The 72089-nt window shown below is 42.6% G+C and overlaps 1 protein-coding gene across 1 annotated transcript; it reads left to right on the top strand.

Moving 5' to 3' along the window:
• The first annotated feature begins 46387 nt into the window (after window positions 1–46387).
• LOC133131383 (V-set and transmembrane domain-containing protein 2B-like) lies at window positions 46388–62897 on the top strand. The gene is made up of 5 exons (XM_061246712.1): window positions 46388–47102; window positions 47949–48136; window positions 48875–48904; window positions 49832–50225; window positions 61989–62897. The coding sequence occupies exons 1-5, from the start codon at window positions 47030–47032 to the stop codon at window positions 62075–62077; spliced, it is 774 nt and encodes a 257-aa protein (XP_061102696.1). The 5' UTR covers window positions 46388–47029; the 3' UTR covers window positions 62078–62897.
• The last annotated feature ends 9192 nt before the right edge of the window (window positions 62898–72089 follow it).

Below are 72089 nucleotides of genomic sequence, written 5' to 3'. Positions count from 1 at the left end.
ATGTGTAATACACTACATTGGGTTGAGTGCATCTGTAATACACTGCATTGGGTTGAGTGCATCTGTAATACACTGCATTGGGTTGAGTGCATGTGTAAAACACTGCATTGGGTTGAGTGCATCTGTAATATACTGCATTGAGTTGAGTGCATGTGTAATACACTGCATTGGGTTGAGTGCATCTGTAATACACTGCATTGGGTTGAGTGCGTCTGTAATACACTGCATTGGGTTGAGTGCGTCTGTAATACACTACATTGGGTTGAGCGCGTCTGTAATACAATTACATGAAAAATTACATGAAATTAAATATGGTGGCTATGCAAACTCTACGGTAGGGCTCAACAACCCGTGGGCCAAGAACTGCTGGTTTTCCACCCTGCCTTTGCCTGGGACTCAGGTGTGAAGGCTGGCCAATCAGTAGCACTATTTACCCAGGAGAAAAGAAAAGCAGGGCCTCGGATTCAAGGGCCATGCCTTATGCCACGTTACAGACAGTGCTCTGCCGAGGAACTTTAAAACCATTAAAATATCTCCATTAGTTAAGTCATGAGCAGAGATAAATCACCTGCATCTTCCTGGTCAATAAGAGCACCGATGCTTTATTTGTGTTGCCCTCAATAACCGTATTCAGTAGCAGTCAACTCGGTTGGTGAATTATTAATTTTGTCATCAATTTAGCATCCACAATGTGCTGAAGGCAAGTGATAGAGGTGGGTGTTGGGTTTCCCCACACGAGCACTTTTGCATCTTTACTCACCGTTACTGTCAAAGTCAGAAAGGGTGGGGGCGGACAGGGGGAGGACGGAGGGGGTGATGGAGTGATGGCCGTCTTCAGCCTTCCTGAGAGGGAGCTCTGAGTGCGGCCGCACCTCGCCCCTCACCTGGTACTGCGGGATCGTGCGGACGAATCCGTCATGTGCTCCCGGTCTCGGCCGCTGCTACCCGGCTTACACACGGACTCATAAATCATTGTTTGCATTAAACGATGAAGCAGCACTGGCGCGTGTTTGGTCCAATTAATCACGTTGCACTGAAAAGACAGGACAGGTGAGTTTTAATAGACACAACGATGCACTTACTTTAATTACTCCAGCTCTATGTGTTCACATAAATGCGGCCCCCCTCTCCCTGCGTAGTTCTGAACAACAGTGCAAGCACATACTGTGGTTTTAAAACAATGACATGCACCATGAAGGTTTTCACCAAGGGTTCAACGACACTGCTAGTCTGTGAACAATTCAGAGCACTGTTGAAAATGGTGACAATGACATTATTATTATTACTATTATTATTATTATATTCCTGTGTTGTTGTTTTTGTCTTGACTGTCATCATTGTCTTCATCAATGTTGTGTTGTTATTGTTGCAGTTGTATATAATTACAAGCAGAACCAGCATAGTTATACTTGAATTACTTATACGGCATACATGTATCCCCCATAAACCTGCAGTGATTTAGTTGTCCTTCAGCAGAAAGGAAGAAGGTCAATCAATTTTCCCAGTCGATCGGGCCCACAGATCATCAAATTAAATTTTCCTACAATTAGAAAAACAGGCAAGTGAAGCAGAAGGCTTGTGCATAAATAGACAAGTAACATATGGTTGTACTCACTAATGAAACAGGACATGGCAAGAATCATGGGATGACTGTTTCCCAGTATCGATCAATGCAGCATGAAATGTCAGTTTTCAGACTATAGATTAGAGGACATCCATGCCAAGACGCATCAGTGAATCGGCAATATCCACAACGTCACTCCACGCACAACTGTGAATGCTAATTCTTCTGTGCCTGTCTTTCATCAAGGCAAATAGCCAGGAAGCAGGAACATAAGCTCTGTTTTTCTCAAGCAGGAGAGTGTTTTCTAATATAATCATTTTAATGTATTTGAATGATTCACAGAGGGAGAACCCAAGCGGGACATGCTGATCCCGCCTATGGTTAAAAGAACAAAAATGTGTTTAAAGAGGGAGCCATCTGCAAGGTCTTCTGGGAGCCTGTCTCTGCGCGCATTTGAATTTCACTCACTGAAGCAGCGGAGAATGTGGAAGTGGGGGGTGTAGAGACAATAAAAATGCCACAGACTTTTATATCAGAAAACATCAATTATTCAGTCGTCGCATAGACTTATGTCCAACCTCCTTCAAAGAAAAATGCACTTTTTGAACCTCTTAGTCTCTTGTAGACAGAGGTACAGATGTGTACCGATATCTACTCTGGTCAGAGGGAGCCTAAATCTCATTATTCAGCGTAAGCAATGCATTTTAATACTGTCTAACACCCTCATGCCCAGACTGATAATCTCACCTCTTTGATGGCTGATCCGTTCTCTTTAATAATACATGATTGTATTGAAAGTACATCTAAAGGTATATAAGCCCTCCACCCCCCCCAATATAATGGGTCCTCTTCCCTCACCCCACCCCCTGATTAAATGCTTTGGCCCCACCCAAAATGTGAAATCCCACATCCCACACTTTTGTCAACACTGTGATCTATGAAGAAGGTCAACATAGTCTCTGTCTAAGCATTCGACTCTGTACTGTAACTCCATCTGAGCAAACATGACACCGTACACTGTTTTATGGAGGGGGTTTGTGCACAATATCATGTGAAAGACAAACTGTAATTCTAGGGCATATCACTGACTGTACCTCACAACAAAGTCATGCTTCAGATGGTTCTGAAAAGTCAGAACCGTACCACAAAGTCAAACCCAGGGCGGTACACTGGACACTGTGCGAAATTGGAGAGACTGACTCACTTTCCAAGGCTATATGTTCGAAACCTAATCAGGGACAGAGGGAAAATGACCTGACATGGTGAAAAACAAACCCCAATCACTCCTGATAAATAGGTGACTTTCGTAATAACCCAAGTTGTTTATTCTCGACCCCAAACTGCGGAGGAGCATACTGTTGACCGAGAAGGTTGCTCTGGGGACCAATGAGGTAGTTAGACAAGTCATCAGTTCCCTGCTTTCTTCCTTTTGAAGCTCCGCTTTACTGGAAGTGTGACTTATCCCTGGGACACGTTACACATCATAATACTCTTTTACTGTTCATTTAAAGATGCGTTTATCAGATAAGTGCACAGTATCATATACAGCAATGTACACACAACATTTGTATCAGGATTAGTGAGAAAAGAACTTAAACTTTTTTATCATTACATTTACCTAAGCCTCATGCATTACTTTGGCTATGAAATATTCTGCTGCTTCTTTGCTCCGAATCGTATTTCAGATCCAATTAAAAGTTGCATCCAAACACTCTGGCAGAGAATCTGCATTAAGGATGCAAAGTACCGGTTGCTGTAATCATACTTTGCACTGCATATTGTTGTTTTCAATTGGCTTCATATATCAATGAACACTGAAGTCTTTTACATGTGAATTATTACAGCCGATTTATTATCTAAGCAATATTATTTCAGTTTGGAGGCTTCAAATAATTGTTCTAATAAATGTAGGGGAGGCCACTTTTACAATGACATAATTTTCCAGCAATATATTTGTTTTTATTGGTCTCTTTATTAGACTTGAAATGGACAATATTGACTATCCCTGATTCTTCCCCTAGTCACTTTTATTGGATCATCACTGTTTTGTGAAATGGCACAGAAGACAGCACAGCCAGAGAATGAGCACTGAGGAGCATGAAGAGTGACCTAGACACACTACACACACCCAGTTTACATGTGCAGGCATGTGTGTGTGTGTGTGTGTGCACTGGAGTGTGTGAGTGCGGGGGTGTTTATTATCTTTAGCATACAGTATAACCTGGACAGTAAACACCTGGTTTACATGTGCAGGCATGTGTGTGTGTGTGTGTGTGTGTGTGCGCACTGGAGTGTGTGAGTGCGGGGGTGTTTATTATCTTTAGCATACAGTATAACCTGGACAGCCCACACTACACATACCCGGTTTACATGCGCAGGCATGAGTGTGTGTGCCCTGGAGCATGCAAATGCGGGTGTGTTTATGTCTTTAGCATACAGTATCTATGGGTATGAATTAATCTATGCAGGTGCATGTGTGTGTGTGTGTGTGTGTGTGTGTGTGAGAGAGTATGCACTGGAGTGTGCAAATGTGGGTGTGTTTATATCTTTAGCATACAGTATCTATGGGTATGAATGAATCTATACAGGTGCATTTGTGTGTGTGTGTATGTGCACACACGTGCGTGTGTGTGTGTTTGTGTGTCTGGATGTTAATGTTTGCACGCATGTACTTCCATTGCTGCCCCTCACAGTGTGCTTGTGTGGACGTGTGTGTGTGTGCTTGTGTGCGTTTCTGCAGACCGAGCGAAATGTTGTGAGTCCAAAGGGGTGAGTGCTCTTCCTCTGGCTCTGATCCCAGGCTCCAGGCGATGAGCCCGTGGGTCAGGCAGGGAACCAAATCAATGGGATAAGACCAGAGGAAGCGAGCCCTGCTTCTGATCGGACGGACGGCCGTGATGCCGGCGCTGAAAGAAAGAGGGGGTGGGGCGGCGGATTAGTTGTCATGGTTTCAATTAGTATCCGCACTCCCCTAAGGGGCGTCCTTGTCTCTCAGACTCGAGGTTTCCTGTCAAGCGTGGCCCCGGAATCGGCCCCATGGGGGCCGGCGGGGCTTAATTTACCAGCGCTGCATGGGAATCACGGAACCTGATGGAAACATCCAATTTCGCCTAACATTTACATGGAGATAACATTCACAGTGACTGCTTTCCCCCGCTGTAGAGGGACAGGACACGGCAGCCTGCGCCGATGACCCACGGAGATGTCTGGCCAAAGGAAGTGATGTCACTACAGAGTGAGTGTCTCCTCAAAGGCGTACAGTTGACCTTCATACCTTCCCCACCTGCTTAATATACAGCAAATGGCCATGCACACCTAATGCACGGCCATGCATCAGATTTAAAATCCTGTCGGTCTACATCCCAGTGCCCTTCTCAGTAAAGGACAGGAAATTCACATGAGATAAACAGTGTTTCAGCCGTACATCACTAATGGCCCTGTATGGGGGGGGGCGGGGGGGGGGGGGGGGGCGTACATATTGTCTTGTAGGGGAAGGTGAAGTAGGCAGTTTGTTGCTCTAAAGAATTCCTCCATATTCTCCTCCTTTAATTTTTGTTAAAAAAAAGGTTTTAAATTAGCTCGATGGATTCACAGTGCTGATGCAAATCCAGCAGCCTTAACCCTGACTCTGAAAGAGCAATGGCATCCAGTGGAATTTCTTGCAGGACAATTTGAGTACTTCGTGAACTCACGCTGAACCCACCCCAGATTAGTGATAACGGGATACCTGATCCTTCTCACACTGTACTTCTATTCATGTTGGGAGGATGGGCACATTCCTGGATGAACTGTTGACCCAACAACCAAAGTGGGACAGGGACTTCTACTGAGCTTGCCTAGTATATCTCCATGACCTGTTTCAGCTGCTGTTGAGCACAGACATCTTTGTAATTTCCAAAATACCAAAATATGAGAGGCATTATTTATTTTGTGCCCATTGTATAGTCTGTGTGATGTATATTAATTGATTCAAACATATTTTTAAAATATAAATAATGACAAGAATATCTATTCCTGCTGAAGGAGGGTGTTACAACTGTTGCTAAATCGTATCAAATTGGGAGACAACACGGCAAGGTATGTTTCACAAACAAGTTCATTAGACAACAACCGCAACAGTAGTGTGAAACATAGTCATAAGCAATGTGTGTGGATGCGTGAATAAAAAGTGGGGTGTGAATCGTCGGCGCAAACCAGCGAAAAAGGTGAACAAACAGCTTAACAGCCTCGTGCTGGAGGTGTGGCTTTCTGAGGCTCCCCAGGATAACCTTTTATGACCAGCCAGCCAGATGCTCGCAATTAAAAAGGCGCTACCGCACCCTGGCCGACTCCTGCTAAAAACTAAAGTAATCACAAAGAATGGAAAATGGGGCATGGGACGTGTTACTGAACTATAAAGAACGTAAACTACATTTTTTCATCAGACACGTCGTCGTCGTCACCTTCTCCTATTGTTGTGTTCCTAATTTGTATTGTTATTGTGCCTATGGGGTGAAAAAACAAAGAAGCACGTAAGTGCTCGATCCTCTGGGGAAAGAGAATAAAATGAACTCTACATTACTACTACATTAACATATTGTGTTCTTAAACATGGAAAGAGGAGCTGCCGGGCCAGGGCAGCATTGTGTATGAAAACTCCCGCACTGTAACACACTGAATGTATGCAATATGCTTTAATGAACCAATCATGTGAAGAAAGGTAATCCTGAGGGAGCTTATTAATACTCTCATATTCATGAATATACCCCCAGATTTAAGGTCATTATTTTTGTTTCACTGTACCATGCATTAAGTCAATGTGATAATATTGTTGTGAGAAATGTAATGTCTGCTATACATATCAGTGCCCTAGTTATAAATTTATTCACAGCACCTCAAAAGAATAACATTAAATTGAACTGTGCGTATTCTGTAACTAGGACATTGTATTTAGTTTCTAATAATACTGTCAAACACCAATCAATTGAAATTGCCATCTCAAGCTCCATGTCATGTTATGTCCTTGAAGTGTAATAGCTCCTGAACTAGTGGATGACATAGCCCTACCAGGAACTGCAGTTATGTCAGCAGCCTCGATAACCATTCTTCTCATTTACCCACAGTATGTTTAATTACACTGCCCCTTGCACATCACGTCGCATCACGTCCACTTAACGAAGGCCAGAGGCCTGGTCATCCACATCAAATGACTGATCATGGCTAATAACAGCCCTTCTGATGTAGAAGGAGCTTTGCATTTAACAGTATGGGTCCTTCCCTTTCTTGAATTTCAAATATTCAGACTGTATTTGGTAAATGGTAAATGGTTGGCAGTTATATAGCGTCTTTATCCAAAGCGCTGTACAATTAATGCTTCTCATTCACCCATTCATACACACACTCACACACCAACGGTGATTGGCTGCCATGCAAGGCACCGACCAGCTCAGGAGCATCAGGAGCATTTGGGGGTTAGGTGTCTTGCTCAGGGACACTTCGACACAGCCCGGGCGGAATCAAACAGGCAACCCCCCAACTGCCAGACGACTTACAGCCTGAGCCATGTCGCCCCTATTTGATTACAATATGCAATATGCAGTACATCCTGTAATTCTGTACCTCTGAAGGTTCATGTGGGTCTGCTTGAGTCATGACATATTTAACAGTCACCGTTAAAGATTGATTGACAGATTGAAGGTCCATTGATTATCTTCGGCCTATCTTGGCATGCGATGGGCAAGGGGCACGAATGTACCCTGGACTGGTCGCTAATTCAGCACTGGGCCCACACACCTTTCACTCACACTTTCATACCTACGGCCTGTCTCCAACAGGCCTACTGCATGTCTTTGTGGGTAGCCCGGGAGTCTGGTGGAGGCCCACACAGACATGGGTGAAACACAAAAATCCCACAAAGGTTGATTCAAACCCAGCACCGTCTTTCTGTGAGGTGACAGCGCTAGCCACCGCAACGCTGTGCCATCCCCAGATTGAAGGTCCATGACCCTGATGGTGAAAAGAACCATCATCCATTCCACCATATCCCCTCAATTCAAAACCGAGCTATTAGCTTAAAGCAACGTCATATACAACAGTTTATTGGCGGGGAAAACACGAATGAGCCCACGGCCCGTAATCTTCACCGTTTGATTTTTACCTGAAAATATGCATTCGAAATGGAGCGAGCGCAGTGAACTCCGACTGACTTACATGCAGCGTGTACAGCCCCCAGACCTCCCCACAACTGCTCGACTGTGTCAGCTCCCATTATGCTGAAAGCGGTGGAATGTGACAGTGTGTCGGTGAGGCGCACCCTCCACCTCTTCCCCCCGAAACATAACACGTGCGGCAGACCTGTGCTGTTGAAATAAGGCTCTCCTGCCTCAGCTGTGTCTGCGGGCGATGGATTTAGATAACCTGCTCGGTGTGTGTGGCTGAGGGAAAAAAAAAGAAAATGCGGATATGCGGGCCAAGTCTAAGGCTTACCCAAATCAATTGTTTGGAACATCATTAAGAAGAAAGAGAGCTCTGGTGAGTTCGGTAATTGCAAAGGGCCTTGGATGTGCAGGAAGACCTCTAAAGTTTATACCCAAGGAATTCTCACTATAATGCAGAAAAAAGCCCTAACACCCGTCCAACAGATCAGAAATATTCCTCAGGGGGCAGGTGTGGATATTTCAGTGACTACTGTCCACAGAAATACAGAGGAACACCGCAAGATGAAACCCACTAGTTGGCCACCGAACAAAATGGCAAGGATAGAGTTGGCTAAGAAATATCTAATAGAAGTCAAAAAATTATTGTGTTCAGATGAGACCAAAAGTCAGTTGTATCAGAGTGATGGCATGAGCAAAGTGCTGAGGGCAAAAGAATCCAAAGCACCTCCCTCATCTGTGAAACATTGTCATGTTATGGTTTGGACATGTATGGTTGCTACAGGTACTGGCTCACTTGCCCTCATTAATAATGTAACTACTGATAGACAAATTACAGAGACAAATCACTAAAAATACAGTATATTCATGTCCCAAACATTAGGGAGCTCACCATAAAAAATAAATAAAGGCACAATACAATACACAATACAACTGCCTCCCCCCTTCTTTCTCTGTATCTCTCTCCATCTCTGCTTTTCTTTTGTATCTATTGCTTTTTAGGCCCTTTCAGTGAATTTTAGGTGGTGTCAAAGCAAGCCCTTTAAAATCACGTATCCATGGTTTCAGTTCAACTGACAGCCAGTTGTACCAGGTAAAAGACCACACCCAAGTCTAACAGCTGTGGACATTTTTCCCACCTTCTGAAAAGTTCTAAATAAAATACATGCAAGGCAACAATGCAAGTTCTTTATTTTTATTATTTGATAAAGCTAAGATGAAATGTTTTGAAAACTTCCGTGGAAACAATCATCGTGGGATTCAAGCCCATATCTTGCTAGATCTCTTGGGGGACTCACACAACAAAAGACAAGTGCATCTCTGTCATTCTAGCTCGGTCTGATTTTAAATAATCTGGATGAAACCCCCAGCCCTCGGTCCTCGTGGAAGTTCTGATCTGACAGGTTATTGTCACCTACCCGGTACTTCTGCTCTGTTCCACACAGCTCCCCAGTGTGTTTCCCTGCCTTGTATGTTCACTTGTGTTCAGAGAAAGTTTGTTGTTTGATGAATCACACAGTGCACGTGCTGAATCTTGCTTCCGAGGCATTGTCTTCATGCCAGCTGCTTGGATTGAAATCCTGGAGCACAATTCCACGTTGAAAAACAGGAGCATAGGTCTTCAGAAGGTCACCGGTTGTTGCTGAATCCGCAACAGGAGTAAACACAATTACAGAGAGCACAAAGACCACTGAAATTTGGATCGAGGTCAATATGTAATTCATCATAATGAAGATGTGTGTGTAAAATATATGCGTGCTCATGACAAATAGGAGGCATGAAAAACATATAAAGAAATGTATATCTGTAATGTACGTGAGGGCTTTTAGAACCAGAAAGTGGGGTTTTTTTTGTTCATTTGGGGGGGGGGGTTGGCATGTGCTGTTCCTCAGTGTTTTTATTTGAAGGCAGGAAAATGCACCGCCAGAACTCGCGAAGCAGCACTCCCGTTAAACTTCATATAAATCTGCGAAAACAAACAGCCCTGCCCTCGCATTACGGCCATTTGGCAGATGCTCTTATCGTGGGCGACTGACACAATTTTACAGAGTATCCGTTTAAACAGCTGGATGTTCTTTATTGAAGCAATTCAGGTTAAGTACCTCGCTTAAGTGTATAACCACTGCGGCAAAGCCGGGAATCAAACCTACAACCTTAGAATTACAAGTCCAGCTCCCTAACCACAACGCCGCCCTGCGATCCATACCAATGAGCGCGTCCTACACAAACGGGACAAGCGATCTGCGTGAGCAAAGCAGACCTACGCTGTATACGGCTATCTTAAAAACGAATACAGATTGCGGCGATTACACAAGACACGCGGCCATGACGGATTGTATTGCCCGTGCATATACAGTAATGACGCTGATGCCGAGCCTTCAAAGCATCAGCCATTTCAGCAACACATGTACGCAATGTCGAGCCGCATGCACGCCCTGCATTTATGCAAACGGAGAGGGCTCACCACGCCTGGAGCTCTTATTGGTTTGGAGAGGCTGGGGAGCAGGGAGTGGGGGAGGAGCAGGTGACGGGCCAACAAACAAAATGAAAGGTGTTTATCTTCACCCCTCTGAAACCTATTATTTTTCATCCCGGCACACGGGGGTGGTAATAAGACACATTCAGCTTCTGTCAGCTGATGGAGCCCCCCACCCCCACCCCCTGCCTTCATATAAACCCGCTTTTATGGCTGACTGCGATGCTGCCCCCACCGTCACTGGAAACTGTGTTTGAACCGTTAAGCATCATTGAAAATCCATATGCGTGCCCCGTGGTAATTTTTTTTTTTAAGAAAATTCCGCTCTGTATTCCAGGCTTTCATCTTTTTTTCATCTTTTTTTATTGTTGTTTTGATCCTGGGTCGACATCCAACGGGCCGGCTTTCCCTCAGCGGCCCCTCTGATGGGCCATCTTAAGCCTGGGAGTCAGGGGTGGGGGCCCGGCGGTTGGGAGGGGGGCGAGCGTGGCACAGGACTCGGAGATAAGCCCGGAGAGAGTGAGAGAGAGGAAGCGAGCGCTCTGGTTGTGTGGGACGGAGACCCCGCAGTCAGCGGGCGAAGGGCCCGCGCCCGGCCGCGGTGTGAAGGATTACCCCTGCCAAAGCCGCAGCCCTTCCCACATCGATTTCTGCCTGAGCCTGTGGCGTGAGCGGCGGACAAGGGCCCCAGATAACCTCAGCCTCTGGTCTCAATGTTATCCCCCTTTCAGACCGCACTACAGAGGAGGGTAATCTCACTCACGACACAAAGCCATGCCACGGCCCACAACCCCCCCTCCCTGCCTCACCACTTCCCATGTCCTGTGCAATTACACTGTCCGGCTGTTCTTTCTGCTCCTGACAGGATGGCTGCTCTTGCTGCTCCTCACAGGATGGCTGTTCTTTCTGCTCCTGACAGGATGGCTGCTCTTTCTGCTCCTCACAGTCCGGCTGCTCTTTCTGCTCCTCACTGTCCAGCTGTTCTTTCTGCTCCTCACAGGATGGCTGCTCTTTCTGCTCCTCACAGGATGGCTGCTCTTTCTGCTCCTGACAGAATGGCTGATCTTTCTTATCCTGTCAGGATGGCTGCTCTTTCTGCTCCTCACAGGATGGCTGCTCTTTGTGCTCCTCACAGGATGGCTGCTCTTTCTGCTCCTCACTGTCTGGCTGCTCTTTCTGCTCCTGACAGAATGGCTGATCTTTCTTCTCCTGTCAGGATGGCTGCTCTTTTTGCTCCTCACAGGATTGCTGCTCTTTCTGCTCCTCACGGGATGGCTCTTCCTGATGACTTCCTGACATCTCATTACTGTGGCCAGGATTCAGTCAACATTGGCCATTATCAACGTTGGAAGCCAGCCTGTAGCTTAGTGGCTAAGGTTCATGACTGGGACCCGGAAGATTGGTTCTGACCCTTAATCACATTGGTCCAGTGGTGATTGTCCCCTGCTTAGTTGAATCAACTATAAATCACTTTGCATAAAAGCATCAGCTAAATAACAAATTGTTATTATTATCTTTACTTACAAACCCCATGCAAGGGTTAAATAGACTTAAATATCTTCAAATTTAACTGGCCAAATTGTTAGTGGAAAAAAACGTTAATGAGAAATATTGATTGAATCCATGTGCGTTATGTGCATGGACAAAAGCACTTCATTGCTCAGGGAAATAAATATGATGCAATAGCCAAAGTGGTTTTGTGTCCAAATCATTTATAGGGCCTTCAGGGGATCTCAGAGACACAGTGCTGACCTTTATTGCTGTCCTGAAGTGCTCCCATTAAAACACTACAGCACTTCAGGATCTACCGGTGACCTTTGACCCCAACCCCAGGCTAATAAAATGTGGGTGACAAGCCTGGTATATGCTATAGGCTTTGCAATGATATAAGAAATGTCTGGGAACATCTGTCCCAGCTGGTCAGCTGGAGCCATACAAACAAACAGTTCTCTGTGTTTCTTTTGGGGGTGTCCGTGTTGCCGAAAGAGCCTCCTAATTTAAAGTTATTGGAAAATCATTGTGAGCTCGAGCAGAAAATAAGGAATTTTCTACACCCCTGAACTGCCAACTGAATGTTTTAAGAGCAATATTAATTGCCTCTCCTTTCTTGCAAATGTAATTAAAAGTATTATATTACATGGGCCCAGGAGCACGATTGCTCGACCCTAAAGAGTTCACTGCTTCTAGCCCACAACACATAAACACTGCAGTTCTCCTCTGGACTTGTTAAAATATCCGAGGGGAGAGTTGCTGCTGCTGCGCAGGTGCCGGTGCGGGGCACAGACGGGCCCCACAGAATCCAGACTGTGACACACACTAGCAACCCTCTCCGCGCAACTAGATATCTGTGATTTCACCAGTTACGCTGCAAATGAAGGGTTTTCCTCCAACATATGTCCATGCAAGTCTATCTTGTGAATTGCACTGTGGTGAAAAGCAGTGGTTCAAGTGTGTTGGAGGAGAGCATATGCTTGTGAATCGACAACAAATGTTGCGATTAGTGGTGACATCCCAAATTGTGGAGAACATAGGGGAAGATTAAGTATTTTACCATGACAAGTATTCTCAACAACGTCAGTCCAATTACATACCTTATTTTTTGTTTTTCTAAGGTTCAAATCTTAGTGTGATATCCTGTACAATAAAGGCTAAAGGATGAATTAATAAATTATGACTTCCATGCCTGCCATTTTATTTATTTATGCTTGATTCCCCTATAATCAACAGCCCAAACTGGGTTTCAACGTGAAAGGAAACATTTGAAACAGAGTGAGCAAAGCTATTCTGCTACGGAGATCCTTCTACATTGCTTAGCACTGAAATCATGTTTTAAGAGCCAATTTTTATTAATTAAATTATTTTGCACAGTCACTTAAGCTTGCAATTAAAATAATAAAATTGCCAATTTCTGGTCATTTGTGAACTCACGCACGAGAATGGAAGGATTGTGAAAATCTGGAACAGCAGGCGGGTGGAGAAGCAGCAGATGATGGATATCCTGAGAGAAATTTCTAATTAATTTGTTTTACATTTTGTTTTTCTATAATCTTTTTTTATTTATCTAAGTTACTTATTTTAACAGCACAGCAAGCACACTGTCAGCTTGAACCATTTTTCAGACCTATGGAAAACTTTTCCACTCACAGTGTGATTCAAGAGAAAGCGATTCACAGTCTCTTGTAATTCAGTTTTTCACGGGCAGAACATGGAGATTCTAGATGTCTTGTACCCCTAAGAGGTGGAGATGACAGTGAGGAGATTTAGAAATTCAGCTGGGTGTCATTGTCTAAGGGACAATGTCTGTGTCATTTAATGCAATTTGTTGTCTGTGTAACAAACTTTTTTTTGTCCACTATTTCGAAGCATTTTTGTCACTTTCAAACTGGTGAGCAGTTTATATCAAAAAAGAAAAAAAAAAGTGAAATTCTGTGCTGCCCAATCACCTCCAGATTCCTTCATGAATATATAAATATTTAATCTGCTGATGAGAACTGAACCATAGATCAGACTTTAGAAAAAGTTTGCTGAAGCTCCTAGTTCTACATTACATGACACCACCTGCAGGTGTTTGACACTTTTTTGGACTGTCAGAGTTGTTTCCCTTTTTAGTCAGTAAAAGAAAAAGCAGGCAAAAATGAAGATGAAATCACACAAGATTAAGGATGGCCTAACATCGATTAAACTGCAACTCAGCGTATTTTGACGGATACAAATGTCAGGGAGAAAACTGGAGCATTGTCTCACTTGCAGACCCACAAATCACGTTTGACTTGTACTCCTGTCACCTTGATTTAGAGAAGCTGGCTGTTTTTGTAAGAGGTGCTGTCTGCAGTGGGGGGGGGGGGGGGGGGGTTGGGATGTCATGTGACACGTGTCCCAGGGGGTGGTGGTGATGGTGAGTCATCCATGTTACAGAAGCACAGTAAGCCACTGACAGAGAAAGAGAGACAGAGAGAAAAATGAAAGAAAGAATGAAAGAAAGAAAAAGGAAGGAGGAAATACAAAATGCAGATGGCACTTTAAATTTATTTCAGGCTATTCTGATCCAGGGACAGAGGCTGTGCTTCAGGACCATGGACAGTGTGTGGGGCATAAGGACCATGGACAGTGTCTGGGGTTTGTATAAGGACCATGGACAGTGTTTGGGGTTTGTATAAGGACCATGGACAGTGTTTGGGGTTTGTATAAGGACCATGGACAGTGTCTGGGGCATAAGGACCATGGACAGTGTTTGGGGTTTGTATAAGGACCATGGACAGTGTCTGGGGCATAAGGACCATGGACAGTGTTTGGGTTATAAGGACCATGGACAGTGTTTGGGGTTTGTATAAGGACCATGGACAGTGTTTGGGGTTTGTATAAGGACCATGGACAGTGTCTGGGGCATAAGGACCATGGACAGTGTCTGGGGCATAAGGACCATGGACAGTGTCTGGGGCATAAGGACCATGGACAGTGTGTGGGGTATGAGGACCATGGACAGTGTGTGGGGTATGAGGACCATTGACAGTGTTTGGGGTATGAGGACCATGGACAGTGTGTGGGGTATGAGGACCATGGACAGTGTTTGGGGTTTGTATAAGGACCATGGACAGTGTGTGGGGTATGAGGACCATGGACAGTGTGTGGGGTATGAGGACCATGGACAGTGTGTGGGGTATGAGGACCATGGACAGTGTTTGGGGTATAAGGGCCATTGACAGTGTATGGGGTGTACACTGAAAGAAATTTATCAATGTTCTATCAAGGTCAATGAGCTGGGCTCAGAAGAAAAGGTCCAGGATATTTTAAAATTAATCATTGTATTTCTGGTTACTTAAAGGCCTTCTTGAAGAGCCAGTTGAGGAGTACACTCATACAATTTTAATTCGTCTCTCAATGTTTAATATTCTTTATCTATAATTTTGTACATAAAGGATCTACAAAATGAACTCTAAAGGGGCTACAAAATGAATGTAACGTAAACGACTGTAATGTACAGTAAGGCTGAAGTAAACCTCGCCCAGAGGAGCCGAAAGATAGGATGTGTAAATCATAAACACAGTGAGCATAACGCATTTGACCACTGGCTGAGTCCAAAAATAGGTCAGCATATCTGCCTGCCAGAATGGACAGCAGAGGAAATCAGCAGACAGCTATGCATACTGGTGCCTAGCAACGCAGGAAGTTCCTTGCCTGAACTTGCTTTGTTCACTGTGAAATGTAACCTATGTGCGTCACCCACTTAATGCCAAGCGAACTAAACTAAACTAAAGTGTAGACTGTCTGGGAAAGTGGGGCAAAGAGCCGGGACTGGGAGAAGTACCATGGTAACTATGCAAGCAGCTGCAACATGAGGCTGCACTGCACTGAAATTTCCCATAAACTAGCATCATTTGCCTTTTAATAATAATGATCATAATTCCTAGCATTTATATAGCACTTTTCCCACACTCAAAGCACTTGAGTGCTGTGATGAGGGAGACACTTGCCTCAGCCACTACCAATGCATAGCCATATGCCACCTGAGTGATGCACGGCAGCCATTTTGCACCATCACTGCACTGGGGCAATGGGGTTTATTTGACAAGAAGAAGGTAGCCCACCAGTCCCACTCCCAACTTATTTCCCCAGGAACATTTCCCCTAACAAGCGCACACTTGTTTAGTTACAGCCAGGGAATGTGGTGGTATGGCTTATTTTGCAGATTGATGGGTGGGGGTCTGATAACTGCCAAATCCTGCACTGATTCCTCATTCAGTGGTGATTTCTGTAAACTTTTAAAATGGTGGCTAAGCAGGTAATCCGATTTTGATTCCATTGCAAAAGAGGATAAACGCACACAAGCGCACACACACACACACACGCACACGCACACGCATGCGCACACACACACAGATGCACACACACACACACGAAAGGCATGCAGCACCTTCATTACATTCTTGGGTCTATATTTAATCTATTTTGTACATCCTGAAACTTTCAAAAAATTGTGTCAAAGGTACTGGGCTCCCCTGATTTGCTGTTACTATGAAGCTGTGAGTTTGAATCCCAAGTGAATCCATCATCTATCAAGATCTATCAATCAATCAATGGACAGATCATATATCTATTAATGTGAGGCATTTATCTGTGTTAATAATTTAATCTTTGTGTCATTACTGCTCTTCGGGGTATGTGCTCGACCATTTTAACCCCTTAAGTCTCACCAGCTCAGGGTTTTTTTAACAGTGCTATTTTCAATCACTATGGTATTCAGCTTATACTGAATCACTATTCAGTTTATACTGTTTGAAAGCAATAAAAATCATGTATATAATCTGTATAATCTATTTTTAGATGCCATTGCTTATCCTGTAACATGTTGGCGGCACGACAAGCATTGGGGGACCTCGTCTTCTCTGTATTCTGGAAATCCACATTCTAAAATAAACAAGGTAATCATCAGAATAAAAAGTGATGCGTACTTTAGTAAGCAAAATGCAGTATTTTACACGAATGATACTTGAGGGTTTAATGCTACCTGATACCTAATGATTTCCCTTTAATTGCACTTAGGTCTAACTGTCTGTTTGATTTTATTGCCCTTGTTTAGCTTCATACATTATGATTGCTATGTTATTGCTATTCCTGTGAAATGGAGAATTTGTTTCCAGGCATGATGGTCCGGTACATCATGATTTTTTTTATTATTGCTTTGATGAAAATGCATTCAATGAACACAGTTTTCAAAAATCTTGAATGCTTTTCTCACTCTCACTCAACCACCCAATTTTAAAAAAAATATTTCTACAGCCCAATTTGCACACACTATTTCAATACTGATACAGTCAAGTTCAAAACCTAATTTATAGTCAGGTGGATAGTAATTTGCTAAGCCAAAAATAATATATTGAAATGCATTCAAAACAATAAAAAACTTTTCACAATAGTTATAGAAACAAAGTGCTGAATGACGCCGTAGTTCTGATTGTGAATTTGTTATTGAATAGAACAATCACACCTGATTCAATTGGATCCTGCCTAAGGGGTTGAGGGAATTTCAATTTCAGCTCTGGGGTGATTTTGCTCAAGATGGACCCAGGAAGAAATACAAAAGTGGGTGAAAGTGTGGTTGGATGATGGAGTGGCCAACACAGAGAATGGATGCCTGGATAAATCAGCTGATGATTGCCAGGGATGGATCAGGCATGCCCTGAGGTTCTTTCCCTAGTGTACAGCATGAGATGACATATAGTATGGTAAGATGTTGACGAGAACATGCAGCCAAATGAAGTAGACCGGGCAGACGAAAACCAGCATTGCCCTCTTTTACCAGACGTTCAGCTCCTGAATTTCTTCCATTATGTTGCGGAGCTGTAAACAAAAAGTCAATTCAGCTGACATGCATTCAAAGCATTCTATAACGTACGTACAGTTATTTTGTGACATAATTATTGTGCATTCATCTGGTGCATGTATGCATAATATTGTATTAAATAATAAATAATTAAGTGTAGGTTGTTTTAGAGAAAGCGAGACATGGCCTTATACATTATATACATTAAATATACATTAATATGACTAATAAAATGAACAGGCCAAGATAGACCTCATAGTTTCATTGAACATTTGCTTTTACATACAATACCTGAATGTATAAAAGCAAGCTTCTAGATTACTCTGGCACTAATCCTTGACATAGTCACATGCCCCAGGTCCAAAATTGTATCATCACCAAGGAAGGGGAGGTTTAGATCAGTAGGGTATTTCAGGAGTTGAGCTAACCTCCCCTGCTACCACCCCACTGCAGACACCAGAATCCACCCACCGTGAACAGCCAGGACACAGGGATAAGGTGAGCAGCGTCTTTACTATAAGCTGGGCCCGTTTTCCCCCTAGCTGCCTGAACACCCACTGCCACAAACTCCACTCTTTTATCCCTTTCCTATGACAAAGGAGGCCAGTGGCAGCTGTGTGAGTTAATCAACCGGGCGGCGCTGAGAAGACTAACGGTCTTCCCACTCGTGCTCCCAAATGCCAATCAAGGAACGTGCTCACACCAAGCCAGTGGTTTGTCAGGCTCACCTCCTGAAAATATAACTGGGCCTTCCACAATAGGGGAGAAGAGTGATTAGTGGTGTTTTGTATGTGTAACGCCAACCCTGAAGTTTTATTTTTAAAAATTCAAATTTCTCCTTTGAGAACTCAATACAAAAGAGAATTTTTGTACACATCAGATTATAAAAGTGAACTACATTGATTCAGCCATTACCGTGTACCACTGACACTGGCAAAGATTCTGCTGAGATTTACGAAGATAAATGATTTCCCCTACACAGCAGAGCAAGGGGAACCATTGCATATTTATGTACATAAGGTGCCTTCAACTCACTAAATTTATGCTTGAGCTACATTGAGATGCAAATGGATCTTGTTAATTTCTTCCCACTTTGTGTTCTTAATAGACTTTGGGGAATGTAGCACTTGCAGGAACTGGAAGTTATTCTTGAAAGGAAACTCTATAGAACTTAATACACAGGATGTTTATGTCAAATAAAACAACCACAGTGAACTAAATGGGAAGAACAGAGCATAGAATGAATCTACAAGCACAATACAAACTAATTTGATGAGAAAATAACTAATGTCTCGTGACATGACACTTTGTGGAGCAGAAGAAGCTCTGACCTAAAATGATTGCACCTGCAAAATAAAAGTCAACAAAAGTGTGATCCTGACAGCTTGGACAAGTAATATGTATTCATATGCATTCATATTACTATATATATAGTTTGTGTAATCATTCACATTACATCTGAACAATATGTAATGTTCTTCTTCTCATCCCCTTATTCTCCTTGTTTTTCAATTTCTCACTCAACTTTAGTAAAATGTTGTTCTGAACATAGGCCAGTCTAGAACACTTAAGTAAACTAGCAGTAGTACCCATCAGGTAATTTTGATCATTTTGGATTTGAATTCTAATTGATTCAGACAAAGGGGGAAAACACAAAGACAGCTATAAAAAAACTTGGTCAAAGTCAAACATATACACATACCATGAAATAAAAGCTGTCTGTACTTTTGTCTCACATTTATCTTTTGCCCTCAAATCTAAATGATTTAAGTATACAGCAAAAATAACACATTTCACTCTGCCATCTCAATACTTTTGAAGGGCACAATTTTGCCACTGCGTGACACAAAGTGTTCAATATACAGTGTGAATTCCTACCTCAGAGTCATTAGTCAACTTTTAACTGAGTGTCCCAACAAGAAAATGAACAGAAAACAAAACAACGGCTGTCATGCTAATTTAAAGTATGTCCCTAATAGGCCTTTAATGTCGTTTTCTATTTGTTTTGAGGACGTGACGGACGTGGCGTGTGAAAACGAGGCCCCTGGGGGTGCAGTGTTTTTCAGCCTGTAGGCGCTGCTTTTAATTAGTATGGAGAGCACTATAAATCAATCTCCCACTCACATGTTAAAGGGCCCAGTTTATGAGCTGGGATTTATTATCATCCATTTTACAACAGACACCTCTGCTGAGACCGTGCCTCCCTTCAAAATGAAGGAGGGAGAGAAGTGAGCATTTTTTGCCGTTTTTTAAAATAATTTCCTTTAATTTGGGTTGTTTCTATGGTAATTGTACCACTATACCAGTAATTGTCTATAAAGCTATGCTACTCAGTTATTTGTGGGGCTTATATTATATATTTGTTTTTATTATTTTTTTATATTTTATTTTTTGTAGAAGAAAATAATATCAAGTGACTCACCTCAAGTGACGCAATTCAAGTTGTTACTTTGCTTTGCCTGCTGTTGGGATGCATGCAAACTGGTAATTAGCCCACGTGTTTGCACATTTATGTGCATAGGAGGGACCTACTGAATGGCAATAGTAAAAAAATGGGTCCACCCAGCCATCACTCGCAGTGGATCCCACATCCCACTGAACACAGGAAATAAGATGTGGAGTTACATAACCTCACAGGCTGTGTGTTTCCTGCGTGGGGCAGCCCATGAGGTGCTCAGTGCAACGCTGCTCAATCTGTCCTTACAGCAAGGCTGGCAGGCATCCAACTCACTCTATTGCAGCACCTCCTTCCTGCTCCTAACAGGTTGGGCCAGCCAGACTCCTACATGGAGTTAGGAGGTGGGCTTCTGCTCCCTAGCCAATTCCCCGTATGATTTATCATTCACATCAGCACCAATGCCACCTAAGATGTTTCGTCTGTCCAAGCTTGCAGATGTGATCAAGAGGTTCAGCTGTTTTTCAGACCGAATTTCAGAAGAGGGAAGAAATGTGATCTAAGTGACTTTGACCGTGGGATGATTGTTGGTGCGAGACAGGGTGGTTTGAGTATCTCAGAAACTGCTGATCTCCTGGGATTTCCACATACAGCAGTCTCTTGAGTTTACAAAGAATGGTACGAAAAACAACAAACATCCAGTGAGCAACAGTTCTGCCAACAGAAACGCCTTGTTAACGAGAGACGTCAGAGGATAGGAAGGTGACAGTAACGTAAATAACAATGTATTACAATGGTGGTATGCAGAAGAGTATCTCTGAACACCCAATGTGCCAAACCTCTACGTGGATCGGATACAGCAGCAGAAGACTTAATAAGTCTAAAAAATACGTTTAATGAATAATAAAGTGCTCACTGAGTGTATTGTGCATCATATTAATATATTTGTGTTTTGGTGGGTTTGAGGAACATGGAAGAGCATCAGAGAAGTCACAGCACAAAGTAAACAATGATGAATATTCAAGCCAAACCCTGGCCTTAAATTTGCCTGCTTCATGGTTCCAGGAGACCAAAATGATTTTTCTGGGTGCGCATTCCCTTCTGAGCAACTTTTTAAAGCAATTATCACTCAATTGGACCAATTTATATACTGCTGAGTTGACTCTCGGTATAGGTCTGTTGAAAATGCTGACGTCTCAGTTAATAAGAGCCCGGACAACTGAATCAAAGGGTGATGAATGGAACATTTGGGTTTAAAATGACCCACTAGTGTTGCAATTGCCGGCATTTACCGCCATTAAATGAGTCATAAAAATGTACAAATGAAATGTGATCAATAGCAATATTGATTGTGCCTTTTTGCCCATCTCTTTTTAAAATGTTACACTGCTGCAGAACCCTAAGGTGAAAATAGCTTGCTGTAATTTTGTGAAACACTAATTAAGTAGTTCAACATGTATTTTGCAGTCAGAAATAAATCATATTTTATTTATGTTTTATTATATGTTGTTAAATGGGCACAGATGGATATTGTCGCTTAATGACCAGTATTGTGTTCCTTTCGAAATGAGTGTTTTTCAGCTTCGCTTTACCTGATTTTCATTCATACTGAAATGTATATTTTAGCATATATTAAATTGTGAGAACTTTTAAGAATGCATATACATATTTCAGGACTGTGTGTCAAAAGTGGTTATGAAACCGTAACCTGCTTTTCCACTCCACTTTATTCAAGTTATATTCTTAAATGTATCCATATATACATACAGCAAGCTCTCTCTCTCTCTCTCTGCAAATATTAGGACTATTAAAACCAACACAATGCAATCAATTAAAATGTATAATAAGTAAGACACTGAAAATGATAAACAGAAAAAAGTTATTGTGGTAGCTTATAACGGCATCAATACCAGCATCAGTACCCGGGATGTTGCTGGGTAAGCATTCAGCACTCAAAGCCTGACACAACCATTAATTACCACAGGCTCAATAGCAGCATCACCGCAACACGCGTGTGCATGTGCCATTTGTTTCACTGTCACATCGCCCCCTTAAGACGTGTGAACAGAGGACAGTTTTAAACACTGTTCAGTTCCATGTGGAAGAGAAGATTTGCGTAGGGAATAGATAACAAAAAGAAAGACCATTTGTATGGCAAGAGAAGTCAAAAGTGCCAATATGTTACTATCAAGTACAATAACGTTTAATCTCCTTGCTTAATGAGCACCAGCTCACATGGAAAGCTGAGCTAATCCCTCTTTATGTACAGTATTTCATGGCTTTTGTTGCTTTGAACATTGGCGGTTGGTTATTCATTGCCTGGCATGTATTTATAAACACTGTTGCACATCACTATTTTATCAGGAGAAATATATTTGGCACTAGTGTAGTCAGTGTCAGTTTGTGAATCTCAGTGTACAATTGGTCAAATTTTCCTTAGAGAGCAGAAATACAATACATCTTCCTTTGTAGAGAGTTCAGAAAAAATGAATCATGAAGCATGGATACTTTACGTTTAATCATAGTACTTTATCCATTAATTGGTCTGTAAAGCTAACTTAGACATATCAGCAACTAGTGAAAAATGTCAAAGTAACTGATAGATAATTGCTTTACTGAAATATTTCCCGCAAGTCAACCTGCGTTAATGATATTACAAATTATTTATTTATTTATTTATTTCATGTTTGGGTGCTCAGAAAGGTTATTGAAACTGAATTTTAAAAAATGATTGAATTGTGTGTGAAACAAAGGGGTTACTATTGAAGGTCACTTGGTCTACCTCTCAGTGAGTGCCCAGTGCAACATTAGCATTGGCAACGACTGTGATTTTATGATTTGTCCATTTGCATTCCACACTCAGCCCCCTGAGCCCTTATTATTTCAGTGCTGTGAGGAGCGGCGGAGAGCGCTGGACACAGAGACCGCAGCAGACTGATGATGTGGCCAGGGGCTCACGGTTAGCAGCCATCCCTCCCAGCAGCTTGAAGCTTATGCTAGCTGTGTTAGCATAGTTTATGTTCAGGTTACCACCTTGGAACGGGGTATGAATACTGTCCCAAAGTTTGCGGAGGTCGTCTGCAGTCTGGGGTTCCGGAGCCTGTTCCACACGCAGACTCTTCCTAAATCTCCTCTTGCTTTTTGTGGCCTGTCTGGGGTCCCTTAGAAGGGTGAGCAGGGCTATAGCTTAGAGGTGACCAAGCCCGCTCTCCGGGCCTGTGTTTGGGAGAGGAGAGCCGGCTCATTACTCTTCAGACCTGTCTGGGACCCATTTCATTTGGTAAATGGGTCCATTCCCATGACAGGACGGGGCGCGGATTGATGGATCGGACAGACGAAAGCCGGGGAACCGAGAAAGCGCCGGAAAGTCGAAAGGGAGGGAGAGAGAGAGGAGGGAGGGAGGAGGACAGAGAGACAGAGGAAAATAAGAGGGAGATGTGTAAGATGTATAGACAGACGAAGGGGAAGGATATATAGATATAGTAAGAGAGGCCAATATGAGGACAGAAAGAGGGATGGAAAGAAGCAAGGGATAAGAAACAGATAAAGAAGAGAGGGCCAGCCAGAGGGGCAGGATATTAAGAGACATAGAGAGAAAGAGCTGGAGAGATAACATGCCAGGATAGGAAATAATAACAGGCTGAGAGAAAGAGGGAGTGTGTGTGAGAGAGAGAGAAAGACAGAGAGAGGGGGTGCCAAAACCCCTCCACAGACAGCAAAAATCCATTAAAATAATGCAGTACAATAATCAAAGATTAGTTGAAGGAAAGGATGTTTCATGACAAACTTCATTTGGCTGTCATTCGTCAGGATACATTTTTTCAGCGTTTTAGATTAAAAAAGTTATTTTCCTTGATAAAATCTGACCCCCCCAGGACCAGACAGCAGACATGAACACTAGGAGGGCTGAGCTCCCCGCACTCTGAAGGCACAAATGAGCAGCAGCGTAGAGCAGAGGAGAACAAGCCTCTTTACGACCTCTGTTTTATCATCCTCACGGCAAACTGGGGAACGCAAGCAGTGAGGATCCCGTCTCTCTTTTCTCCCACTGTGTTTGTTAAGGGCTTGATTAAGTGGGGTAGTTAATTAAAACTTATTTAATGAGCCATCTTATCCCTCTTTGTGTTTGCCCATAAGAGAAAACATAAAACGATTATGATCAATTCCATGTCCATTCAAAAGGAAAACAAAAATGGATGTTTAGCAAAGATACTCCAATCACCAATATCTGTGATGGAAATTATCTCATTAAATTGTCTGTAATAATGGCTTTTCTCCCCATTATGCATATGACATAATACTCTCTTCCAAGTATGCAAATATTGGCACCAAGTAGGAGGTGAATCTATTGGCTGCACATAAAGGAATAAGTTGACCAGACCTGAAAGAGACCTACCTGGTTGAAACATTTTTTGTTGTGCAGCCAGTGAAGTTGACTTTGAAGCATTAAGGATCCACGCTAACTGTCAGAGACGCAGGCAGCAGACCTGCTGGGCCTGGGAGACCCCAAAGAGCAGTCCGCGCTTTATTCTTCAAACACAAACGGCCGCTCTCTCTGTCCTTTTCCGTCACTTCTGCCACGGTACGCATCAGAAAAGCAGTCACGCAGATCCGGGAAGATGATAAAAGTAACGGCCCGTACCTCCACATCTATTATTTTGCCCTAAAGCAACGAGAACAAGAAGAAAAATTTGAGGAAAAAAAAAAAGAACCCAAACAACCTGCACCTGAGGAGAGGCCAAAGAAGAAAAATAATTGGATACCTGTGTATACCAAGGACAAAGATGAACACGGCTCTGAGAACGGGCAGGACGCTAATAAGAGTCAGGAGCTCGGGGGCACGAGAGAGAGATGAGCACTGATGAACTGAGAGAAGGACAGGTGCAGGGAGTCTCATTGCGGTTCCCAGCCCTTGGAGGATGTACGTAATTGTAAAGAGAGCCGGTGCCAGCTGGAAAGATGCCCAGCAGTTGGCCTGCGTTAGGGTTACATGTCTGTACACGGACATTATGCCAACTGTACAGCCACACTTTAGCTCCTCTTCCCACACTGATGTTTTCAACACTGCTACTAAATACCGTTTAGCAGCACAGTGACTGTGTTTCAGCCTGTCCTCTGGGCAGTTGTAATAGACATGATTAAAACAACATTTTTTTTTCATTAAGAAAGGATTCCAGATGGATTATGGTTAAAAAGAAAAAAAAGGAAAAAAAATCTGTTAAGCCTGTACTTAATATTTCTCTTCTATCCTCACCTAGGGCATGGTTTGTGATTAGCAAGGGGGTTAGAGTTTCTATAACTCTTGTGTTGAATGAACAATGTTAGCGAAGGTTTACTCTGTTCTGCTACTCAATGCTGAAATATCTCAGCTCCTCACCACCTCCATTGAATTTCAGAAGGAAGAGCTTAGCGGAAACGGCAGTTTATCACGGAACAAAGCAATGTGCACCGGTTAGACATTATTATCCTTTCATTATTATCCCACTCACTGATTAAAGAGGATTAAAATATAGCCCTGTAGAAACTGAAATGAGGGGGAAATATCATTACATTGAGTTTGGTTATTTTGATTTCAGTAGACCACATACATTTATTTATTATTTATTGTAGACTATCCTGTCACTCATTTGATTTGGAGAAACAAAACCTTTCCCATTCATGTGTAACCTATTTAAACAGATGGATTTATTTTCATTTCCTTTATTTATTTTTTTCCGACAGACAGCAAAGTCTATGCCCAGGGATGAAACACATTGGCCTACTTGTGTTTACTAATGTTAAATCTTCAGCTGCTGAGCCCTTAAGTTTTCCGATTCTCAAAATTGCCCAAATATGAACACTGACAATATTTGTGCTCCCAGAAATGGTGTATTTACTTCCTCGTGGAACACCAGTGTAAACACATTAATGGAGTGGGGAAATGTTTTGAGCACCTCTCTACCCTGACATAAAGTACGAAAACACAAGGCTTTGCCAGCACACACCATGGAGAAACCAATCAGATTTTCTTTTTGTATTTTTTTTATTTTATTCCCCCACTGTCATCAGCAGTTGATAGATGGGAGATTCCTGGAAACCATTATAAAATGACAAAAATAAGCTCATTGTTTTTCCATGTTCAGTTTTCCATTCCCTCTGTAGCCAGTAATTTAATCTGTCAAAACTGGCCGTCGTGGAATGCTGCCGTTGTCTCTTGGCCATGTGGAGAATCTCCTGTGTGATCTTAATTAAATACATGCTATAGACTTTATTGTTTCCCTGGGAGCAGGTGCACACAGAGTTACCTAGGAGGCATGGTGTTTCAGTGATTCACGGACTTTCCTTTGTTTGAAACGACTTCGCCTCTTTTCCGCTGTGATCTCAGAAAGACTCGCGCCCGTTCCTTTCCCCTCCGGGAGTCTTCAGAGTCGCAACATCAACCTTAAAATTGTATTTATTACTCTGTTGAGTAGGAAGACAGGAAGTTGTTAAATCAGGACAGTAATTATTTCCCTAGTGGAGGTGTAGACATCAGAGCCCAGAGAACAATAAACTGTGCTTGTGCTAGCATCTGTACTAGCCTTCCAAAGGGTACCTTATTAAGGGAGTACAAGGTCTAAGACAGCCAATAACTAACATTTACAGTTCAGCAACTAAGAGTCACACATTAGCATCTGGTGTATGTTAAAGCTTTGATTAAGGTTACCAAACACAGACTCTATGACTTTGCTGTATACAAGTTATTATGGAAAATTAAGAGGAAATTAATGTGCACTCTTAAATGTTTAACATGATACATATTTTATACTGAATAACAGCTTAACAATATACACTCACCGAGCACTTTATTAGGTATTTCTTAGACTTATTTCTTAGACTTTTACTGCTGTAGCCTATCTACTTAGAGTTATGATGTGTTTTGTGTTCAGACATGCTCTTCTGCATACCTCTGTCATATTTATTTGCGTGGTTATTTGCGTTCCTGTCACTTTCCTATCAGCTTTGACCAGTCTGGCCATTCATATCTTCTTCTGTCATTATGCAGCATTTCTGTCTGCAGAACTGCTGCTCATTGGATTTTTTTTTTTTGCACCAATCTTTGCAAACTTTAGCGACTATACGATGTGTGGAAATCCCAGGAGATCAGCAGTTTCTGGGATACTCAATCCACCATGCCTGCCACCAACTATCATCCCATGGTCAAAGTCACCTTTTTCCCCATTCTGATGGTTGAAGTGAACATTAACTGAAGCTCCTGACCTGTATCTGCATGATTGTATGTAGTACACTGCTGCCACACAATTAGATAATCGCATGAATAAGTAGGTGTAATAAAGTAAAATGTTCCTAATAAAGTGCTTGGTGAGTGTATGTCTATACCTTTACACATGGGTTCATCCCTGGATGAATACAATAGGTCCATTAACCATGACTCGATTAGTGTCTGACGCCAGACTGCCCCTGATAAGTCCCCTCAAAATGCATTCAGATTAGACCCATTACATTAGTGTGGATGTTACCTACATATTTATGAATTAGGTGCCCATTCCAGTCTGACCACATCTACCTTCAGCTGATTTTTGCCAAAAGAAGTAAACAGTAAATCCTACAGGCTCAGACATATTTGGGTTACAATACAAATTGGGTTTTAAAAAGACTAGATTTAATAGTCGTTTCAATTAATTTAACTGATTTTCTCAAGGACTGTCTGACTTAGCCATCAGCACTAATCATAAGCACAGCATTCAAATCATTGGCCAGAAAACAGCCTGTCTGTTTGTAGGTATCATTTCCAAGTTACACTGATCACATAAATTGCAGGCTAAATCTTTAATATGATCATACCTTTAGATGAATTGCCAGGAACAAAATAAACCATTTTGTTTCCTTAGAAAGAAAAGGCAAATAGAAGTACCTTCACAGTAAGTAATCATGGGTAATTACACAATTTGTCTAACACATCATCAGGAAGATTAGTAAGATCTCAGCCCCCAGTGTCTTGAGTCTCTCTGGACTGTATTAAGCTGATTGCAAGCTTAAAGTGGTGCACTTTTCACTAGTTATGGGAGTGTGAGGCAGAGCTGGGTCAAATACATAATTGATTTTGGATTCAAATACTTTTCTACACTTTACCGAGCTTATCTTGTGTATTGGAACCTATGAAATGCCATCTAAAACTGCAAACCCCAACCACTGAATGTGCTCCATCACTGATTCCTAAGAATCAATCTGAAGACCCCTCTCTCTACTACCTACTTTGGTGCGAGACTGGCTCAGGAGGTAAGAGCAGTTGTCTGGCAGTCGGAGAGTTGTCGTTTCGATCCCGCCCTGGGTGTGTTGAAGTGTCCCTCAGCAAGATACCTAGTCCCTAAATGCTCCTGATGAGCTGGTTGTGAGTGTGTGTGTGTGTGTGTGTGTGTGTGTGTGTGTGTGTGTGTGTGTGTGTGTGAATGAGAAGCATCAATTGTACAGTGCTTTGGATAAAGGCGCTATATAAATGACCATTTACTTTTTACTCTACCACCACACTGGCTTTACCTAATTGCAGCCCACATCTGAAAACTATTAAAGGCCACTCTCTGTCTGAGATGGGTAGAGAGGGATAAATGCTGATGCAACAAGGAGAAACATAGGGACAAATCTATGTATCAGACAAGAGCCCCATTTAATGCAGCAAACACAGTCTGAATTAAAGCTCTTTAACTACATCTCTGCAAGAGCTTTACAACACTTTGCATGCAAACCATTCCAAACGCAATCTGTCCAGGCTCTAAAACCAATGAGGTTAATGCTTCATTAGATGCGTTTGGTGTTTGCTGTTTCTTCTTTGCTATTAAGAAGACTCAACAGGAATATAATTCTCAGAGAATCTGAGCAGGCTTGTGGAAAGGTTGAAATGTCATTGTCTTTGCACAAGACCATTATATAAGCTTGGGCATGTTAGTACCCCAGGGAATCCAGGTTCGCCATGAGCTCCTGTTTCACCTGTTCTTGACTGACAGGTGTTATGGGGAATTAAATGCATGCATGTCAAACTAGGCTTGAGGTAACTGCATGTATGGAGCATAATCATGGCAGATTGGGATACGACTCCACCTGAACTTAGGGGATGTTGAAACAAGCCACTTGCCGGCGGCGACAGTTGTTTTCTACAGACTGTCGGGATAAACGCCCACTGACAGCTGCATTCCCCTTCACAGAAGAAAGCTACAGTCAGGTCCATAAATATTGGGACATCGACACAATTCTCATCTTTTTGGCTCTATACACCACCACAATGGATTTGAAATGAAACGAACAAGATGTGCTTTAACTGCAGCTTTAATTTGAGGGTATTTACATCCAAATCAGGTGAACGCTGTAGGAATTACAACAGTTTGTATATGGGGGACCAAAAGTATTGGGACAAACTAACAATCATAAATCAAACTTTCACTTTTTAATACTTGGTTGCAAATCCTTTGCAGTCAATTACAGCCTGAGGTCTGGAACGCTGGGTTTCATCCCTGGTGATGCTCTGCCAGGCCTCTACTGCAACTGTCTTTAGTTCCTGCTTGTTCTTGGGGCATTTTCCCTTCAGTATTGTCTTCAGCAAGTGAAATGCATGTTCAATCGAATTCAGGTAAGGTGATTGACTTGGAGGCGGCACGGATGGTGCAGTGGGTAGCACTGCCGCCTCACAGCAAGGAGGTCCTGGGTTCGAATCCCCGTCGGCCGGGGCCTCTCTCTGCGGAGTTTGCATGTTCTCCCCGTGTCTGCGTGGGTTTCCTCCGGGTACTCCGGTTTCCTCCCACAGTCCAAAGACATGCAGGTTAGGCTGATTGGAGAGTCTAAAATTGCCCATAGATATGAGTGTGTGAGTGAATGGTGTGTGTGCCCTGCGATGGACTGGCGACCTGTCCAGGGTGTATTCCTGCCTTTCGCCCAATGTATGCTGGGATAGGCTCCAGCCCCCCTGTGACCCTGTTCAGGATAAGCGGGTTCAGATAATGGATGGATGGATGGATGGATGATTGACTTGGCCATTGCATAACATTCCACTTCTTTGCCTTAAAAAACTCTTTGGTTGCTTTCGCAGTATGCTTTGGGTCATTGTCCATCTGCACTGTGAAGCGCCGTCCAATGAGTTCTGAAGCATTTGGCTGAATATGAGCAGATAACATTGCCCGAAACACTTCAGAATTCATCCTGCTGCTTTTGTCAGCAGTCACATCATCAATAAATACAAGGGAACCAGTTCCATTGGCAGCCATACATGCCCACGCCAAACTCTAATCTGGTCTTCCTGTTTTTGAGGCTCACCAATGGTTTACATCTTGTGGTGAACCCTCTGTATTCACTCTGGTGAAGTCTTCTCTTGATTGTTGACTTTGACACACATACACCTACCTCCTGGAGAGTGTTCTTGATCTGGCCAACTGTTGTGAAGGGGTTTTTCTTCACCAGGGAAAGAATACGTCTGTCATCCACAGTTGTTTTCCGTGGTCTTCCGGGTGTTGCTGAGCTCACCGATGCGTTCTTTCTTTTTAAGAATGTTCCAAACAGTTGATTTGGCCACACCTAATGTTTTTGCTATCTCTCTGATGGGTTTGTTTTGATTTTTCAGCCTAATGATGGCTTGCTTCACTGATAGTGACAGCTCTTTGGATCTCATATTGAGAGTTGACAGCAACAGATTCCAAATGCAAATAGCACACTTGAAATGAACTCTAGACCTTTTATCTGCTCCTTGTAAATGAGATAATCAGGGATAATCTGGTCATTGGCCGATAGTCTCTCCCAATCTTTTGTCCAATCAAGTACTCCATGTTGAGAATATACTGTATGAGGAAATGCAGAAATATTCAACAACTGAAAACTTCAACAAGTGATGTGTTGTTCAACTTTCATGTCTTTTAATGATGTTGTGAACATTTTTGGGCACTCCTTCTAGAATGTCTTAGGATCACCCAAGGGAGAGCTCTACCAATTTTCACGGTTTTATCCACCGTTTATCCAACATTTTTCACTTAACTCCCCCTACTATAAGGCCTACACAAGATTCTAAAAGGGAAAACAATGTTGAAAGGATGAAATGTGATCAATGCTGTGTCTTATTTTCAGGTTTTCTTTTCATTTTTGTTTTATGCGACTTGAAATCGGTTCTTTTTTCCCTTATCGTATGAAAGCGGGTTTTTCTGGTGAGACATGGGATGCGTTGCTGTGTTAAGGGCCTTTATTTCCATCTCACTGTTGCCAGCTGACGCCAATCAGACCTGATAGACCTGCTCCCCCGTGTCGTTGTCTGGTTCCCTTCCTGACACTGCCTGTGACGTGGGTGCTATTTTGCACAGCGGAAGCACAGGCATCAATCAAGCAGGAGCCCAAACGAGGGACGAACACAAGGGGCAGAGTCTCTTTTATCTCAGTCTTATCGCAGGAGGCCATTGACCACTGCCAGCCTAACAACCTTTGCAACAATCAATGGCACTCTTCCATTCAGATTAACACTGTTTTACAGGGCTGCGATTCGAGAGGGAGAGAAAGAGATGGAGAGAGCGATAGAAGGCATTGAATATTTGATCAGCGAGTGTCTGAGGAGATTGCCCAGAGCCAGGCACAGGCATTTCACACTCATAAACTCCACCCATCCCCACTGTTAAACACAAACTCCTTACAGAAATCAATGGAATCAGCCCTCCATGCCCCAGTCAGTCTGGTCAGACATTTGTTTGTTCAAGCATAGAATAAAAGATACATTAACAAATGGAAACAGAGGCTACTAACCAATGTGCTGGTGTACAGAGCCAAAGCAACAACAATTGTGTCAATGTTCAAATATTGATGGACTGCACTGTATTTCAAAATACTGTAAATAATCACAGGTTATACTTTCCAAGGCACACTAAAACCTGTTCCTTCAGTAGAGACTGGGTCTACACTGGGCCACTGGCCCTGAGATAGCAGAACTTATATGCAGACACGGGTCCCTGTGACACCTGCAAGATTGTGAATGGCAGCAAGGTTTGCTTCACCCACTTTTGTAATCTTGCCTGGGCCGTGGAAATGCAGTCTCTAGAATGATCACAGTCATAACTGCCAGCATGGCATCGCTGGTTCGCACAGAGGTTTATATTGCCTTCAATTGCTTTTTCTTTTCCATCCTCAATAGTGCTTTTAAGATAATGGGGCTCAACATTCCAGCATTTTCTGTGGGTCACAACAAAGGAAGTTGCTTTGTGCTCTCTTAAAGCTGTTTTAGGAAAGTCATCTTATTTTCATCTTATTTTCTAAAGGTAAACTGAATACAAGCTAGCTAGGTGTGCCATCATTCACATTGCCTGGAAATAAAATTCAGTTTGGATTAGGTCAAAATGATAAATAGTGTCACATCATGTTTGTAATCATGGATACTCAAATATATGTAAGATAAAAAAACCACGATATGTTGTGCACACAAGAATATATGGCACTGCAGTGGGGTGATCCTTAACATCGTTAGGAAAAAAGAGCACTGATGAGCTTAGTAATGGCAAAGGGTCTGGTTGGCCAAGCAAGACCTCCAGAGTTGATGACGTGAAAATTTTGTTGAGACCAAAATTCAGTTGTATCAGCGTGAGAGCAAAGAGTTGAGGCAAAAGGAAACTCTGCAAGATCCAAAGCACCCCCCCCCCAATCTGTGAAACACATCTGAAAGAAAAAAAAGGGTTTTTTAATGCAGCTCATGGAGAACCTTTAAATGGGCCATCAGCTCATTTATATGTGTGTGTCTATAAATCAGAGAATGAATCATAAAAAGAGTAGACACAATTATATTGTGTTTTCCAAACATGGCTCATGAAGCAGTTCACAAAGAGTGATAGATAAATGAAAAGAATAAAGGGGGGAAAACAGATGGAAATAATGAAGCAAGCAGAGTACAGAAGCTCATTAAGAACAGCGACACTGGAAAGAAAAACAAGCAAGATTTAATTTAAAATGAATGAATTAAAAGAAAGAGAAAAACAGTGAGATTTTTTTGAAAGGCCCAATCTCAGGGACAGAGCTCGTCTGTGTGTGCAGATGGGATTCTGGTGTTTGTCAGGAGCGCAGGGGGAGTCAGGGAAAATGTGACCGGCTGAGTAGAGCCAGTCCTGGGAATTCATGCTCTGTTAAAACGGCCACACCTTAGGCTCCGACCCCTGTGCTCTGTCCACCTGGGGCTTCAGCAGTACATGCCATATGCTTCCTCGTGTCCTCATTATGAATTCATCATTAATTACCACTACCGAACAACAGTAGGGATCTGAGAGGAGCGTGCAGTCTTCGAGAATGGTCCTTCTCTTCAAAGGAAGCAAAATACAACAAATTGTTCATGCATATCACATGTAAATATGTGCATTATGGAAATAATGCCGCTTGCTAATGGGTATAACGAGAGGAGGTCTGCGGTGGTTGTTACACTCCTCTTCCATATTTCATACACAGTATATTCTCCAGGCGTTTCTTCAATAAAAGGATAGTATCTAATGTGCAAATTAGCTTTTCTGGCATTTTTTTTACACTGTTCCATACAGTAGTAATATAATGATATAATGAAACCGGTAATGTATTACTGTACAGTAATGTGTTTAACAATTGTGTGAGAACCCATTTGCCTATCTAAACAATTAATCCAGTTAAACCCATTTCATTGATTGCTTTTCAGCTAATTAGATTGTCAAAAGGCAACCTTCTTCAAATGAAAGGATCACAAGAAGTTTTCCTGCTACAGTTTTGCCCGACAGTAGTTAGCTCAGTGGGACAATGCTACAGTAAGACACTAGCCCAGCCAAAAGGCCACTCCAGTTCCAAGACCTCCAGGGGCAATTGAGAAAGGTAGTATAGTCAGCAGTTTCTTGTTATATTCTGTGCAGTGCAAAATGAATAAAATTGATAAAGACTTATTTGGAGTAGGGAACCAAAGACTGCTATTCATTTCAAAATTATGTATCTGTAGCACATTATAGCAATATCAGCATGCGTGTTTGTACATGTGCATTTTGGTGTGTGTGTGTGTGTGTGTGTGTGTGTGCGTGTGTGTCTGTGTGCATTTCTGTGTGTGTGCATTTATGTGTGTGTGTATGTGTGTCTATGGGTGTGTTTTTGTTCACATGCATTTATGTGTGTGTGTGTCTGTACATGTGCATTTGTATGTGTGGGTGTGTCTGTGTGCATGTATGTGTGTGTGTGTGTGTGTGTGTCTGTGTGCATTTCTATGTGTGTGTGTATGTGTCTGTGTGCATTTGTATGTGTTTGTGGGTGTGTTTGTATTTTTTTGTGTATATTTCTTGGTTTATTTATCTGAACACAGTAGCTGCAAATAGCACAGAAGCTGCTCTGAAAGTGGGAGTGTTTATTTTATAATGATGCAGAGCCTAAGCTTCATCGTTTGGGCTTGGCAGTATAAAGAAAACACTTTGATTTCCTTTGAAAAATGTATATTGTTATTTAACGCAATGGTTTTGTTATAATGAGAATGCATTTTTGTGAAACACACAGAGGTAATGCCACCAAATGAGTTAAAATGGATCAGTGTCTGGGAGCTCTGAGCATTCCTCCACATCGCAAAAATACTTCAAGGGATATGAATGTTCAAGCCCATGCCATCATTATTTGTTGGTGTGTGTGTGTGTGTGTGTGTGTGTGTGCGTGTGTGCGTGTGTGTGTGTGGGAGCATGTGTGCACATACATGCATCTGTGCACTTGTGTGTGGCTGTCAGCACATATGGATGTATGTGTCTGTGGGTGCATGAAAGTGTGCATAGCTAATTGCAATAGCATGCATGCGTGCGTGCCTGTGTGTGTATCCGAGCCTGTCTGTGTCTGCTGCTCTGGGGGCTAAATCCCCGGGGGACACCGAACTGGGAGGAGAGGGCTCCTAAGCCATGAGCCCAGGATCACTGCTTCATCCGATCGCAATCCCCGCTAAACTCGGTGTAATAGGATGGCGTCTGTAATCTAACCTTGATTAAATGGCGCTGGTGGCCCCTCCTGTGTGTCAGTGTGCCAGACCGGGAGAATGTCCCATTGTGCAGTTCTCTTCCAATCACCACTGATCCATTGCAGGAAGAGAACTGCACTGCCACTGGTACTAATACACAGGCACAGGTTCAGTGTTAAATCAACTTTTATCGAGTCCATTTTTCAATACCATCTCTCATAGAAGCTCTGAATACACACACTCATGCACGCACAGAAGCACACACGCATGCACGCACACACACAGACACACACACAGACACACGCACGCACACACACAGACAAACACACGCACGCACGCACACAGACACACGCATACAGCTTTGCACACTTTCCCTTTACCCATTGCCATTCTTCCAGAATTCCAGCGATAATGTCCCTTATCACAGATCCTGTCATGCCTCTTTGGCAGATTCAAATAAATGAAGCCAAATATTCTGGGGATGAGCTTGCTGAGAGTCTCCCTCTTTCTGCTTCAGAAACCCGGCTGCATTTTCAACAGTTCATGATGCATTTCCACATCCCGCTTCCTCAGCTTCTTACTCTTATTGATATTGCAGCCAGTCCCCATGCATTAATTTACTGAGATGTGTTTATTTAGGTTGTCCTCCTATGGAATAAAAAACCTCAATAATTGCTGTGTAGTTTAGGTGAAAAGGATTATGGCCTTATATAAGACCTGCTGTTGCAGGTTGTCCTAGTTTCCCTGTGAGTCTGTTGTCTGAGCTGAGCATGACGTTAATCCATTTGCAATACCCACATTCTATGTGCATACATGTGTAGAGCCAGGAAGACCACAGCTATGACCACAGCTATGACTGTAACCAGGACAACAGCTATGACTGCAACCAGGACCACAGCTATGACTGTAACCAGGACAACAGCTATGACTGCAACCAGGACCACAGCTATGACTGTAACCAGGACAACAGCTATGACTGCAACCAGGACCACAGCTATGACTGTAACCAGGACAACAGCTATGACTGTAACCAGGACCACAGCTATGACTGTAACAGGACCACAGCTATGACTGTAACAGGACCACAGCTATGTCTGCAACCGTTCAGTTTGGTTTTAGGTCAAAATGGTCTCACAGCATGTTTGTTATTGCGGATAGCTATCTAGCCAACTGTTTAATTATATTCAAAAATTATATTCAAAATTATAAACCAAACTGATCATCTCAAAGATAAACTATGTAACCAATTGTGTTCATTGAATAGGCTACATGATGCATCTTTTACTTTCAAATGACAGGATGAATCGGTATTTTACTGGAAGGTTGGCAACACTACTGTAAATCAAGCTAGATTAGCTACTCTGTACAGTCATTCATGGACAACAAGCTGACAATGCTCCAGGTGGCAGAGGCTTCAAAATTCCTGAAGACTGTTGCAAGCATGATATTGTAACAGTTGGCTTGCTAACCAGTTTCAACGAAAAAAAATAGTCCACTTTTTAATGTTGATGCACATTAATTAGAAGCATGATTAAGCTTTTGATGGTGCCACTTCATAGCGTGGAAAAATAACACACTCCAGCCAATCGGAATTGAGTATTCAACAATGCCTGTATAATCACATATAGTCAAATCAAAGTCAAACACAGATGAAATATAATAACATATTCAACTATCCGAAAGTATATGTGTATATATATATGTATGTATATATCCATCCATCCATCCATCCATTATCTTAACCCGCTTATCCTGAATAGGGTCGCAGGGGGGCTGGAGCCTATCCCAGCATACATTGGGCGAAAGGCAGGAATACACCCTGGACAGGTCAGCAGTCCATCACAGGGCACACACACCATTCACTCACACACTCATACCTATGGGCAATTTAGACTCTCCAATCAGCCTAACCTGCATGTCTTTGGACTGTGGGAGGAAACCGGAGTACCCGGAGGAAACCCACGCAAACACAGCTGCAATTGTAAACTTTAATTGACAATTATCCTACTGTGAATGTATCACAGTAAAGTGATGGGCATTAGAATGGGGATGTTTATTTATGTGGACCCTACTCCACAATAATATGTACATAAAAGTATGTCCGCTCTCAAGATGCTCCCGAATTTGGCTGGAAGTACAATAGCCCTGCTCTATCCGCCCTCTACGTTTGACTTGCTTCATGGCGTCCATCAGTGCACCAAAGTGGTAATTACCCTGGAGTTCATCCACTCACACATAATTGCAGGCTGTTTTCTTGGAAGCATTTGTTGAATTCAAACCTGGCAGCTCAGTCTGGGTAATAATGGGGCTTGGGGGGGTGGGGGGTGGGGGTGGGGGGGGGTTAAGGGGTTCTGACTGTTGTTTCTTTGTTTCTTTCTCAAATGACAGGTAATATGGAGCACCAGCACTTATGCGAGAAGAAAGACTTGGTCAAAGCTTCATGGACTGGGCTCATTAACCAGCCCACCTGTATTGCCTGCCGCAGTGGGATGTGGAGACTCATATTTCAGCTTCCACTCCATCTACTCAGTGTGTGTAGTGTAGGGGGTGTGGGTAATTCACAAGACTGCTTCCTGTTATGTATTTAAGGATGAGGATCTCTTTATCAGCCTGCTTCCTGCTGTTCAACTGAGTGCGGGGATCTCTTCACAGGGCTAATTCCTGGGTGTGTGCAGAGGAAGCCATTTTCCTGTTGCATATGCAGAGGTTATGTTGCCTTTATATGGCAACTTCCTGTTGTAAGGGTGCATGTAAGGGGGAAAATCTTCTTTCCAAGCTATTTTCCTGTTGCATATGCTGAGGTTATGTTGTCTTTATATGGCAACTTCCTGTTGTGCATGTAAGGGTGGAAAATCTCCTAATAAGACAAATTCCTGGATGCGTACAGAGCAAGTCATCTCCCTGGTATGTGTGTCGGAGTTACCGGTATGTGTTATCACAAGCTGAAAGTTAATTTTTTTTTATCTGGCTACGTTCTGTCAACAACATCATGAGACATTTTTACAGTGGCATCTGGGGTGTTCCCTAGCTGTGCAAATGGGCTTTGTTCTAACTGTGTTCTCATGGTCACTTTTGGTGACTTGACAAAGAAGAACCATGGCTTGACAAAGATATATACTGTAATATTGTACACCAAAGTCAGCATTTCCTCCTGGGTGACACCAGCAAATAAGAGTCACACGTGCCAATTTTTTTTCAATTGGTGCAAAATAAGAAAAGCAATCGTGACAAGGAAGGGAGGGCAATTTAATGTGAATATCAGCTATTTATCATTTAATTTGATTGATCATTTATGGGATTTGGCATTTTTGCTTAATATCTTGAAAAGCTTGCGGATGGACAAGCTGAAGAAATGTTCCACAAGGGGCGTATGCGAACGGCCTGTAGAGTAGTGGTTAAGGTATGTGTCTGGGACCTGCGAGGTCGGTGGTTCGATCTTCGGTGTAGTCACAATAAGATCCACATAGCCGTTGAGCCCTTGAGCAAGGCCCTTAACCCTACATTGCTCCAGGGGAGGATTGTCTCCTGTCTAATCAACTGTATGTCGCTCTGGATAAGAGCGTCTGCCAAATGGCATGAATGTACTGTAATGTCATATTTTGGTTATTTTTCAAGAGCGCACCTAGTAAGCATATTTAATTTCCTCTGAATTTTTATCTGTAAAAAGGGTGGGCAACTCCAGGAGAGAGCTGCAGGGTAGCCAGTGTGTGTGAGTCATGGTAATTTGGGGGGGAAATTTGCCTACCCAGGGCTCTCTCTTGGAGTTGCCCACCCTTGGTGTTACAGATATGCTCAAATTCCAGAGGAAATCAAATATGTTTATTAGGTATCCTCTTGAAAATAAATACATAATAAGAGCACCTCTGTTGCTTAAGCTTAAAAGTCCTGCAAAGCTAGCCCAAGTTTAATAAAAGCAAGGCTACATAAAATCATATTTCTGTCTTTAAAATACTTAAAATACTGATTATGATTATTAGAAGATAATGATTTTGTCAACTAACCAATGAGGTAGCAGCCCCAGCACCCCCTCCCACCTCCCCTCCCTTTTCCCCACCCACCCATTCACTCACTCACCCACACACACACACACACACACACACACACACACAGACCACTGTGATAGATCATAATATAACCACTCTGCGGAACCAGAGTCAGGGCGATGGAGGGAGACACAGGTTTTTTTGACATTCTCTTTCTTAGTTCATGAATAAAAAGATGCTAATGCTTGCATAGACATTACACATGACAAGGACCAATTTCCCATTAATCTGGGCCCGGTGTTCTCGGTGCCTGTCCCCCACCGGGGCGGAGAGAGTCACGAAGGTGCGCTCGCGTTGAGCTCTGCCAGCCGCACCGCAGTCAGGTAATGAGGCTTGAAATGAAATACAGTACATTTGGTAATAAATGCAGCGATTTATTCTGCTTTGTGGCTCTCCGGTGAGCTACTCCTACGGGTGATTAATATGTGTGCAGGATGTCCTGGAAGGGCTTTGTAAAGGTAGCAAATCCAGAGGCTTTTAAGGGAGTCTGCTGTGTCAGTTAGCGCTTTTCGGCGTGTGTCTGCGTGCGGTCTTTTGAGGATGCCCGGTATTGTACGCAGTGTCTCCTGGCTGGGTTTATGGCGCAGCAGGGACTGTGTATGTGATGGCTGTGGGGAAAGAGTTCACTGTGCTTGATGTATGTCAAGGACCCTTACCAAGATAAGTGTGTCAAAATATTGGCATAACATAAACTCATAAAAACTCATTTTTAAACATACTTTATAATTAAAAGCCTGGTGCTTCAATTGACCAGGTGTCAGACCATGCTTTTTTCCCCTACACACAGCACCATTTTTTAAGGTTTCATGAACACAAATTTTCTTCCCATGTGAAACTGGTTTATGAAATGAATTATTAATGCGCCTGGTGTGAAATTAATCATACCCTTACTAATTTTGTGGACCGTTTTGTTGTGTTTCATAAATGGCGTGTTCAGTTTCTGTGTTCAGTGTTTCATTGCTGTTTGCCCTTCCTGCTGTTCCATAGCTCATGCCCCACTGTTAAGCACAATTTATTTAGACCACAAAATTTGCCCCGTCAGACTAGAGGGTCATGCACACAACCATGAATCACCTCAAAACTGCAATAAATCAAGTGGCACAATGGCCATCTGTGTAAAGTCATGCACAGGCTCACTGTATCTCTATGAACATTTTAAGAGAACAGTCAGTGCTGTACGTGAGTTCCTTTTCTGGATGCTGCACAACAAAACAATTTCATCTTTACGTTCATATGATTGAGCAGGCTGCAGCGGATGGACACCATTGGGCACAGGAGCCGGTAGGCCAGGGTGTGTGATTAAGCGCCTAGAGCAGGCAAGGACAGGTTATCCCCAGAGATGTCTGTTAATTACAAGCCTGCCAATTACATGCCCATTTCTCACTGCGCAGTAGGAACACTCCTGGGGGGGCCTAGCACGCACCAGTGAAAACGTTTCACTCGCGCTGTGGCGGGAGCATGCTGGCAAACGCAGTTGGGAGAGAGAGGGCAGAAAGAGAGGAGTGGAGATGATAACGTCTGTGTCGCGTCCTTCCCCGTGCTTCCACAGCCCTCCGTGGTCCACCTCCTTCCCGTAAGCCACCGCCCACGTCCGTGCGGAGAATAGTAATAATATTCACATTCTCACAGGAACCGAGACCAGGGCTCAGAACCTCCGTTCTAAGAGGAGGTAATGCGAGTGGGACAAAGCAACCGCTGATGCTGTTTTGCCACAATTGCACAAAATCACAATAATCAAAGCAGCCGGATTGACCGCGAATGCTGAAAGGTTTCTGTTAGGTTTTTGCTTTTAAAAAGTAGGATACTTTGCCGTCTGATTCATGTGATTTTCTTTAAAAGGAACAAATTTTCAAGGCTGTGTAGTCCAGGCATATTTGTCATGTTTTAATAGTCAGAGACGCTATTTTGGAATCACTTCTGCTAATGTATACACTTAGCTATCCTTCATTTGACCAGATAGGAGCCATGTGTTATTCACAGATAATTGATGAAGATCCACTCAGACTGAAAGATTGTCACAGTAAAATGCTAACTCGAGTGGGAACTGGGGGAATCAAGGCATATTACTGTAATGTTTATACCAAATTGAGGGTCGGTTTTTGGAGAATTCCAGCAGGGTACTGGGGCTAACACCCCTAATCTTTGAAAATTGTATCTGGTGAGTCAGGGTAAGAAGGTGCAGTTGCTGATCACACCTCTGGCTAAGCAGAACACTGGAATGACGTCAATCATATAAGTTCCAATCCAGAAGTTCAATTATATATGATTTGTTGTAAATAACAATAAGCTTCAAAGCTTTTTTCATAGAAAAAAATTATTATTCAACCATTAAAATATTGGCTTGATGTGACAGGTCACCCCTACCATAGTTGATGCACATAGCTTCCATGTGTCCATGTTCTGCTGGCCTGGACTACTAGCTCCCTTCAATATGAAAACAGGGAATCCAGAAACAAGAAAATCTTGCAACTTACATTAATACATCCGGTCACATGCCAATTTCCTATAAGTCACACCTTTTCTGTGTGAATAAGAATGGGAGATTAAGGTTGTTATGGAATGGGAGATCCGGGTTATTATTTAAAAGAAAAATAATGTGCTTTTTTTGTTTTGTTTATATTATTCATGACAACTAGGCATGCCCCCTTCAGTAAAAATACATATTTGATGACTAGCTTGTCTCCTTATCTTGACCGGGGGTGGTCACGCTCAGTGCAAAGTCATGCTGTGGTTGCTTGAGCACCAGTTTCATTAAAATCCCACCAGCGGAGTATGTGCAGATTATTTTGATAGATACTCACTATTGGTCTGGGGTTCATTTGGCCTCTTTGAGTTCACTGGCGATAGAAAACACAAGGTGGGGAGCAGTCAGATCATTTTTTTTATTTTTTTTATTTTTTTAATCATTAGCAATCGCTCCAGAGCCCTGGCCTTGCTGCCTCCGCCCCTTCTCCCAGACTACCGTTGTTTTGTGGTAATTACACTGAGGGCCACAGCCTTTCAGCCTGTTATCAGGCTCTATGCACCTCGAGGCACTGTGGCACAGCATACTGCAGGTGCTCAAGGCTCATGTGGACTCTAAACAGCGGCTGTGGCGACCTACAGCCTCATCCTAACCTTTACATAATTGGGATCTGAATAGGAAAGGCAGGACAGAATCCCAAGGATTTACCAGGTACTATAGGTTATTTTGGACTGCTAACGGTCAAGAGAGGGATAGTAGCAGCAAACACCTTCAAACCACAACAGTGCTTATCCCTCCCCCTTCCCTGTGAACGCGCTGATGCTGACACGCCATTGGCTGTGGCAATTAGAACCAATTTTCAACCGATGAGCTTGAATTATTGTACAGCTATACGATGTTTCGGTACAGAGTGCCGGGCCATCAACTGTATGTTTTGAAGCCTGAATTTACGGGCTATAAACACAGGCAGAGGGTGAGTCAACATGCCAGTGAGCCTATTACAATGACAGGAAGGGATTTACAATGGTCTTGGAACAATGTTTTAACACAAAAGTCTTACCTATTGTACCTTTAAAATGCGGGGTGAACATTGTATTAATCTAGCTTGTGTTCTGTTGCTCTGTTTCCTACTTTTATTGTGAGGGTATATTTCTCCTTTCCACCATAATACCTTTTTTCCCAGTGTCAGGAAGCGTCCAGCAAATTCCCGCAGTGGGTGAAGCTGGAAAACCTTCTCACTCCTTACTGCCTGGGAGGGACACACAGAGCAGAGGTTAGAGGGGGGAGGGGGGAGGAGAGGAAGAGAGAGTCAGACAGAGAGAGAGAGAAAGGGGGAGAGGGATGGAGGTAGAGAGAAACAATGAGCAGAGTCATTGAAAAAGAACCTTAAAAAATCACCTAATCAAAGCGTGGATTTGTTAGTTTGAGAACTGAGCTGATGAGAGCGGGGATTCTCACCCATTTACAAGGCTGTCTGTCCATAGATCCTAACAAGCCTTTATTGTCCCCTCTCCTTGTTTCCAGTTAGAAAAAATAGGATGCCTTGACAAGAACTGAGAAGGACTGCCATATGTACCAAGGATGTGTACACCTGTCACATTCCTGCACAAAGCTTTGACCAGCCCACTGTAAAAAAAAATACATTATATGTTTCTGCTTTTTGGAAAAACAGATTCTTTCTGGACTACTGGTCTGAATTTGTTTGCCTTGTTATAAACTGGTCTTCATATATAATCTGAACAACATTTCAGCTTGTTCATTTGAATCCAGAAAGAGATTGAGTTACATAATGCAGTTAGACTAGACAAAGATGTGATGTTGTGTGCTGGACTTGTACTGCTAAACTGGTTCAGGCCTTCCAGTTGTAATAAGCCTGCTAAGGCAAACAAGCCTGATGGAATAGTACAGGAGTGAATCAGAGTCTCTTCAGTCACCATATCATCTAATTACCTCTCCTGTGCGTTTATCATCTCACTTGTTTTCCACTGTCTTATTAATATTTTGAAACCAATGTTTGTACCAGGAATCACTGCTTCACTAGCTAACTCATGGCACAATAGCAGGCACCTGGACACTGTGAGGGGCAAGGGAAAGCGGGATCGGGCAACCTGATGAGGTCATCAGCGGGGAACTGTGCTCAGTGGTTGTCTATGTGGTGGACAGAATATGCTGGGTACATTCTATGGGACTGGCCAATGTATTGGGTTTGAAATTGTTGCCAATGAAAGTGTATCTATCAGGAAGTCATTTCAGAGTTTCTCTTGGACTGCCCATGAGAAGTTGTCCCTGTGTGCACAATGGTGAATAAATTGTCTCTTATTGGATTTACTATTGCTGACTCATATTTTGGGATTCCTGGAGTCTGTTGCCGGCATATTGGTCTCCACATCAGATGGAACTGCATTTAAAAAAAGGCATTCATATCAGCCCGAGGCCACCATACACAGAGGGTGTAACACACTGTATGTAAATACGGCATGATCGTTTCCAAGATGGCATAGTATTGATCCCAAAAAACTCTAAGAATAAAGCCTGACATACCAATTAAAATGAGTTTATGCTGTACCTCTTTGTGCATCTATCTGAACCGATAATCTGGAAAAGAGTGCTCTTACGCCCATTACCCAGATAGTCTTCCGCTTTCTACCACCTTAGGTAAGATTGTGGACTGTGGGGTGTGTAAGGGAGATGCAATACGTGCATCAGTTTTTTTCCCCTTTGTTTCACGTCAAACTCTACGTACTTTAAGCAACCGCCCTTGTCACCTATGTTTGTAAATGGTAAATGGTTGGCATTTATATAGCGCCTTTATCCAAAGCGCTGTACAATTGATGCTTCTCATTCACCCATTCACACACACACTCACACACCGACTGCGATTGGCTGCCATGCAAGGCACCGACCAGCTCGTCAGGAGCATTTAGGGGTTAGGTGTCTTGCTCAGGGACACTTCGACACAGCCCAGGCGGGGGATCGAACCGGCAGCCCTCCGACTGCCAGACGACTGCTCTTACTGCCTGAGCCATGTCACCCCACATACACTCACCGAGCGCTTTAACATTTTTACTGTATTACACCATTAATTAGATATTGTATATGTATGTCTACAGTGCTGCTCGGCAGTAGCATCAGCAGCCTGCAGAAAGCGCTCCACCACCTGCCCTTTCGTATGAAGGAGCAGGCCGTGAGCACTGCCACGCCCTGTTTCCTGCTCAACAGCCTCCCTCAGGGGATGTGGAGGTATACACAGTAAAATGTTTCGTGTTACAGAGTACATATGACTCGTGCCCACTCTGTTATAATTGAATTAGCCTTAGACATTTTACTGTGCACCAAAGTGATTGTGTTGAAGCGAACACAGAAAATCTTTTTTTTTTCAATCTTTTTTTTTATCAATCTTTTTTTATGTCACTAGAAGACAGAGCACTATTGGCTTGCTGGTAAATGTTTAAGGAGGAATAGCAACACAAACTTTCAAGCTTGAAGGACAATAATATTTGTAGGGGCACTAGAAGAAAAATGTTTTGTATGATTGCTTGATGACAGGAAATGATTGTTATCTTGAGACCTGTACATATCTTATCAATTCACATTATGGATTGAAGATAAAAACAGACAGATACATTTTTCCTGTTAAATCAAAGCACAGTAGCACTGTGAAAAGTATAAAACAATGGTTTATATTTTCAAATGTAGCCTAATTAGCAAGTATATCATAATGGGCTCCTCTTCATCGGTCTTTCAAAGTTTCCTGATTGTATCTTTTCCAGAGACAAAGTGTGTGTGTGATACATTTCCAGAGGTTGAAAACTCTCACATAATTACCACCTCTTGGAGAAAATAATGACTTCTTAAATGTTAGGCTGACTATATCTTTCAAGCCAGTTGGGAAAAAATACCCTCTCTCTCTCTCTCTCTCTCTCTCTCTCTCTCTCTCTCTCTCTCTCTCTCCACCCCTGTACTCGTTGTGGCTGAACTGTTAATACGTGGGTTTTAGGGAACAAGTGGACCTTTATTGGCTCCCAGCTGGAGAGGCCGTTTTAGGATTCAGCCAAGGAAACAGTCTGCCGCACCAACTGGGCGTCTCTTGACGGCGCTGGATCAGAGTGACAATGTGGGGACACATCTGCCACCACCGCCTCATTAGCGCCGTAGCACACGTGTTCCGCAATTTGACATGTTGTATAACCTCACTCTCCCCACAAGTAGTCTACTTTTACGTTTCTGCGTTCATAGGGTCCATGTTTCTGCGGAGTGGGTTTGTCACGTATCGTTTTACTGGCTTAGATGCCGGAAACTAGCCTCCTTGTTTTTTTAACTGAGTTAGTGAAGTCAACATCTTACATTATCTCGATAATGGAGTTTGCGAGCTATCCAGCGACGTGAGCGTAACGGAGATTCTGCAAATATGGTTTTTAACAAACTTCACAGTGTACAAACAGTAGGAGGAGACGGATTACCTGAACATGCACCATGTCGCCGTTAATTATGCATGGACGAGACGGACAAAGATTAAGGGGAAACATTGCCATGGACACGATTTGAATTACTGCATATTGTTCATAATGTGCAAAATGAAAAAATCATATACAATATCTAATTAATATACAGAACTTAACATTAAACATTAAAATGCCTCTATGATTAGGCTATACGGTTATTGAATTATGTTGAGAATATCTAATTTTTCTGTCTGTTGTGGCTAAGACATGTGGGTCCCGTGATTTTAGAACCGAAGGATGAACACAAGAATGACGAATGCACTCAAAAAATAATTATCCCTGAGGCATTTGTGTTTCGCATTTAATGAAATATGATTGCCCACCGCGGCGTCTCGGGTGCTTTCAGGGCCGCTCGTTGAATTTGGAGAGTGAAACAACGTGGATATTCTTCATTCTGTATTTTTCGTGATTGGCGTATCACTTGGAATTTCTCCTCGGATGGGCCGCTTGTTGATTTGAAAGACGAAAGGACTTCGGTTCCAGCGTTAGTCTAGCAGCTGAATGAGTTGCACACAGTGAGCGCGCGCAAACGCAAACTCCCTCTCTCCCTCTCGCTCACACACACACACACACACACATGCACGCACTCACATACACTGTGCTCGCCGGTTGGGAAATGCCAAGGCGCTCCTCACTGCTGCGTGCTTGCGCTTGAAGCCGGAGGATCCGATCGTGCCAGCAGAAATTATCGAGTGATCTCCTGGTCTCGGGCAGAACGAGGGATTCGCTCGTCCTCGGTAGATCAGATCTTTTTTTTCTGGGAGAAAGACACATACGGGATGTTTTGGTGATGGGTGTTGGAGAGGAGTCCGAGAGAGCTTCCCTTGAAGTGGAAAGCAAAAGGTTCAGGTTTCTAACAGCCGTCAGTAAGTTTCGTTTCGACTTCGGGAAGCACATCGGGAAATAAGGAGCCGTAGATGTAAAGGAATAACATAATCTCCAGAGAAATACGCGGCTGTGCCCATAGGCTGCGCATCTGTGAGGGAGAGGGATTTTGCGTCTGCCACCTTTGGATTATATTTCTGTTTTCCTACCTGCATTACGGCTTTGGGAGTGCGTTATTTGGATTTTGGAGAGTGCCCGCGACATTTTGGAAGAGTAAATAAGACACTTCTACCGTCTGTTCACTATGGAAATGGCAATGTGATAAGCATTAGAGGTCAAATGACCATCGTCCCTTGTTCTTTTATCTAAATATCGTATTTATGAGATGGAAAAACGGGGACTCTACGGCGTCCTTTGTTATCTGATGCTAAATGCACCCCTCTTATTTTATGTAAATGGTAAGTAAACTTATATGTGTTTTTTCAATGTTCCTGCTTATTAAAAACTAAATGCAAACCGTACAGAATTACCATGCTTTGTTCAGATTTTTAAAGGGGAGAAAATTGAATAAAAATAAAATCTCAATGGGTTATATCTGTTTTCTGCGGGTAATAATACCGTTGAGTGTTTTCTTATTAGAAGTCGGCTAGTTGTTTTGCAACAGTTTATAATTCATATTGTATTCGTAGCAACACACAGACAGCTAAAAACCGAAAAACTCACACAAGCGCGCGCACGCAGGCACAATACACATAGAATACACACACACATACATATATGCATATAAAAGTGTGTGCGTGTGTGTGTGTGTGTGTGTGTGTGTGATTATCTCCTAACTGCACCAATATTCTAAATTCAGAAATTGCGATTTGATGAAGGGTTAGTTATATTAGCTACGTGCTATATAAAGGAAAATAAAGATACTTAAACTGTCTGGCGAGCCGAAATCATTGCGCACGTATCCTACATGGTTTGTATTCAATTCCATGATTAATATTCTGACATATTAAGTCATTGTAACGCTCTTTGAAATTACCATTATGATCTAGTCGTGTCTTCTGTACCTGACTTTCTGACTGAACCTCAAGACAGCACTGATGATAAATCTGAAATGTAAAAAAAAAAAAAAAAGAGAAAGGCTGTAGGGTAGCCACCAGTAACAAAGTTACAAATAAAATATCCCATCAAAAATGATTCTCTTACAGCATAGGATTTGTTTAGTTTTTTCTACTACCAACCAGAGAAACCGCAGCTGTGTGATGTAGCATTTTAATCTCTTTTGTTTGTTTTCCTCCTTCCATCAGCCACATTTACAGAAGTGCCAAAAGATGTAAATATAGGTGAAGGAGAAGATGTCGAGATGCCCTGCGCATTTAAGGCCATCGGATCTACACCGTTCTCCCTGGAAATCCAGTGGTGGTATCTTAAGGAAGCAGCGCCGAGAGAACTTACGCACGAGCTGCAAATTAGCTCCCCTGCGAACAGAGCAAAGGTAAATCTGTTAGGTGCTACGCTGCCAGTATGATCGCTTTTTTTTTGTGCCCCTTCAGAAAATGCATAGTGGTTTTGACAGGACAGCGATGCTCCCCGTCCGTAGGTTGAGTCCGCGTTAAAGAAGAAAAATAGACGGAATATTTGCCAAACTATAGAGAAAAGAGTTTTAATCAGTTCAGAGCGGAGACAAATAGATAAAACATAATCTGCCTTTGTTTTACCTTATTTTTCGAGAAGGAGGGGGAGGTTAGTCTGCAGATGCCACGGAGCTCTTCGGTAGGTTCTAAGATGATGGGGCAAAAAACAAAAGATGGTTCCTGTTGATAACGCTAACATTTCCATGCTTTCGAAGAAATCCCGTTCTAGAGGATTTCCAGTGATGACAAAATAATGTCATCTTATATTAAATCCAATAATCTAATTTATTTATGTATTTATTTATTTATTTATTTATTTAGTTTGCATATAGGCTATTTATCAAGCAGTATATGTCTATACTATTGCCAATCGGGTGAAAGTATCGCTATTCACAATTTGAATAGCGCCAAATTTTTTTTTGGCAGCAACATTATATTAAGATTGATATTAAGGAAAGCAGGAAAAGTCGTTAAATACCGCCTGAATTAAAGTCGATAAACTGGATAAAGTGGTTATCTATCCTCAATTTTTTTTAACGAAATTTTAAACTGTTTATGTGACCAACTAGGCTTAATTTGTGCAACGTTTCTGGTTTCAGGTTGGCCCCAGAGAAGCAACAAAAATTAGTGTAAGTGTCTTTTTCCGCTCTAAATTTTACACTCCATTATGCATTCCTTGTCTGGCTGAATACTTTGTTGCGAATGGTACATTCCAAGCAAAACCATACCAAGACGTTATAAACAGGTGATTTGCGCTGCAGCCATAGTTGCCAGGAACATCATAATGAGAGCGAGTTCCTGCTGACATAATTGCGCACGGTCTCGTTCTGTCAAAGTGAAAATGTTTCCTGTGACGGTGGCAATGACGTCACCGTTGCATATTTATAGACATCTGCACAGGGACACACTTATTAGACTGACTGTTTCAGATAAAAACACAAATTTATTTTGAATATGAATGAGATTTCCAACTCCACATTTGTGAACTTAAAGTAAAATAATCTAATCTGAGTAATTTGTAAAGGAATAAGGACACTTGATGGCATTATGGAATAGTTAGCCGGTAGACTGTCACCCTAGAATTTCACAAACACAGTGACACTTTACCACATTACTATGGCTCTTTGTGACTGTTCACACTTCTAGTGTTGTGTAAACTGGCGTTTCCATTGGGTAACTGTTTTGTACATTTTTTTAACGAATTAAGAGGAAAGATCAGGCTACCTCTGCAAGAAATCCACTGATCATCTTTCTTCCAGTGTCTATATTCTCACAGAAACTCTATCAGTATGAACTCAAGCTGGTAACAGTCATTTTGCAGGCTTGACAGCAGCAGGTTCTCAGCCATACCAGACACATAGTGTACTGTGGGACTGGCATTAATATTTATTTCATCCTTGGATGAGTTCCCTTTCTTGCAGACATCAGGTAGACAGCACCGACTCTGTGCGCAGCTAATACAGGCAGACAGAATGTTCAGATAAATATAGAAATGGCGGGGTATGGATCCTTCGCGCGCTTATGTGGTAATCCTCCGCCCCGTTTCCTCCTTGCAGACGGTGAGGGTGCAGGGCAACGCCATCTCTCACCGGCTCCGTCTCTCCAACGTGCGCAAGGTGGACGAGGGCGTGTACGAGTGCCGCGTGACGGGCAACAACGCGGACGAGACTCAGGAACACAAGGCGCAGGCCACGCTGAGGGTCAGCCCGCGCGACGGCATGGTGGCGGAGGAGGCCGTCTCCCACATCCAGAACCGCTGGCCGTCACGGAGCGGCAACGCCCCGCCCCCCGGCCGGGCCACGCCCCCGCCGGGCCAGGGCAAGCCCCGCCCTCCCGACCTGGCCGGCCCCGCCCCCGCGGCCTACACCACGGCGGCCGCCTCCGCCGCCAAGTCCTCGGCTTCACCCCGGCCCGGAAACGCAGCCATCCTCCAGCAGCAGCACGGAGCCGGTGAGTGGAAGGGCCACACTGACCCCTAGTGGCCGCGCTCGGGATGCCGCTCGGCTCGCGCGCGGCTCGTCTCTGCGTGCGCTCATTGTTTGCCAGAACTTTCCCGGGGCTGCTTTTCGGATTTTTGATCTGCGGGTTGTAAAGACAAGAGAACGTCCATATTTTTCCCTTTATTTGAACATGTTCACCTGCTGATATCCCTGTAGAGGCCAGCCCGGTTCCTGAAGAGATTTTTATTTTGCCTTAAGTTATTTCTAATAATGAAAAGCAGCACCGCAGGGACAGAGCTGGTCACCCCAGTGTTATACAATCTACCACTGCCTTCAGAAAAGCATTTTTTTTTATTTCAAAGAACAGGTACAGTTTCCCTGCCACTCTGAAACAGGGACACTCAAATACCTGCTGGTGGATGAATTTGGCTATTGATACTAACAACATGAAGCCTCATATCCTGTTTTTAGGTTGATGTGGATGTGCACCATGCAGCCTAGTACAGAAGTTTGTGAGAACAGAGTGCTCTACACAGGCCAGAGTACTACTTGTTGAAATGTTGGAGGTATTGTTGTTTGTCGGAGTGCTCTGTGGATGTTTCCAGCAGGGCTTCTGCTTTGACTGGCGCTAGAGCTGGATACAGTCCTGTGTGGCTAGTGCCTTTTGAGCCGTGGTGTATGAGGGAGGACCCAGTGTTCGGGGTGGGCGGTGAGAGGCTTTCTCTCGCACCGTTGGTGAGGACGCAGCCATGAGCATGGCTGTCTCATTACAGGACATTATCACTGGATGGGCGCACATGCGTGTGCCTTGGCGATCAATGAAGCACGTCCCAGAATAATTTCATTTCACAGGCACTGCAGAAATGTTCAATATACCGTTCTGCTGAACTAGATTTGTGCCTGCCAATCCGTATTTATCCTCTAGTGTGTGTGTGTGTGTGTGTGTGAGATCACTGTTCACAATCAAGGTATGCATTCAGGAAACGTATATCACTGCATCATGGGCATGGACGTGGGAGTATAATCGAGCAGGAATCACTCAAATGTAGAATTTTAGTGTTGTTAATTCGGTCTGTGTCAGAGTAGAGGTTAGAGGCTTTATCTAAATTATTCAGATTAAAAAGTACAAATACAATTAAAATGACTTTTTGGTATTGTGGCTCACATTAGATAAGAGTGTCAGATGCCAGTTTTTCTTTTTGACACGGGCTACCATTTTAACCAAGGCTGAGCTGAAGTGTGCTTTGGAGACATGGCTGCTAAAATATTTCACAAAATTGGGGTCAAACCACAATTTAATGCTTCAGCACAACAGGTTCTTCCTAAGTGGATAATGCGGTTAGTGTTTCGGGCCGCTTTCGATTGCCCATGCCACTGAATCTTCACTTGAAGTTTACACAAACAGACACGTATTTGGTGCAAATACTCTAATGTTATCACACACGCACACACACACACACACACACCAAACACTGTCACACAGTAAATGCCCACAAGTCATTGAATAACCAGGTCATTGTTTTACACCTCATGCAATGCAATATTTAATGGTTTGTCATAAAGTATGTGCAATTTATCTGCTAATACCATTGCATGAAAATGCGTGGTTAACTGTATGAGATAACTCCTTTTTGAGATTGGGATGAGGCGCTTTGCTCTTACAGTTGCTGTTAACTATTCATACCAAAACAAGGTTATTTTCCTTTTTCTCCCCGTGCTTTTTAAATTGTACAGACAGCTAGGTCAAAGACAGAATATTGGTATTGCTTTAACATTTTAGGCCATTAACAGTTCCCTATAATAGCTTTGGCTACTCTGTAGCCAGAGTGAGTCATTTTCTCCCATCCAAGGTCAATTCACACTTTGATGTTCTTAACTTGAAGGCAGAAATCTAATTTAGTGAATTAATCTACATTTTTTTTCAAGGAGTTCACTCCTTCATTTAGGGAGGGAAATTTCCCAGTCTCCTATGGCTTAAATGCAGGAAACTAAGCACTTGTTGCCTGCTGGTATGAGAATGCAGGTCATTTTCATTGTATTGGCAGGTTTAGACATTTTCTGTCCTGTGCAATACGGCATTTAGACACTACCGCACAGCAGGTCTCTTATGTGGTACTGCCAGAATAAATCAAATACGGTAAGTAGCCAGATGACATTTTTATATTGACAGAAAGATGCGGAATTTGTTTTGCCTTTTAACTGAGCCCCTCACATATTTGTCATCAGATTGCACAGGGTTAGAAAGCCACCTGGCAAATTTAAAAGATTACCCTTTTCAGGCCTGGTGCGGCGTGAAAGCCCAACAGCCCTCCGGAATACTTGCATCTGCCGCCTCCTGCAATGTCATTTAACTGAGTGGCAGAAACAATTAATATTAAAGAGGAAGTGCCACAGGCGAGTGGCAGATAAGACCGGTCCTCAGCGCGCTGTCAGGTGTTTCAAATTGCCTCTCACATTTTTGTAATTCATTAGGTGTTTGGTCACCTTCCTGGAATAAAGCTGCTGTCAGCCGGAATAATGGTTATAACTATATATTATATAGCTGTTTCTACGGGGGTTTTCAGCTGTTTCTGCGAGGAACAGAATGCCCAGGCTTTCTAAAGAAAACACCTTGGAAATGGATGCTATGTTATAACCCTGAATTGCATTAGCTTACTTTCAGTTGGAATATATGCACCGATGAGTATCCTCTTTTAAGTATAATTCCTCTTCAGTTGATTGCTTGTTAATGTATCTATAATGTATGTATGTTGATTGCAATTATCTGTCCGAAGTTGATTTAATATAACCTTGAGAAATGTTTTAAATTCTGTTCATATTAGTTATGAATACTGGCTCCAGACTGCATTATTAATCATTTATATATCCAGTGGTGGAGGATGAGATCCTTATTTCTTTTGATGGCGCTTTAAATACAGCCAAATCCCCCAAAAAAGTAACACTATTGTTGCTAGATCAGTAATATGAGCTTTATGAAACACACTCTGCCGAGACAAGTCAAAAACCTTTGTTTGACTGCGCATTGAAACAAAACTAATTTTGTACAAATGATCAATCACTCAAAATGCATTCATTGCAATAGTGTGACGTAGATGATGAGGCCTTCAGCTGCAGGGAAGCTGTCGGGGAAAGCTGTATTCTACACAACAAAAGCAGTCACTCGTCGTTGGCCGGTGGCTGTTTACAACATCAAGCAAGTCAGAGAGTAGGGGAGACATTATCATGGACCTGACATGCAAGCTGCATGAAATGTAAAGTGAGAGGCAGAGGCAGCAGCTGCAGCTTTGCAGACGGGCTGGTTGCAGCACCGCCTCGCACACCCACTCCCGGGGAGACAATGCAGCACCAGGTCAGCCACTGTACTCAGAATAGAGCTAATGGTAAATGCATGAAGTCAAGCCGATCGCTGTTGGATCCCAGCTCATGCAAACCACTGAAGCTGTGCAAGGAGAGGCGTTAAAGCACACTGAACGTAGCCTAATGGAGATTTACCACGAGTCTCAATGTGCAAATAATACCCTATGCCTCAATACATTTCATTTCTAGTGTGAAACCTCCCACCCCAGCCCTATTGCCCTGCCCCCAATCACTCAAACCCCCTCCACAGCAGTGGCTGATGGGACAGTTTTTATACATAGGTCACTTCTAGGTGAGAAACTGTGACAATCTCTCACAAAACTTTGAAGGCTGATTTCTCAAAACCATTTCTGTCAGTCACACATAATATAACAAGCCATATCTCACAAACGGATAGGTCAATCCCAACAAGTGATAACTCATTTTGTAGCTCTTTGTGCTTAGTCAGGAGTTTCTGGTGTTGTGAAAGTTGCTTTCTTTTGATGGGACTAAGTCACCATGGAGCAGAGTTAAATTGCTCCAGAGCAGTTTTTGTTTGGGCAATGTTCAATGCCATGTAAAGAAACCGCCCCCTGACCAATCAGCTCACTGGAAGTTCCCATTTATGGAAGCAGGAATGATCCCTTAATAATAATAACAAAAAAAAGGCATTTATTGTTCATTTGATGTGACAAATATCATGAATATACATCATCATTTTGAACATTTAAATGGAAAGTCCATTTGACTTTTTATTTTCCGTCCGCCATTCATTGTCAAATTATTGTCAAACTATTTTTAAATATGACCGGATTAGTATTCCATACCCATTGGCCTCATTGAACAGATTGTAAAGCTGTCTTTATAGATATTTTTCGATAAGGATCAGTTTCAAATGTTTATGAATAAGCATCAATAATAAAAATACATGTTGCTGGCGCCTTTAGTGAGGATTTCTTGTGAGAATCTCACTGAAAAACACAAAAACATGTAGGCTAAAGGATCTAACAAAGTTAGATGATCAATTCTTATTCCCCCTACTGTCCCTCAAGATGCGCTGATGAATTCAAAAACCTACCGAACAATAATTCTGCTATAGGTAGATGGTAAACTCTCAGATTACACCACTCTCTCTCACACACTTAGTGGAGGATCTGCTCAGTCTCTGCCTCCCAAATGTACAACATGGCAGCGCTGGTAACCTTTTCACAAGCCCAGGGATAGTCAGTGGGTGACGTTGCAGGCACTTGGTCCATATTTTCCTACAGTCTATGCTTCACATAAAACAGAGTTTATAACCAGTGTTATAATACCAGTTATCCGTCAGTTAAAATTCAATGATGCATTTGGTCACATATATAAATACATTTAAGTTTAGTGTTTCATGTTAGAAAATGGTTCATCTTGGAATATTACTAATTATTTTCCTTTTTATTAAAAAATAGACTTTAGATAAATAGACTAGATTTTATTTGTTGATATTTAAGCTTCTTTGTTTGTAAAAGTCTGTAGACAGGCAGCATTTGGGCACTGAGTTAGCAGGTGTGCTTGTCTCAGTTTGGGGGGTATGGGGTAGGGGGTTGAAAGGCAATGGAAGGGTAGCCATTCTGCCATAATGGAATGGATATTGGGAACTGAGTTCTTCAGACCCATAATGAACTACATAAGCTCCCAACCTCAGCTGACTTGGGCATCAATGACTTGTGGGCATTTACTGTGTGACAGTTTTGGTGTGTGTGTGTGTGTGAAAGATAACATTAGAGTATTTGCGCCAAATATATGTCTGTTTGTGTAAGTGTGTGCTCACTTGAGTGTGTGCGAGCATACATGCTTGTGTGTGTGAGTGTGTGTGTGAGTGTGTGTGTGAGTGTGTGAGTGTGTGTGTGTGTGAGTGTGTGTGTGAGTGTGTGAGTGTGTGTGTGTGTGAGTGTGTGTGAGTGTGTGTGAGTGTGTGTGTGTGTATGTGTGTGTGTGTGTGTGTGTGTGTGTGTGAGTGTGTGAGTGTGTGAGTGTGTGTGTGTGTGAGTGTGTGTGAGTGTGTGTGTGTGTGTGTGTGTGTGTGTGTGTGTGTGCCTCCATGGCCTTTGTATTCTGTATACACAGTGAAAGTTCCCAGCCTCTGTCTAGCATGGCGAGCGGCAAGATTTGCAATTAAGGAAGAGTACGAGGGAGGTGGGATCTGGTTCACAAAAACTACACTGGAGCCACAAAACAATGGCTGCGGGCCGCTAGCGGGCTAGCTGGCGTGACGGTGGCAGGCACGCCTCGCACCGCTGGGTCTGGTGCGTGATTTAAGCAGCAGGTAATGGATTGAGCTTTCCATACGCTGCTCTATGCCTCGTATCCAGCTCCATCCGGCGGGAAACTTTTCCTCCCCGCAAATGAGGTCTCCCCCAGGCCCACAGAGACAAGAAAAATGACCGAGTGCTTCACACTTAGAAACAAATGTTGTTGTTTTTTTAATAGCCAGGCTTTATATGGAGTGGAAATCAATCAGGAAATCAATCAGAAGCATTATAACATCACAGTGAGCATGGTGATACCATCTTACATTGTAAAACATAACTGCGGTATCATCATGAGAACAGTGATATGATGCGTGTACATGCATGTAAGAACAAGTGTGTCAGTTATTATAAAATGTAACATTTGATAAAGTGCAGCCTACCATATATGTGTTACTTAGGCTTTCAAAGGGGTAAATTATTCATGTGAACAACAGTATGTACTTTTGCTTTTATTTATATGTTGGGGAAGACAGTGTTTAAAGTGACAATTTCTGCATCCAGCATTTCCAACAGCTGGTATTCCCTTTTAATGTTTGGCACACTGGATACAGCACACAAGTGGCATTAACATTAACGAATCTCTTATAATATGTAAAATAGATGTATTTAATTTGTTATTGTCAAAGTAATTAATAACCAGAGCAGCCTGTTGGATCAAAATCCATCAAAATGTACTACTCACAAGCAGATTAAAATGAAGAGATTTATTATGTTACAATAAGTATTTGAAGTCTAATTTACAGATGAAGATTGTACCTTAAAAAACAATTGAACACTGCAGAATGGAAGAATGACCACGACAGCCACGGCAGTGTATTCCAAACCAAGGTATTCCCAAGAATGCACCAAATGTACCAAAGTTAAAAAACAAACAGGCAGCAAAATATTCAAAAAGACCTGGAATGAAACCTAGAATGGCAGATCTACACTCAGTGAGCACTTCATTATGTATTTATTAGACTTATTTTTAGATTTTTATTTTTTAGGTCTGCTGTGTGCTGTAGCCTGTCCACTTAGGTTTGACATGTTGTGTATTCAGAGATGCTCTTCTGCATACCACTGTTGTGATGTGTGGTTACTGTCACCTTCCTGTCAGCTTCAACCAGTCTGGCCCTTCTCCTCTGACCTCTCTCACTAACAACACGTTTTTGCCAGCAGAACTGCTTCTCACTTTTTTTTTTCTTTTTTTTTTTTTTCATACATTACTATTGCTTCAGGTCAATCTACAATACACATCTTTTTACAGATGTAAGGAAAGTAACCCTCTCCTAGCCAGCATTAAGTTGTTGTGGAGAGACTAGATCTAGCAGTGATTAAACCAAGTAGTATTACCCTGGCTTCCATTTCATTCTGGAATGGCCTGATCCACAATCTCCAACATACTGTCCGCAGGAGTAGTTTTAAGGAATGCCAATGTAAGGTTTCATAGGCCACCACTGTTGACCCACACAGACACACAGACAGACACGTACACTTCTCCCCTTTCCTCCATCCTCTGTTTCTCCTTTTTCATTCTTTTTTTCCTTTCCTCTTCATCCTTAGCAGCGAAGCCCTACCATCACTGTGATTACTCAAGAGGGACAGAGGTTATCATCTTTTCTTGGTGTTCTCCCTGCCTGGATCTAAAGTCCTCCCCCCATTCAGAACAGCATTAAACTGCCTGCAGTACCCTACCCTCAGTAATAGCAGGGGTTTGGGTCTGCCATCATCACAAGTATTTTCAGGTTTATTTACTTAAGCATTAGCACCCATGCACTATGTGGCTTATCCAGTTATACAGCATATTCTTACTGAATAAATTAAAGTTAAGTGCTATGATCGAGGTTTCAGTCAGAGCACAGTATAAGGGACTTTAAGCTGTTCCATCTGGCTATGAAGTCCATCACTTTAAAGGAGAACTGGGGTCAAAAACCAGATATGATGGTTTTACTTTTCATACTATGAGAGTAGCTACTTTAAACTGGTAGCTATGATTTCCAGGCCACATCATCTATTCCTGGACAGAGATGCCTGGAAACAGGTCCACCAGTCAAAGATGCATGTCAACCGCACTGCTGGCCGGAGCTATATGGGAATAAAACACAAGTGAAGGTTAATTGTATTTAGATTTGTATAAAAAAATCTGTTTTATAGAAAAATAAGCTTCATGGGTCTGGACAAAAAGATATGCAGATGTTTTGTATTTGGAGAGAATTGGAAACACTAGAGGGTGCAGTTTTGGCAAAAAAATCCATGTGAAATTTGAATGCTTGTTGATATCTTTACCAAATTTCACATCAAGTTTGTGCACAAATATGAAGTAGGTCTGGGTTGGTCCTTGACTCGAAGATATTCAGTGCTCAACTATAGAAAGGCGTTTTGTAATTGTTTTGTGTTTCATTTGTGTGCTCAGTAGGTACATGCTCTGACCCTAATTTCTGAATGTTACAAGCCTCTTCTTAAATTTAAGTCTTCCACCATGTATGTCCAGTAAATAGTTTTTTAGATATTGACACTTTCATATGACTAGTACAAAATAGGCTGAAATTGTCCTCTTGGGGGGCAAAGTGGAAATGGTTAAAAGTTTTTACTTTCTACTTTTACTTTCTCTGCCAAGCTTTGGACAGGTATAGTGCAATACAGGGCTTTGGACAGGTATAGTGCAATACAGGGCTTTGTGGGGCTTTGGACAGGTATAGTGCAATACAGGGCTTTGTGGGGCTTTGGACAGGTATAGTGCAATACAGGGCTTTGCAGCGTGTGCAAGCTGTTGTCATTTACCTTGAAATGGCGGCATCAATATTTCATTATATTTTTACACACGCTGGCCAGTGATCCATCATTATATTTTCCCTGCTGCTTCATTTTCCCTGACGGCAGGACGTGTTTTTTCAGCAGTCAGGGGCTCCAGTCCATTAATTTCCCTCTTGATCCGGGTTTGCAGATACAACTCCTAGACGTTCCTGTCACGCTAAGTTCTTCTTTTTGCTGCAGAGACGTCCAGTTTGTTTCTTCACCTGCACCCCAAATAAGATAACACGTCCTGTTGGGGAACAGTGTAATCAGTCAGGAGCTCACTGAGGAGGACCCTGCAGTTAGCGAATGGAGAGGGGATACCCCCCCCCCCCCCACAACCTCTTCTTTGGGCATTTAATTTCAGCCCTATATGTCACTCACACGGACATCAGGCAATTTTACTCCCTGCCAATCTCAGTCATCACAGCCTTCGGTTGATTATGCATGTCTGGGGAGTCCGAGCTCACGGCTCTAATGTGAAAGCCCTCCAGCAAAGGTACTGCAGAACCTGTGGTGTGTGGAGATAGAGGGAGGGAGAGGGAACATGAACAGCACAGGGGCGGCCTGTAGCGTAGTGGTTAAGGTACATGACTGGGACCCACAAGGTCGGTGGTTCTAATCCCGGCGTAGCCACAATAAGATCCGCACGGCCGTTGGGCCCTTGAGCAAGGCCCTTCACCCTGCATTGCTCCAGGGGAGGATTGTCTCCTGCTTAGTCAAATAAACTGTATGTCGCTCTGGTTAAGAGCGTCTGCCAAATGCCAATAATGTAATGAGTGATAGCATGGTTCCCTGGCTCAGGCCCTGGCCCGGTCACATAACCATTGAGTGGCAAAGTTTAGCCTCACTGGGCCACACTTACTGTGGTGCATTAAAAAAACACACTGAACCTTTTACAATCACAATCACAATCAACTCTGCCCAATCAGCTGAACAGTGAGCTGTGATCGGCAAGCTTTGTGTGCGTGGCTTGAGGCACTGGACGGCAGTCTGAACGCATGCAGGAGACTGGACTGCCCAGTCCACATACAGCACTCATGGCACATACAGCTGTTCGGCCAGGGGAGAGCTCCACGGTTATATTTACCCATGCAACTATAATGCGTTTTTTTTGGGGGGGTTTTTGTCAGCAGGTTGCCAATGGGTCAGCCTTTGTACTCTCAAAGAACTTCAGTGTGACAGGTGTCGTAAATCTCTAAGCTCTTTCCCTCACTGGAAAATCCAAACGAGACACTCCAAAAGGATAGAGAATCTGTCTTCATTTCCTCTTTTAGAGAAGAAGGATGTAAATGTGTTTAGAAGGCCGGTGGTTCAACCGCAGGGTGCAGCCACTGTTCATGATAATCCTCAGCTGACGCGCCACTGTTTGAGAGCAGCACACTGACCCTGGGGCACTGTTATCCCTGGGGTGTAATATCACTTGGCTTTATGTAAAAGATGTAAATAAGCCCTGGTAAAAACGGTTGTGATTTCCCTTTAATGTTATTGCGGATTAATGGTGGTGGCCACTAAGACATTTCTGTTGTTATGCTTCTGTTCTGCCACATTTATACAGCAGTGACATAAACAATACTTATCAATTTTCAAAGTATTTAGTGGAGATGCAGTCTGTATTATTTAATTTATTTGTAGTTTGTTTACTCTGTGTTAGATGTTGATTTCTGAACAAGGCTTACAGAGATGGATAAATTAAATAAAATGAATAACTTAAGAAACAACCGCTGGAGGGGGGAGGTTTTTCATGGTGGCTCATGAAGGAAAACACAGTATTGTACTTTCAGCATTGGCCGTTCTGGGTGGCTCAACATGAATATGATACCTGAAAGGCATATTCAGGGACTTTGCCATGAACCGTAAATTATATATTTTTTGTATGACTGTCTTACTCACTGCCCCTAAAATGTTGGCAATTTCTATGGTATTGTGCTCTGGAAGTGGAGCATTCTCTCCTCTCCCCAGAGGAACTGAAGCCTTTCTACCTTTGTCAGGATATCAAGTTCAGGGCAGATTTATAGTATCTTAAGAGTGTCATAGCCTCCTTGTATTTTTCACATTTTGTCATTTTGTCAGGAAGATTAGCTCTGTCTGCAGTTCTTCAATAGGGCAGGGTGCACGTGTTTCCACTTCTTCTCTCGCCATGTCTGTGTCAGGGTTATAAAGAAAGAGGACCTTCCTCTGTGAGGACCCAGTCGCTGTCCCCCTGAGTACAGCTTAACGGCCCCGACCCTTTGTGCCCATCTGAGCCGGTCCCTCCCCAAACAGGAGAGATCCGCTCCTTTGATGCTGCAGAAAGCGGCAGGCTGAAAACATGCGGAAGGTCACTTCACTCAAGCCAAGCTGAAGCGCTGGTCCCAGAGTGAAGGCCACTTCACTCAAGCCAAGCTGAAGCGCTGGTCCCAGAGTGAAGGCCACTTCACTCTCTTTCCCTCACGCGCTCAAGCCGCAGGTCGTTTGCTGAACATAGGTTGTTTTTCATAAATTAATTACATTTTTTTTTTTCTCAAGATAGAGAGCTCTTGCCATCTGGCACTGGCTCTTTGTTTGTGTCCTTTATCATTTGTTAATGTGTTTTACTTTGTTTTAGCCTTTGTTTGTCACCAATATGAAAGAAGCTTGCAGAGTTATTTGCCCAATTGGTCTGTTTGCATGGGAGAGTCCACACAATGTCTAGCCCGCTAATTTACCGAGGTCATTTATCTGGCAAGACATGACACAACTGCCTTTTTAAGGCAAGGAATTTGGGTAGAGTGAAAAGTCACAAAGCATTCCAGAAGAGACAGTCTCTCTGTGATATCCAACCATTTACTTATACAGAGGTCTGATCCACAAAGCAGGATTACTGTGTTAGGCAGATAACTGCACAAAGTAATACGAGAAACAGGTCTTTATCCTCCAGTCTGTGTTCCAGATTTGGGTAGGGTCCATGTTTTATTCAGGGCATTATCTGGCTAACTCAGTAATCCTGCTTTGTGGAACAGACCCCATTTTAAATATACAAATTGTTGTTGTGGTTTTTGTAGTTCAAAGTTTGGGATTTGCAAAATATCCAAAACAAACCATGACATCAAATCTACTCTTTTGATGTCTCCACTGGGCAATGGAAGCTATTGTTCTTCATCGAAAAAAAGAGGAAACTGCTATTGTGGAAAACCCTGATTTTAAAAGTGGAAGACCATACAAGGCAAGGGGCTTAGTAGCAGGGAACCGGACGATTGGCGTACATACAGTACTGGACTGTCTTTTTGTTTATTTTATTTATATAAGCCTTGCCCTGCTCCATTTTAAATTCAAGAGAGACATTGTTTGTATTATTACTAGTAATACCTGCTCTTACTATTATTATTCTTCTCTTGTCTCCTGATATGAATAACCAGGTTCTGGAGCCATCATCACCACTGACCCTCTCCTGTGCATCTTCCTATTGGTTCTGCACAGGCTCCTCCCCTTCCTGCTCACCCACTGAAAGACTCAAACCAATTATCCCCCTGCTATATTTCCACTCAATGTACCAAACAGCAGAGGGAATAGTGTATACCCATATGGCACACCACCAGGGACGTTGAATGAAAAGGACTTTTGAAAAGGGCCGACAGTCTTCTGGCCAGGACTTTTAACAGAAGACTTGTCTCTCCGCGGGATGTAAATGGACTGCATAAGGAGCATGAAAAAAATCTAGATAAATAAGGGAGTATATGTGAAAATGAGCTTCACACTTTTGTTATGCACACACCGCCAACAGCCACAAAAAAAGGATGCATCAATCAAGTTTCCAAATACGCGTGTCTGCCCTGCTCTGCGCATGGCTGTCATTCCTTTATTTTCAGCGATTTTTTTTTAATTTGTCAAAACATTTTTTTTTTTTTTTTTTTGCAGGCACTGTTTAGGTTCGACTCTTTCCTCTCTACAGAACACCTCTTGATTTTTTTTTTTTTTTTTTTTTTTTTTTTTTTTTTTTTGCATGAGTAGGTGACGGGTTAGATATTGTTTTTTAGTCCAGAGACATGGAAGATGAGGCTCGTCATGATGGGTCCTGGAGCAGGGACTATGTGTAGGTCTGTGTGTTCTGCTTCCTGTGTTTCTTTCTCATGTTATTGGTGTAAACAAATATGTCCTTCTTCTATATTTTGATTAAATAAGGCACACATTATCATAGTTGTTGTTAGTCACCCTTAATAATGTTTATTTTTATTAAAAATATGGTGATCAAGGTCCGATATTCATTTATAAAAAAGTATTGGTATGTTGCCTACACTATGTGAAATAAAAGTTGTTTTTTTAATAAATATAGCTCTCCCAACATTTTATTGTTTTACTGTTGCATCCTACGGTGATCATGCAATAAATGCAAATTAATATTTTTTTTAAGGGTGTAGGCCAATCATTTTGGTCCTTTTTATAGCCATTTTGTGCTGGGCATTTGTACAAATGGCATACATTTCTTGAAAAAAACTAGGCTCACGCATATGTGCATTAAAACCTATTTTGTAAAGAGTTACTTAAGGCTAAGAGACTACCAATACTGGGATAACGAAACTCCAGGAATGTAACTTGTCATCTTATGTATAAACCCTTTAAAACCATATTTTTACTCAGAACATTTACTCTTGACATTAAGACATACAGACCATGAAAGCAAATATATTAACATGTAAACATGAACACAACTGATGTGGTTGTTTGTGACTGGTGAACTGTGAAGCTGGCTAGCCTCCAAACAATGCACTCTAGTGTTACTTTCACTTTGACATCTTTCCTTTAAAAGCTTAAAAACGATATTTTAGACATTCACATTATGAAAGTCATATATTGTTCTACAAAGTTAAGATGAAAGCCTAAAACAGGCAAAGCATTTAACATAAAAATGGGCCTTCACAACTGATTATGACAGAACAGGTCACAAAAATGTTCATGAATATAACTTCTAATTTAACCACATCCAAACTTAACATGCACAATTATTATTTCTGAAGGTAGCACAAACTTTGCAATCAGCTTTGCATAAATCTATGCCAGTGGGAATGTGTGACTGGCCAACCACAAAAATGCCGAACCACAAAAATGCCCAACTGCAAAAATGGCCAACCGCAAAGATGCCCAACCACAAAAATAGTTCCAGCTTGGTCAAAGAACAATGTAGCCCAAACCAAAGCACTTGCAGCCACTCAAAGGGCAATGCCTGAATGCTGTTTTACCTCACAGGAACCTCACAGTAACACCGGGCGTACGGAGCTGTAATCAAGAGCTGCAATCAAGTATCCACAAAAACAACCACAGACACAGCGGAAGAAAACTCTGCACATAGCCATGCCCAAATAAAACAGGCTCAGTCCTCTCCCGCTGGCCAATTCATTAATCAAATGTGCATCCCAGCAGATGGCTGCACCAAATAACTCCTCAGGCCTCCTCATGACGCGTTAGTAAACCTGGATTTGCAAGTATTCCCTCTACAGATATTTGGCGAGTCACTGTTGGAACATCATAGTATCCAGGTATTGTTAGCCAGTGTATATTGTCCAGAAACGACTTAACATATGCAGTGAAATATGTTTTGGAAAGATAACACGGAGCTGGAGGTGTCTGAAATTCAGAAATATTCTGAAGCAGGGATTTGTGGATCTCGGATAGTGTCACTATTGATTTTACACACTGGGTTGTATCATATCAAAAAAAGAGAGCATACATTTTATTCAGTACTTTATAAGTGCTGGACAGGCTGGAAACATGTGATATTCTTCCCCCAAGTGGCCCAGTGAGTACTTTCTATCTACCGAATTTCAGGCATGTTCCATTTCCCTGAATTTGATATTCACGCCCTGAACATCCCCGTAGCCATCCTTCACATATTCTGTGTGAATCATTTTGTTGTAGATTTATAGACTGATGGAGGGTTGAATCTTTTTCATTTGAATTATGACAACAAATATGAGACAGCCAATCGTTACGAAGCACGGGAGACGCTGAAATGGGGCCCTCCACTGGCCACATTCCATCAATCCTATTTCAGCCATAATGTTTCACCTGGCTCTGAGCGTGAATACATTAATATTTTACAAGGGTACTTATGCACTTTCCTCTGTTCCACGTTGTCCCAGAATACTCTGAGCGAGCCAGGTTTCCTGATAAATACTGGAAACGTGTCTTGCCTCGCCATTCTGTCCTCTGAAGGCATTCTTCTGACAAATCACAGAGGTGGACAATGACACACTAGCCATTGGAGGAATGTTTTAGGCGGCAGAACAACAGCTTGTTTGCATAATGCATGGCTTGGCTCGGCACGAGAGGTGGCAATGAATCGGCCAATCATTACTCGTGCCTGTATCTTTAATTCTGCGCCGTGACTCCTGGGAGGTTCTAAATGGGGTGGCATTAACCCCGGCAAACAAACGAGGGCAGAAGGGGATTATTGTCTTTTAACACAATGACTCCTGAGAGAGAGTCACCACTTTCTTTATGGAAATGCAGGTGTTGTCAGGAGCCTGATTTGGCTTGTACTGCCACAGACATCTGGCTTGACGCAGTTGAAGGCATAATTACAATGCTTGGACAAGGCTCAGGTCCGTTTTTTTTTTGTTTGAACACTTGTTTTTATTATATGCCCCGATGAAGAGAGAGAGAGGAGACCGCACTGTGCCAGCCCCATGCTCAGGCAAGACGCAGCACAGTGTCGTAGAGCAGAAACGCCTCCTGCTTGCCAGCCAAAGATGCGGGGAAATAAAAAAGGTGACAAAATACATTTGTATTCGTTTGTAAATATTGCCACTCTGAGTCATTTAATCATTTCATCAACATAAATATTCCATGCTATATCGGTGCTGAATGAAGCTGAATGCCGGTAATCTGCAGATTTAATAAGCACAGAAACATCAGGCTCCTTGGCATACACTGTCTCATACACTCGCTAACCCATCAACATATACATTTCTGAGGTTAGGTAGCTTAAGTCTTTTGGTGAGTCACACATATTGTTTAACTATAATACATATCATTATGACCAAATCAAACCAGATTGTGGCATTGTAAATGTTTTGTATCTTTTTTTAACCTGAAATCCAGCAAGCCTATGATTTTCATGATCACAGTTTATAATCTTACATCACAGTATGTCTGCGGGCAGCTGAACAACATGACGACCTGAGAGGTCAGTCACTCAGAAGCATGACAACGAGATCACTGGCTCTAACGTTGGAGGTGGGTCCTGCCCACCTTATCTTTCCAGAGTGATTCCTTTGCTCAGTGAATCATCTGCAGTCTGCCTGCCTCAGCTATGTGTGAAACAAACAGCTTGCTTGTGTTGCCTGCATGGACCTGAGCCACTGAGGTGACCAGGTTACTGCCTGACTGCAAATAATTTTATGCTTCTACAGCAAACAGCCTTTATGAAGTGGATGGGACAACAGTATCTTAGAACAATGATGTAAAAAAGATATGGATTTTTTATGATATTCTAAGCAAGGCATTCATCAACCTGACAACCTGTTCAAGCTAATCAAACTAGGTCATGGGTTATGAAAAAAATGGATAGAAATTAGAACTGCATTTTTACTCAGATTATTCACAATCACACAACAGGACCCAACAGTTAGACACCAGCAAAGAAACACATTTTAATAGACAGAAGAAACATTCTGTAAGTAGAAAACATGTGTAGGCTGACGTGGGTTTGGGAACCCTTTGTATAAATCAGGTTGTGATAACACGTGTAAGCCAGGAAGCATTTGTTTGAGTCTCTGCTTCCTGACATGCACCCAGGCAGTGTGGAGCCCGGATAGTGTCCATAGGATGTGCATTGTCATATCCCCCTAAGTGTGCCTGAAATATCAAATGGATTCAGCTACCATAGTGGTGTTAGCCTGCAGACATGTAGCCCGACACTGTGGTGTTAGTCAACAGGCATGGGATAAAACTGTATTTAAAATGTATGTCAAAGTAGTTAGAGTCCTATAAGGACCAATATACCCACAGCATCCTTAAAGAGGATAAGGAGATTAAAAGACGAATCTCTGTTATTAGATTCTCCTTAGCTTCATACAGCATCCAAGGGAATCCGTAGTAATCGCGTAGTACACTCATCCCATCAGCTGAACTTCACAGACAAGAGCAACTGAAGTGAGATGTCAAAATGTAATTATGAATTAATATAGAAAGTAATCTCTTCAAAAAAATGTAAAAAAAAGTCTAAATTTCATAGTTGAAAAAATAGAATATGAGAGGACATTTGAAAATGTATCATGTAGGATTAAGTGCATCCAATAACAATCACACTAGGACTGCCCTGACAGGTTTTTTCCCTTATCAGAGAGATAGCCTGTGTCTGAACTGAAACGTTACACACACACAGGGAGGGATCCAGACAGACTGTGGATTGTGTTGATGATGGAACAGCGCATGCATCTGTGGCTCAATCACTCATCTGAATGTTCACTGTCGGAGAAGATCATCTCTGTGATATATAGGCTAAACAACGTCAAATTAAAAACAGACAAATAAACATCTCGGTGTGTGGACAGGAATATTAAACAGACATGTGTCCAATCTGTGATTTATTTGCCTCCAAAGGGCATTCATTAAAACCCGAACAACCCAAACAGTGAAGGACTCAGAGGTGACACCAACAGCCTGATGATATTTGTTATACCAAAGAGTACAGCAGCTGTTATGGCTGACCATGACCCAGAGCGGCGTGACCTTTGACCTCCCCCTGCTGTCATTGTCAGGACTGATAATGCCATTTCCAATCTGTCCCTTTCAGATAAAGCAGAAACCAAACAAGCGTCATCGGCAGCCGCAGCGGCAGGGACAGGATGTAAACACGGCAATCGCTCTGTCCAGTCGCCCGGGGCGACATCCCTGACTGCAGATGATTGGAGGCAGCCGCGATTGGTGAAATTTGCACAGGGGTATCTCTGTAAGCCACATACGGGCGGCACGGGGCCAGATTCCGGCGGCGTTTGAAACCACCCGCTCGTCCGTCAGTGTCAGAACTGACAGAGCTGAGAAATGGAGATGCAGAAGGCACGCGCCCGCATTTCTTCCTAGCAGTGGCAGGCAGGTTGACCCGGGGAGAATAGCAGAACTGCAGCAGAGCTGGACCGAGAGTCATCTGTCTGAGCCAAACGTACACTGCCAGAACCGGCACCGCTGCAGAACCCGACCACAGCGCTCTAACAGACGCCAACGACAGGAAACTGTCCAAAGTCCGAGAAAGCTTCCTGCCACTAGACAGGAGAAGGGCATCAACAGCAATATGAACATGTCTGTGGCTTTTTAACGCAACCTTTCAGTTTTCAGTTTGAGGCATACCTGAAAAACAGAAGAATAGATAATAAAGTTCATAAGAGCATCCTCTTGAAAGTATTTGAACAAATGGCAGCATACAAAAACATGAGATGCAAAGCCTCCTTTTGGCTTATGGGGCTACAGATAAAAAGAATATTCAGACAAAGCCACACACAATGGGAAGTTTCAAAAGCTTACTTGGTATATGCTACAAACCTCAAAGACTATCCTCAGCACTTAAGGTGACAGGATGTATCTTATTATGTTTATGAATATAATGAAAACAGGTTTGTCAGTTGTTTAAAGTCCCCCCCCCCCCCCACCCCGTGTTTATGTACATACATAATTCTCACCAATTAATGCTCCCCATAATGAACTGTTAATTGTTCCCAATTCCCAGAACACTCCTAGGGAAACTCTTTGAAGCTCAACCTATCATTTCACACTGCACTGAGCTGCTAGAGATTATAGCCCTGCTTCTTGGAAAAGACAGGGGTATCAGGTGCCTGAACTGAAGAGCCAATTGCAACCCAGACGTATGCAGAATAACTGTCTTTATTGAATGACAGGCAGATCAGGCAGGCAGGGGTCGAATGCAGGCAAACAGGTGCCGCAGAGATAATCAAGTTCGTGTTTGAAATCACATGCAAGTCAGGGGAGCACAGAGTGTGACAAGGGGCTTAAGAGGAGCTCATTTGTAGGTAATTTTCATGGAAAGCTGCAGGAAAGTATCACTGCTTTTGAGTTCTTTTTCATTATTTCCTTCTCATGCTGTTTTCCTTCATGGGTTTTATGCATTGTTGCCATAATATGGGCAGTGTCATATATGAGTGGCATGAAAACCACAGGTTTGAACATCATGCTGTCATTATCTATGTGTTATTTTTTGTGTTCTGAAGTTTTGTGAATTCTTACAAAAAATATCTCACTCTCTCTCTCTCCACACACACATGCAGAAACACACACACACACACACACACACACACACACACACACTATAGCAGAATAACCAGCATTGGTTGGGGTCAATATCAATATACAATATCCATCCATCCATTATCTTAACCCGCTTATCCTGAACAGGGTCACAGGGGGGCTGGAGCCTATCCCAGCATACATTGGGCGAAAGGCAGGAATACACCCTGGACAGGTCGCCAGTCCATCGCAGGGCTCAATATACAATATATATATACAATATAGCTTCATAGTCACTGAAGGGAGTTTAAAAGCTATTTAAAAATAAGCCAAGCTTTCACTCACACAAAAGGCACCCCAGCAAAATTGCACTCATGTGGAATGGATTAAAAGTTGACATGGCTATCAAAACATACAGTACTGCGCAAAAAAGTTAAGCTAAGATGCTTTCAAAAATAATGAAATGAAAGGTTCAACTAAACTAAATCAATCCAATATTTGGTGTGACCACCCTTTGCCTGCATCAATTCTCTTAGGTACGTACACAGCCCTGCAGTTTTATTAGAAAATTGGCTGGTAGTTCCAACCATTTTGGAGAACTTGCCACAGTTCTTCTACAGATTTTGGCTGTCTCGCTTGCTTCTGGTTCTCTGGGCAATCCCAGACAGCCTCGATCAAGTTTTTATTTGGAAAGTAGTATTTTACGTAACACACTCAGTGAGCACTTTCTTAGGTATTTCTTTGACCTATTTTTTAGACTTACTGGTTTTCTGCTGTTCTAGCCTATCCACTTATAGATTTGATGGGTTGTCTTTTCAGAGATGCTCTTCTGCATGCCACTGTATTGATGCATGGTTATTTGCGTTACTGTCACCTTTCTGTCAGCTTCGACCAGTCTGGCCCTTCTCCTCTGACCTCTCTCATTAACAAGGTGTTTTTTTTCCCCGCAGAACTGCAGCTCACTGGATGTTTTTTGTTTTTCGCACCATTCTGAGTAAGACTGTTGCACATGAAAATCCCAGGAGATCAGCAGTTACGGAAATACTCAAACCAGTCTGTCACCAACAATCATGCCATGGTAAAAATCACTGAGATCACATTTTTTCTGAATTCTGATGGTTGATGTGAACATTAACTGAAGCTCCCATATCTACATGATTTTATGCATTGCACTACTGCCACACGATTGGCTGATTAGATAATCACATGAATAAGTAGGTGTACAGTTGTTCATAATAAAGTGCTCAGTGAGCACACAATGGTGGCCCCAGTAGCCCATTTCCCAAATCTTTCTCTGTAAAATGTTATGTTTTGTAAAATTTATGTTTGAAAATCTTATTATCTTAAATTTGTTCTTTTCTACTGACACAATAATGCAGAAAACTAAAAAGAAACATCTAAAACTAAATAGATAATATGTGATATAAAAAATCTAGAGTGCATAAAACTTTTGCACAGTATTGTATATCATAATCCTTTTACTTTGTGTCACTTGCAACCAATTATGTTGCATTAACCTTCTTTTTTGCGAAAGAGCATTTGCATCTACAGTTTTATATAAAATATCTGTTTATATGTCAACTCCTCATTCCTGGTCTCTCTGTAGCTTTGCCATCTTGCCACTGCTGAGGTCCTAGTATTCAACAGGCTCAACTGAACATTCTGTTGTTTTCTTATCAAGAGGACCTGCAGACATACCACTGGCCCAGAGTAACCTTCGTTCGGCTATTCTACGGAAGCGTGGGTTGAAAGTTCGTTAATTGGCATTGCTGCCGGCACTTTCCAAAATGCGCTCATCTTTTTAAAAGCCTTTCCAGCGGGGCTGCACTGCCTTGCATTTCGTGCTTTTTACATGAGGAACAGGAGCTCCGAGGCCCTCTGCACTCATTAGAAGGAAAAATAAAATTACCCTGATCTTCATTTGATTTGGGAAATGGGCTACCGGGGCCACCATTTCCACCGGTAAGTACATCCCCCCTGACAAAGCATTCGGAATCAAGTGGTGCCATCTCAGGAGGAGCAGCTTTTCTCAGCTAATCAGACAAATTTATTTTCTGGAGAGCCCGCCACGAAGGAGTCAGTAATGAAAAGGGCACTTCAGGCATTGCTGGAATTCACTGTGGCCTGACCACTTTTTGACGAGCAGCCTTTGGAGCAAGAGCAACATTCCTAAGCCTACACTCCATTTCCATGGAGTGAATCGCTCTTGAAGAGGGTTAGTAGATATTTTAGTAAATCCCAAATTATATTTTGAAAGCTTGAAATTGAAGTATGAATTTCAAGCCTGTTGGAAGAAGTGCATGACCCTAAATCCAGACACCCAAATCCACTCGTGAAATGTGAAAACAATGTGATGCATTTGGTCTAAGGCCAAAAACCATGTATCGCTCACACATTGAATACAAGCACATGTTAATATTATATTCACATACACATACAGTATGTACGGACAGTTAGCATAATAACTGCCTGCTACTGAGCAGTTCTGTGACGCTAAAAAGATTAATTGCAATGCAAAGTCAGAAGGGCACAGCCAAAAAAACATCAGAGAGGTTTTCATGGAGTGGAGTTTGAAACAAATTGAACCAGCGGTAGAATAGATCTACACTTCCCTGCACAAGGTTGTTTAGAGGGCACAAACAATTTTTTTTATTTCCTGTTCAATAAGTTTTGAAAAACAATTTGATGCAACTAAAGATTAATGACTCACAACAAAGGAGATGAACAAACGTTAATATCAATTCTCATTTATCAAACTCCCTCAAGACAGATGTGCAAGGTAACAGACAACACAGATAATTTGTGACACATCAATATACCCACCTCCTGATTAGGTGTTCAAATTACAAATAAGAGGAAGTACAATGAATTTAGAGAAAGACAATAAATTCCATATGGTAAAATATGAAATGGCAGTGAAAGGTCTTCAATAAATCAGGGAGGAGCAGGGATCTTTATCTTAATCCACCCCTGATTGAATTCAGAGATAGTCTCACCTCCAACCTTTCGTATCGTCATATTATCCTCTCCTTCTCTTTGTCAGAATTAGGAAGTAGACTGGACTGGTTGGGTTCTGAGAATTACATTCTGTTGGGTTCTGGGAAAAGGGTTGGCCTGAACAAGCCAGACCTATCCCAGCTCAGGCCGTTATATGACAGGCTCCTGGGAGGACCATTGTTCATTTGTCTCGTCCAGGTTGGCAAAAGTGGTTATTAATGATGGTGGGCACCAGAGGAAAAATGCACTGATGTGTCATGAGGAAAGATGACCGTGGGGATCAGTTA

The sequence above is a fragment of the Conger conger genome, chromosome 6 (genome assembly GCF_963514075.1).
Source record: "Conger conger chromosome 6, fConCon1.1, whole genome shotgun sequence".
NCBI classification, from domain to species: domain Eukaryota; kingdom Metazoa; phylum Chordata; class Actinopteri; order Anguilliformes; family Congridae; genus Conger; species Conger conger.
This window is presented reverse-complemented; position numbering and strand designations above follow the sequence as displayed.

Bases quoted from the DNA above. Each gene is read 5' to 3' on its own strand.
- LOC133131383 (XM_061246712.1), top strand. From the start codon at position 47,030: ATGGAAAAACGGGGACTCTACGGCGTCCTTTGTTATCTGATGCTAAAT. The intron at 48,905-49,831 runs GTAAGTGTCTTT...TCCTCCTTGCAG, and splicing joins GAGAAGCAACAAAAATTAGT to ACGGTGAGGGTGCAGGGCAA. The intron at 50,226-61,988 runs GTGAGTGGAAGG...ATGAATAACCAG, and splicing joins CCAGCAGCAGCACGGAGCCG to GTTCTGGAGCCATCATCACC.